At 35.5% G+C, this 72,089-nt stretch overlaps 1 protein-coding gene and 1 pseudogene across 1 annotated transcript; both read left to right on the top strand.

The window, feature by feature from the left end:
- The first annotated feature begins 15,491 nt into the window (after positions 1–15,491).
- ACTR3 (actin related protein 3) lies at positions 15,492–62,773 on the top strand. The gene is made up of 12 exons (XM_032479327.1): positions 15,492–15,851; positions 32,748–32,803; positions 37,258–37,382; positions 42,260–42,370; positions 45,002–45,097; positions 46,570–46,677; positions 51,530–51,673; positions 53,923–54,096; positions 56,576–56,668; positions 56,861–56,986; positions 60,331–60,414; positions 61,519–62,773. Exons 1-12 carry the CDS (start codon positions 15,808–15,810, stop codon positions 61,612–61,614), a joined length of 1,257 nt encoding a protein of 418 aa, XP_032335218.1. The 5' UTR covers positions 15,492–15,807; the 3' UTR covers positions 61,615–62,773.
- LOC116663582 lies at positions 15,771–37,249 on the top strand (annotated as a pseudogene).
- Positions 62,774–72,089: the final 9,316 nt, after the last annotated feature.

Raw genomic sequence — 72,089 nt, 5'->3', positions numbered from 1 at the left:
GCAAAGGGGCTGGATTCCTGTGGGTCTTGGCTTATCATTCATCAACTGATAGTCTTGGACTCCAAACAGATAATATATTCATATTCATAGTCATATGCATACAAATAGATATTGCAAAGCTTTTTTTTTTTTTTTTTAACTCACACAGAACAATACACATTTCAATGTGCTGACCACTCAGGAAACACATAAGAGACAGTACTCGGGACAGATGGAGGACAGCGATGGTACGGGAGATGTTTTCTTTTTACATTTTTTGGTTTCTGAAGCGTGAAAACATATCAGCTATTTAAAAAAATTAAATGTTAAAAAGGAAAGGAAGAAAGAGAATTCAACTTAAAGAAGGAGGAGGAAAGAAAGGAGGAAGGAGGGAGGCAGCAGAAAAGAGGACTCGGGACAGGCCTTTCATGCTCTGTGTGGCAGGGGGCAGATATTTTAAGCTCGGATTATACTATGACCATTAGACCACAGGGTTTTATTTACATATCTCTTAATAAATCATGTACCTCTTTAGGCTCTTAATGAACATTAAGGATATTGCTAGAATATTATTCTATTTAGTATTTTTTCCTTATGTCTGTGTAGTAGGTATGAAGTTGAATCATATGAAATTGCTAATACTCAATGATTTTTGACCTACAAAAATGTCAGTTTCATAGGTTCAACCTAATTTAACATCTCCATTTTAATGATGACGAATCCAAGGTTCACAAATGATGAATAACTGACTGGTGGCACACACAGCTGGAACCACTGTCCCCAGAGAGACTCCTGATCTGAACCCAGATCTCTGTTTCCCCTGAGTAGCAGGTATGAATTTCAGGCGATAGAAGTAAGTGTGTAAGAAATTTTAACTTTCTTTTCCTGTGTGTGACCTTAAATGTCACCAAGTGGTAGAGATTTGACTGGGAAGATGATGACAGAGATTGCGACAATGCTTCAGCAAGCCAAGGAACGCCGAAGATTGCCAGCAAGCCACCAGAAACTAGGAGAGAGGCCTGGAATGGAACCTTCCCCTCAAGTCTCAGAAGGAAGCAACCATGCCAACACCTTGGTCTCAGACTTCTAGTCTCCAGAACTGTGAGACAATCACTTCTGTGGCTAAAGTCCCTAGTTTGGTCCTTTGTTGTGACAGTGCCAGGAATCTAATACACGGCTCACTGCTGGCTGACGAATAAAATTTGCCCGCCTCGTGGATTCTAGTTCTGCTCCATTTCAACAAAACCAGAGCAGAATATACTTCGGAGCTAGACACGATGAACTGAATCCTACCCAAGGTCATGAAACCACAGCCTCAACTTTTCTCAGAGCACAAAACTTTGATTTTGAAACCTATCTCATAGGACAGGTCACTGTTAGGCGATCTGGGCCACTGACAACTGTTCTGGACTCTTCCACGTAACACATGTGACTGCTTTCGTGTCACGAAAAGATTAAATCAATGCAGAAGGAGTTTCTGGGGGGAGAGCAGCAGGAGCCCACACTGTTATTTAACATTAACATTGTTAAATGTACTTTGTTACCTACTGCTGGGTGCTGACTACATCTTTCTTTTGTGCAGGCAAATATGCCAGGAACTATTTTGGACTCAGCGTGGGCATGACTCTTTGTTCACTCTGCTCCATTCCCCATGGTTTCCCTATTGATGGGAGATTACTAATGAATGAAGATAAGAACTAAATGAAAGTCCCTTTTCAAAAAACTAAAAGATTGTGTTTCTATTGTATTTTATATTTCCAACAGCATGTGCAGTAGTTGTTTCACATCTCTGCTCAACATTTTGGGATGTGAACCTCACAATACCTACTGTGATGACAATAATTATTTTGTTTTTTACCCAACAACTTGCCAAGTATTATTTCTGGAGACCAGTCAGAAATCAGACTAAGTGAGGTGGTTCAGTTGAGGGAATTTAATATGAAGACCTAGTTACAAAGGTGTTGGATGGGCTGGAAAGCCAAATTGGGGAAGGAGGGGCACCACAGTAAGTAGCAATAGCAGGAAGCCTCTACCCTCCATCCCTAGGGTCGGAGAGACCAACAGAGTGGTTGTGTTAAGAGAATGCTGGAGCCGTTGTCCCCAGCTGGACCTCAAATGGGAATCACAGAGGAGAAGCAGTCACTGTGGGAGAATCTCCCTGAATTAGAGAAAGAGAGAAATATCTTGGCTTCTCCTCTTCTGCTGCTAGTGTTCCTAATTTATCTTTTTATTTTTCATTGTCTTCATTCCTTTCTGGCATGGGCAAGTGAGTCTAGGAAATGGAGTTGGCAGGAATCAGCCTCCTTCCATATAGACAGAGCAAGAGAACGGCAAGGAATGAATGGATTTGAGAGCAAGGAGGCAAATGACCAGCACACTAAGGCTCTAGTGCAGTACGTTATGCTGAGCTTTGGGTAGCAAATGGTCAAAGCAGATCAGAGAAGCCAAAACCAGAGACTGGGGAAAGCCAGTAAGGCGTAACAGATAGTGCATATAGAATAAAGGGTCACAAAAAGGAGTTGAGTCCATAGAGGGGACGAGCACATATACATCATAACAGATAAGTAGAGAGGCATAAACCAGTCTCCTGGAGATCAGGGTAAACAGGAAGTTATAGATTTTCATGATAATTAGACCACATCAAAGGGACACATCATCAATACACACAGGGAAGTAACAAAGGATCAAACAGGCTCAGAGAGGGGCAGCTCATTATCGTAGGCAGGGACCCATTCCAAATAACCAGACTGAAAGGTAGACATTAGAATCCAAAACATACTTCTTCCTCAGTTTTAGCCAGTATCTTTGCTGGTGTATATTTTCTGGTTATCTGAAGTTAATTCCCATATATGCTTGGAAGTCATACTTTGAAATCACTGATATTAGCTTGCCTACTTGTCACTGCTCTTTCTCATGAGAGCAGATTACAAAGAGAAGTTGTAACTATTTGAGTTTCCTGTTGATTTTTAACTCCATAAGTAGGATGTTCCTCTTAGGTACTGAGAGGGCACTTATCTGCAGCAAGGAAGGCAAAGACAATGGAGAATGAACAAAAAAGGAAACATCCATCAATGAGCAGAACGCAAGTATATATGAACAGAACGCAAGTATATACGTGAGGAGTAATGTAACCATCAAGTTAGTCTTAACGTTTTCTGCCCTTCTATTATTTGTTTATTTTTCATGGCAGTGACTCCTTTGGGGCTTGGGTAAAGCTTCTTTTATTTATTCTATACAGCATCACGTGAGAAAGAGATAAATAGATCCTTTAAAGTGATCATACTGCTCTACTTAAAACCAATCTCTCTAGATCCACAAATGCTTATTTGGATAACTGCACTGAAAATTGTTCCTTGTCTTTAATTAATTAGATTGAAAGTTTTCAAAATAATTATTTTTTTTTTATTAAGCAAGCTCTTTCTGGTGGAATCTAAATTAATATCTGTAGGAGATTGCCTGGTTCACTAATTACACAGGCACCTTGCAATAATTAATGTTTGGAAGAAAGCAATGTATTTTCCATACTCCCATTAATCATAAAAATGTGCATTTTGGAAAGTAATAAAGGAAGCATGCAGAATTACAGAAATACAAGTTTATATAATCTCTCTCTCTCTCTCTTTCACACACACACACACGAGGCCTATACAGATACAATGAGGTTTTTGTAGCTGTAATTATTTAGTTAATAAAATTCATTCACCTGGAAATGTCGACATCAAATATGTGCAGGCACAAGGCTAGGCTCTGAGAACATGTAGGCACACATAATTCCTGGCTTCAGGAAGTTTATAAGCTAGAGAGAAAGCCTAAGAGGCTACTATCAAACCTACGAGAGGTGACTATTGGCAAGGATCACAGATGGCACTGAGAAGGGAGGTGTCCCTAGGGGAGGAGTCATCCACAAGTTTTCAACCTTGAGGTTTGCAAATCTGAGCCTTTGGATCCTGGATGGCCCAGGCCCAAGCCTTGGCCTCCTGCCCACAGCAAGCTCCAGCCTGGCCCCCACCTTGAGCTAACATCACACTGCTGAACACACAGCCACACCTCCTGCTTACCTCTCACTCCCAGTTCTCAAGGGCACCCTTGACAGACTTAATTCCACCCCCCACCTCCCACGCACACTCTTCACTTCCCACATCAAATAGATCTAGTGCTGCTGACTGCATTTCTCAGAAATCTCTCTGAACATCTGCCTCTGCACCCCACTGTCTCTGCTACAGTGCAGGTACCTGCCATTTCTTAATTTGTTCTATCACAGCGCTCTCCTATTGGGTCTCTCCATCTCCTGTTTTGACCTGCTCTATTGCAACTTTCCACTGGCAAAACAACTATCTTTCCAAAATGTGTTAATCTCTTCCCTACAGCCTCTGATGGATTCCTGCTGCCCACAAACAGTGGCTCCCAGGCTTGGATGTGCTCCAGAATCATGGTAGGGAACTCTTTTAACAAACAGATTCTTCTTCAGCCATCATTAAAAAGTCCACAAATGATAAATGCTGGAGAGGCCATGGAGGAAAGGGAACCCTCCTACACTGCTGGTGGGAATGTAGTTTGGTGCAGCCACTGTGGAGAACAGTATGGAGATTCCTTAAAAAACTAAAAGTACACTTACCAAATGATACAGCAATCCCACTACTGGGCATATATCTGGAGGGAACTCTAATTTGAAAAGATACATACACCCCAATGTTCACAGCAGCACTATTTACAATAGCCAAGACATGGAAGCAACCTAAATGTCCATCTACAGATGACTGGATAAAGAAGCTGTGGTATATTTATACAACGGAATAATACTCAGTCATAAAGAAGAATAAAATAATGCCATTTACAGCAACATGGATGGAACTGGAGATCATCATTCTAAGTGAAGTAAGCCAGAAAGAGAGAAAAATACCGTATCACTTACATGTGGAATCTAAAACAAACAAAAGAAAAAAAAAGACACAAATGAACTTATTTACAAAACAGAAACAGACTCACAGATAGAAAACAAACTTATGGTTACCGGGGGGGAAGGGGTGGGAAGGGATAAATTGGGAGTTCGAGATTTGCAGATACTAACTACTATATATAAAATAAACAAGTTTATACTGTATAGCACAGGGGACTATATTCAATATCTTATAGTAACCCATAATGAAAAAGGATATGAAAACGAATATACGCATGTATATGTATGACTGAAACATTATGCTGTACACCAGAAATTGACACAACATTGTAAACCAAATTTACTAAAATAAAAAAAGTTTTCCCAAATCTGATAATATGTGTGTGTGTGTGTGTATGTATGTGTGTGTATGTATAACTGAATCACTTTGCTGTTTAGTAACCTGAAACTAACACTGTAAATCAACTACACTTCAATAAAAAAATAAAATTAAAAAAACAGTAGCAACAGATTGTTCCTGAACCAAAATTTTTGGAAGTAGGGCCTGGGCAATCTGTATTTTTAGCAAGTTCACCAGATGGCTCTTTACTGTCAGTCTGATTCTAGCTGGGGGACCAGGGCTTCAGATCTGCAACATGAAGTCCAAACTTGGCACACAAAGTCATTCACATTGACTCTTTCCCCGTACATACCCTGTACCACAGCCAGGGTTATAATCCATTTCTGAAACTTCCAGGGTTCTTCTAAGCCTCTGAGTCACTCCACATGTTGTTCCCTACAGAATTGGCCTTCACTCCTTTTCCACCCTGGAAAGCATTGCCTAAGTCTTCTCCTCTGAAGCCTTCCCAGGTCTCTCAGCTGAGTGAGCTATGGGTCCTAATCTCCTTTTAAAAGCTCTGTGCAGATCCCTGCCCATGGTGTACTTTAATTTTCACTTGTCTGTTTCTTATACTGTACTTTGACTTCTTCAAGGGGTGGGACTGCAAATTACTCATCTCTTTAATCTTAGTGTCCAGCCTTGTTCCTGATTCATAACTGGCACATAACATAAATAAATGAACAAATGAACAAATGAATGAGAAGAGTTTTAGTTACATTATGGTAGGAATTGGCTGTGTACAGACCATTACTCTTTATGAACTGAATAATTACGTATCTTCTAAAAGAATAATATTAAGTGAAGCTAGTAGAAGCTCATCAGCATTTGAGATGAAATGGAAACCAAAATAAACAAGTGCTACTGCAAAAATATAATGAGTGCTTTCCCGGTGCAGGATTGACGGACTCATTAAACATTTAGATTAATGTATTGTTTGGCAGATGTTCAATGTTTTCACTTTTCATTTGCTTTTGTGTTCATTTATGGGCTGGCAATACAAACACACACATGCAATGCATCTTTTTTTTTTTTTGCAAAGTCAGTAATATTTTTTAGTGTATTTCTATTTTTTCTGCCTTTATAGTATTCTCTCCTTTAGTGCTGGTACCATATTTTTAAATGAGCTTATCATGAACCCCAAATCACTAAGCAAGAAATGAATACTGAATTGTATCAGTTACAATTTAATGTAAGTGTAAACGGAATTTTTAATGGACTTAATTTGTTATTGCTTGCTTTACATTCATTACTTCTCTCTGGGTAATAAGCACTTAATATCCCCTTTGTGACCTCTCCTCCCCAACTTTCTGTCCAAGTGGTTCTTTTTGTTAGGACTGGTTGGGGAAGGAGGGCATGTGACCCAGGCTTGACTAACGAGTCACAGTGAAGTGCTCAGAGAGGACATGTGATCCAAGGCAGCCAATGAGAGTTAGTCCCAGTTCCTTTGTCAGGATCACTGAGAAAGATGTACTCTCTGCACTGGGGTCAATGAACTGTTAGAACATAAGCCACTTTTGTCACTGTGTGAGTAAAGCTGCCTAAGAATGAAGCCAACATGGCGGCAAGCAAAGCCAAAGAGAAAGAGAGGCAAATTCTGATGATACGTTTGAGCCTTTAAATCCAGCTGTACCTGAACACAATTTACCCTTTGGGATTTTACACTTATTTGAGCTCCACTCACTCTAAAGAAAAAAATTCCTTTCTATTCTTAAACTAGTTTGAGTTTGGTTTCTCTCATTTACTACCATAAGCATATTGACCATAAGACATTATGTCAGACTTTCTAGCATCACTGAATTTGTTATGTTACATAAGAATTGTGTTGATTTACAATAAAGCTCTTATTTTCTATGAATCTTTAGAAATAAATATTTAAGTAGAAGTAATCTAATTTGTTGTGAGAGCTTAAATAAGTCACTTAACTGTACCCCTGTTTCCTTATTTGTTAAACTGAGGAGTTATACTAAGCCCCTTCTGCAAAATTATTATTCTGTGGAAAAAAACACTGACACAACATTAATGCAATTGAATTCTATTTATAAATCACAGTTTCTTAACAAATAAATGCTGCCATGGCACAGAGTATGTGTTAGGGCTGGGGTTGGGGGAGAGGGAGAGTGGAGAAAGCAGGAGGAGAAAGTTTGATAAACTTCATTTCAGATAAACTGCAAACAGTCAAATAATTTATTATTTATCATAGTATCAGTATTAGCTTCTTCTGTAACTGGGAGACAAGTTCCAGAAATGTGAGAACTGTCACAGGTTGCCAAATTTACCAAAGGATGAAAATAGATGTGTCAGAAAAAAATGTACTCACAATTCAGTTTCTTCTCATCAAACTGGAACCAAATGCACAGTTTTGGATTGAGGTGAGAAGCCTAAACACTTCAGATATGTGTTTTGAAGAGATGGCAATGCCTGAGACAGAAGCAGAAAAAAAGCAATGAATATTTTAAAAAATCTGAGCTACTCTAAAACTAGAACTGGTATTAATAAAAGCCAACATGATATGTTAAACTGAATGCAATTATACGTTGGATCACACTGTAACTTCAAAGAACTCAGAATACACTTCTTTTTATCTTTTATTTAAAGAATAATCAAGGTTCCATTTTCTGAAACATTTTTTTCTCTATTTTTTTCCTCCAACTGACTCATGTTTATCTGACTTCCTATTTGTGTACACCTAACAAAAGTCACTGCAACCTACAATGTGTTTGTGTTTTTTCTCTCAAATCTGTATTTTTTAGTTTAAGGTGTTAATAATTTAATGACCTGCTCCTAAGATACATTGAACTTGCTCAGACTGAATCATCCTAACAGCTTTCTATGACTATGTTGTAGCATTTGCATTGGATTTCAAGTCTGGGTAACTTCTCAGCAATTTTCCTCCTACTTTATTAGTTTTTTTTTTTAATGACAAAATTAATGTATATTAACTATAACAAGACAGAAAATACAGTTATAACGAAAGTTATAATGAAAAAGTTAATCTCCTCCCTTCAGTCTCACCTCTGACGTCTCCACTGTTTTATGTGCAACCTCCCATATAGTTTCTGTGTTTATACCACATATAAATACATACATCTATAGAGCCCACCCTTCTCTCCTTCCTCCCTCCCTTACACCTCCATTTTCCCCATGGTTTTCCAAATATTAGACCATACTACAAATCAAAGTTCACAAATTGGCAGCCCACACTTGGGGAAAATATTTTTGGCAAAACATTAGGCAACTTTAACATGAAAGATCTGGATCCACAGCCCCCTTGTTAATAATGTTACCGATGCTGTGCAGAGTTTCCAGTTTAACATGGTCCTTTCCATTCCCTATTATTTATACCTTCATTAATCTACCATTTAATATTACCAGCCTATCATCCACAAGCATTTCAGTTTATATTCTTCTGATATTATTTAGCAACTTGGTTTTTGCACTTAACATTATGTCATGGTGTTATCAATTAGAATTAGATTCAGCTGCACGTATACTAAGAATGCAAATAGCTTAAGCCCTAAGAGTTTCTTTTTTTCTTGTGTAAAATAAGTCTGGAAGTGTGTGGCCCACAGCATATACGGCACTTGGAGTCACAAGGGATTTAAGCGCTTCTTAATTTTCTGCTCTACCTTCCTTGGACATGGCTTCTAGTCTCAAGGTCAGTTAATCACCCATAATGGCAGAGAAGCTCTAGTTACTTAACCTGTCTTTCAGGTGGTAAAAAAAAGTGGAGGGGAAAAACCAAAGTGGTGCTTCTCCCGAGTCAGTCTTCTTTAAATATATTTTCCAGACATCCCACTCACCTACTTTCACTTGTATCTCATTGGCCATAACTTTTTTACACAGCCACATCTCCATGGGCACGAGATGGAGAAATGCTGTCTTTTGGTATAGGCACCAGAATAAAATCCAGGTATTGTTATTAAAGAGAAAATATAAATATTGATCTCTGCTACATATCCCGGTAGGTTAACACAGACATATGGATGCGATTGTAGGGGTTCCTCAAGATCCAGTCTCCTCTTTTTTTAATCTTAATTGGAGTATAGTTGATTTACAATGTTGTGTTAATTTCATAGTGTACAACATAGTGACTCAATAATACATACACATTCCTTTTCATGTTCTTTTTAATTATAGGCCATTACAAGGTATTAATTACAGTTCTCTGTACTGTACAGTAGGACCTTGCTGTTTATCTATTTTATATATAGTAGTTAATACCTGCAAATCCCAAACTCCCAATTTATCCCTCCCCAACCCTCTTCTCCTCTGGTAACCATAAGTTTGTTTTTTAGGTCTGTGAGTCTGTCTCTGTTTTGTAAATAAGTTCATTTGTGTCATTTTTTAAGATTCCACATATAAGTGATATCATATAGTATTTTTCTTTCTCTTTCTGCCTTATTTCACTTAGTATAATGGTCTCCCAGATGATCTTAAAAGAAACCTCAGATTTAACCTGGTCACAGAGGCACTTGACATAAAAGATGTATTTCTAAATATTAAACATTTAAAATAATTCTTCATGATTATAATCTTTTTTCCCTCCAACATTAGTATTTTTACTTTTTTAGGATTCACCAAATGGGATTCCTAAGACTACTGTAAATAAATTTTAAGTTTCAATAGGTACTGGTGGTTAACTTTATAGGAGGCTGTGGCAGTTCATTCTCAGGAATAGTGTTCAGCACACGTCCATTTTTCTATAATCAGAATTGGATTTTTTTTTCCTTTTAAATGTTGTGACTCATGGGTGAAGAATTACATCTGTCTTTGTTTAATTTGTGGTTCTCTTACTACCAGCAATGAAAAACCTCTTTTCCCATTTGAATTATCTGCTTAAATTTCCTCTGCAGGGAGTTTGTGTCAATACCCTTTACCAATGTCTCTGTTGCATTATTTGGCTTTTTAAAAAATCATTTTTAACTATTAGAGATGTTCACCTTTGTCTTATGTGATGTAAATATTTTCATCTAATGTATAATCACCAAAAAAAAATCTTTAGCCTATGGAAATTTATGTAACCAAATCTCTTCATGAATGGTTGAGTTTTACTTTTACTTAAGAAAGTCTCTCCCACCCTGAGATAATACAAATATATTCCTAAATTTTCTTCTGATTTTCTAATATAGTTTTGTTTTTATTATTCGACTCATTCAACTAATACTTGTTGAGCACTTATTATATGCCAGATCTTCTTCAAATACTAGTGGGGATGTTTTCTAATTGGGAAAGACAGACAACAACCCAATGAACCAATGAATAAGCATGGCATTTCACCAGAGAATTAAAACCTGGTGGCACATGGTAGAGTGAGGCAGGCTATTTCAGACTGAGTGGTCAGGAAAAGCTTCTCTGATGACATGGGATTTAAACTGACTCAGGAGTAACTCTTGATTAAGGGAGAAGTCCAGGGAGAAGATGCAGGTAGGAATGCCCTTGGTGTGTGCGAAGAGCAGGAAGGCTGATGGTTAATTCCTCAGGGAGAGAAGGAGACTAGTTGGAGAGGGAGGCAGGTCCAGAATGCAGTGGGCTTAGCAGGCCTATGAGGAATATGGATTTTATGCTACATTGCAGATTTATAGTTCATCGGGAATTAAAAAAAAATTTTTTTCCTTTTGTTTTTTGGATTTTGGAGGAGGGCAGTAATTAGGTTTTCATTTATTTATGTATTTATTTTAATGGAAGTACTAGTGATTGAACCCAGGACCTTGCACATGCTAAGCACATGCTCTACCATTGAGCTAAATCTTCCTACTAAGGAATTTGTTTTTATATGTAATATGATATGTGTGTGTGTGCAGTCTTTTATTTTCTTTCAAATTGAGAGTTACATCTGTATCGTTTCAAACATGGTACAGATATCATCACTAAATGAAATATACGTTCCATTGAGATTAAACACAGACTGAGTGTAATATTTTTATCCCAGGGATGTGACCATTCAGTAAATTCTTTCTGGAACTTCTTTTTAGAACCATGGTCAGAAGCAGTTTTTAAGTCACCTATAGAAACTAGTTTTTATAACTTTACAGTCACACAAAACTTTTGATCAAAAACCACAGCCCTAGTTGACCAGTCATTTTATTCATTTGACTTGGCTCTGAAAAAAAAGACTTTTGGTTAATTCTAAAAATCAGATCTACCCACAAAGGGCCAATGTTTGTCACCAATGAAGATATTTAAAGGAATGTGCCACAGGCTCTGAAGACAAGTCTGAAGGAGACATTCTAAAAATATTTTGCATAATGGTAGCATTAAAAGAGTAAGTACACAGGACCTAAGATAAACTCTGCGAAAAGGAAGACATTTTTGGATGTTTAGGTCTATTAAAGTAGTAAGAGAGTCATTACTTCATAATTAAACCACATTCCTCTTGATCTGTTCACAGAATCATTTTATAATTTACTATTCACTTTTTAAAAGTTCAAGCTTTATAACAACCCTATAAGTACTCCTGCCAATTTTAACAGATGAAGAAACAGATTTTTACAGAGCTCGATTCCAAGTTCAGCACTCTCTCTACACACTGTCGTCTAAGATCATACAACTTGAGAAGGGAGAAGCCACAGTTCACCACCACCCCCTCTGACCATGAGGCTGCATGGACATCTTGACCACTTATCTGCCTTAGTCAATGCTCTTTGTGGATTTGATTGTCTGCTAACTTGCAAATAGTCACCCCTGTAGCAAGTACCTAAGCTGATTAAATATATATATATATTTTCCACTTTAAAATAACGGAGATCGAGTGGAACGTGAATTTCTTGGATATTTTAAGATGCAGAGACACCTGCCAAATTGGTCTTAAAGCACAGAGATACCTAGGAAATATTATGTTAACTGGTAATCAGTATATCAGTCAAATTAAACAACGCTTGTGGCATTACAACTAAAGAGCTCTGAAAAGGGGTCAGAACTGTGTTTTAGTCTCAACTCTGTTCCTTAGTTTCTCTGAGATTTTTGGCAAAATCACTTAAACTTTCTGGGCTTCTGTATCATTGAAGGTTCTTAAATTTGATGCAAGTAATGGGAACTGATTAATAACTTAGGCAAAAGGGGATTTATTGGAAGGATACTGCAAGACTCACAAATGCCTGAAAGGTTAGGAACTGGGCTTGGAAACTGACCAGAACCAAGCATCTGGTTGACCTGAACTACAAGGAAAATCAGGGTGCAATAGGGAGCAATGGATTTAGGGCAGTCAAACAAACCCCCAACATCCACCACTGCTTTCCTTTTCACATCCAACAAGATCATCTCCAAGAGCCTTCTAGCTCTGACATCCTCTACTCTGTATTTGAAGGGTGGGCAGGAAGGGGGAGGGGTGCATATGCAAACAGAGTGGTCAGAAGCTTTGGCCGGATGTGCATCCGAAGGTTCTGCACAGCTCAGGAAGGCTGAGCCACCGCAGCAGTACAGAGGCTGACCAATGTGGCATGTAGCAAGCAGGAAGCAGAAGGGGTCTTAAGCAAGCAAAGCATTTGGGTAGACAAATTATGAGGAAATGACACTTCTCACTAGGGCTGGAAGCTTCGATACACTTCTGACAGTTACAGCCTTTGCAGACAAACTGCAGTCTTAAGGACATCAAAGAGACTGTGGCAGGTTTCCTCATGCCTATGAAATGAGATACAGTACCTAGCACCGACATGAACTTCATATTTGAATGTGATACACAAGGAAACATTAAACAGCCTCTCAAATCGGAAGTTGAAAACTTGGAAGCTCACAGGTCAGATACAGCCCTCAAAGAATTAGTTACTAAAAGATAAAAATACAGATTTCTGACTTTTCTTGAAAAAAGGGAGGCTTTGGCAACACCAGGCCTGCATTTCTACATAGCAATAGTTTTCTGCCTTCTTCTGTGAGTTCTCCACATTGCCATACCCTCCTCACAGCCCTCTTCACTTGTAATGTCACATGCGTGGACCTTGGGAGCATTACTAGTTTCGTAACACTGATGTAATTACTTCCACAGCAACCCACCCAAGGTCAGCATTTGGACAGCCATTTTGAGGATCTACCACTGAGGGCTTCCCTGAGCATGAGAACTTCCCTGGGTTTAAGCTCCTAGCTTCAGTCCTTGGGACCCCTTTGGTAGGATCCCTTCAGTCCTGACTGACTACGTGTAATGCTGGAAACAACCACTTGCTCTAAATCTACCCAATCACATGTCCCTCTTCTGTCAGAGCCAGTCTTCAGGCATCTGCTCCCCCAAATGACCTTAAATATCTGATGGTGGAAAAGGCAGCAAAGAATCCCCATAGGATATCATCCACATATAGGGAAAAAGAAAAGAAAACAAAGCCTCTGAATGAAGAACCTCTTCTGTATGACTTCTTGGAAGACAATCTTCTGATTGGGGAAAGACATCCCTTCTGAGGATTATTTGTTTATTTTCTATGAGTAGCTGCAGATGTGCTGGGCACTAATTGACGGTGATGCTGCTGCTGCCCTTTATTAAGTCTCCTTTGCACAAACCTGATCGCATTGGATGCTACTCCTCACGTTTCTGTCTCTGAAGGCCAGCATACTATATGTGATGAGACCATTCACTTCACCCCTTGCTTAAATGTTCTTGCTTAAATCACTTTGATGGCTTCCAAGCTGCTTTTAGGCTAAACTTTAAGATGCTTAGAGAAGTTTACAAATCCTTGCATTGTTTGATTTTTTTCTTTTCCCTCAGGCTTCACCTCCCATTCCATCTTCCCTGGCTCATTTCACTTTAACCACTTGGGTCTTCTTTCAATTTGTCAAAAAAGCCAAGCTCTTTTCCACCTCAGGGCCGTGGCTCTTTTTGTTCATACTTTCTGGAGGGCTCCCCTTCTTCCTCAAGATTTCCCTATCTCCTACGAACCTCCGGCCCTCAGCTTTTAAATGCCACTTTGTCAGAGACGTTTCCCCTACATTCTACTTCCCTCCCATCTTCCCATCCTCTGCCCCATTTCTTGTATCCTCCTGCTTTTTGATTCTATTGCTTTTAACAAAATTTGTATGTTTCCCTACTAAACTGTAAACTCTACAGCACAGAGACCTTATCTATCTTGTGCCTACTGAATATTCAGGGTCAGCACAGTCCCCGCTGTAAGAAAAAGTGAGCAATACTTATTTGCCAATGAATGAAAAACCTACATTCCATACCCCAGGCTGGTCTAACACCACACACTATGTGATCTTCTGGAGTAATCAGGCATCCTTTCTTAGGCAAAAAAAAAAAAAAAAAAATCTATTTGTCTCATATAAGTAAATCCAGATGGTTTACCAGAAGACAAACCTGGTGAAGAAAGCTATTAACCTTCCAGTCTTCCCAGGTGGGAGGGGTCCCAGACCATCACCTGGAAACTTGGTACAGATGCAAATCACCAGACCCCACTCCAGGCTACCTAATCTGAGAACTCAGGGGGTGTGGCCCAGCTTTCTGCGCTTTAACAAGACTTCCGGGTGATTCTGATGCTCACTTTGAGAAGTTTGAAAACCACTATTCTAGGCTTTCCAGTTTTTAACCTTTTTTTTAAATTAAATTTTTTGGTCCTTAATCCTTGGTGTAATCCTGCAAACTGAATAGTAGCCTCTTAAACTACTACAGAGGGAAATCTTTGTCATCCAAGGCCTTCAAAGGCTTATCCTAGTAGAGTATGCTGCGTAGAAGATACTCCCGGGAGGCCTGCCTTCTGGGGGCCTACAGTCTAAACCGTGTTGTAACACTTGTAACGTGCGACGTTGTAACAACGCACAAGTGTTACTAAGGAAAACCAACCAACCAAAACCGCACAAAGGCCGACGAGCCGCGGCACAAGCCTTTGTTCATCCCTCCCGCGACTGCTCACCCTCGCTCTGCCACCGCTCCTTTCCACCCAGACAAGCAGCCACTCAAGTTATAAAAACAGGTGTGCGCCGCTGACAATGTTTTCAATTAGGCCGTCTTCCCCGGGGCCCCGGAGGAGATACTCGTGGCTGCGGGATGCGGTCCCTTTCTTTCCTCAACCTAGCACAGAAGTAATTGGAACTAATAGCCCCTTGCAGCTTCAGAAGGAGAGCTGGAAGCTCGGGCTGACTTCTCCGCCCCTACCTTGTGCAACACCCGAGGTGGACTTCCTCACGGTCCGGATGGGAGCGGCGGCTGGCGGCGCACCCCACTGCGCATGCTCTCTCGCCCCGCCCGCTCGGAGCCGGAAGCGGGAGCGCTGGAGGCCTGGGCCTGGCCTGGCCGGGGCGTCGGCACCGGCGGCCATCTTGGCTTCCCGGGGAAAGGCGGCGTGAGGGGAAGAAGTTGTAGGGTGGGGGCAGGAGTGAGGAGGAGGGGAGAGAGAGAAGGGGAGGAGGCCGCGGAGGGGCAGGGCGGGGACTGCCTGCCTGCCTGGGTTGCGGAAGTGGTAGCCGCTGACCGAGCTTGCTGCTCTCTCGCTACTGCTTCGGCTTCCCGGCTCCCCCCCGGACGGAGAGGGCGGCCCGGCCGTGAATGGTCAGATAGCTCCTACCTCCCGCCGCCCATCCCTGGCCACAACCGGCACGGAGCAGACGGCGGCAGCGGCAGCAGCAGGCGTGGAGGAAGATGGCGGGACGGCTGCCGGCCTGTGTGGTGGACTGTGGCACCGGGTAAAGGGGCTGATGGGCGGGGGTGGGGAAACTGAGGCGTACAGAGGAAAATGGCGGGGCAGGGAGGAGGCCAGGAGATGAATGGGGCGGCGAGGTAGCGCCGCCGGCGGTGTCATTCCCAGCCCCTCCGGCTTGCGAGGGGTGGGGCCCGGACCCGGGGCCTCCCTTGTCCCCCTCGCTGCACCCTCTGGGACCTGGGCGGGCTCGCGGGGCCGAGAACACCCCCGGGAGCGGCTTTCTCCGCGCGACCCCTCCGGGCCCTTCCCCCACCGCGGTGGGCAGCGCCGTCCGGGGAGCTGCGGGGACGGTCGCCTTCCCCGGGCCCGCGATCGCGCTGGGTGGTCGCCGAGCCCGGCGCACCCTGTTCGCCTTTCCCTTGGTGCCCTTTCCTGCCCGCGGGTTTGGGGACCGAGGGGAATCCAGCGCGGGGACCGGCCTTGCAGAGGAGCGAGAAAAGAGAAGCGCTCCTTATAGATTTTGCAAGCTTGCTGTGACAACACTCGGCCCCGGGTGTGGGTGGGGAAAGGGAAGAATCGGACCATGAAAATGGGAACCTCGGTCGGGGCTTTCATTTGACCACCCACCTCCTCTTCCTTTTCGACTCCCGGTCTTTTCCATCTCCCACTGCGTTTCTACCGGTCAACCCAGTCACATTTTAATTTGAGAGAAAGGTGTCATGTGTTACTTCTCTAGCCTTAAAAAAGTCCCCCAGTGAGCAAGCGCGCTGCAACTTCCTTAGTTTTGTCAAAGCCGCTTCCTGCTTTCAGTCTTTTATACCCTTATAAGGTAGTTTTTCGTTTCCAACCTGAACACATCTTATTAGAACTTTCAAAATGAAGTAGATTTCAAATAGGCTTAGTTACTGGTGCTGGGTATCAATTTATGTGAACTTAAAAAATATATTTGTGTTCCACGGAGAGGGAGGAAGGGAAGCACACAGGGAAATAAACGAATTTAAGTTGTATAGGTTCATTCTGTGACGGTATCTTAAGGCGAGAAGGAAGGCAATGGAGGTATAAAGGGAATGTGCTTGCTTTTCAAGGAGTTGTTTATCATAGATCTGTAGTGTAGTTTACTAAAATATGGAAGGGCGTGAAAGTGGTGGTTCCTTTCGTATTAATAGGCATTTTAGAGAGTTACAGCACACTATATATACTTACGTAGAAAATATTGCCTGTATTTTAATGTGGAGTGATTGCTTTATGTTACAGTATTGGAAGTATTTTCTTTTGTGCGTGTGTATGCTGCGCTGATGTATCATTACATATCAGTCTCTCAGAATACTCCAATTTGGGGGCGGGGTTGTGAGAGGTGGATCGCCAGCCTCCCCCTTCCCCTTTTTATTATTTAGCAAACTATTGTTACTTAAAGGATGGTATGTTACTTAAAGGATGATATGCTCCTCACTATATTGGCTCTCTGTAAAATTTCTCTATAATCTTCATGCTCATACCTTTATGCAAGTGTGACGGTTTCTAAAACCCCAGCCATGCATAGAGAAAAGACCGATTTATTAAGCTATTCCCTTAGGAAACACCAGCCTCGTTTAGACTTCGAACTTCTATGTATTTTTTGGTGGACAGCTTATTAAAGTAATTTTTTCTTAATCCAATCTCATTTTCCTGAACCAGTATTTTTTTTACCCCTCACCCTTCTCAGTCCAGTTGGTGAGTAGTTTTATGTTTAGCGTCAGTTTTAAAATTAGATTTGGCAGCCTGCCTGAGAAGGAATTTTCAAGTATGTTTTGTTAAAGTGAAAATACTGCTACATAATTAATATTTTATGCTTTAGTAATTATTGCCATTGTCAATAAAATTAGTGTAGATAATTGTTGCCCTCATAAATAACGTGGTAACATCTTAAGTAGGATGTTAACTTTTTCTCACTTCATTTCTTTTCCCCTTTTGAAGTATAGTTTTGGTTATTCTTGAATTAGTATACTGGGTATTTCACTGAGATTAACTATCCTTAAGTGACCTCTTTCTGATAGGGCGATATAAAACACAGGCTGAGTGACCAGAAAGTGTGGGGAAGAAGGGTTCAATCTATACTTAAGATATTTTTCGTTTAATGTATCAGTTATTATTGCATTATTATATTTTACAGTATTACATTAGTGTTACCTCACAAGGAGAGGTTGTTAACTTGACCCTCATGATTTGAGTGGAACTGATTAGGATTCTTTCTTTTACCATCTGTCACTATTTGAAAGTCCACCTTAGAGATCCATTTATTTTGGTTTTCAAAAGGCATTTTGCTTTTTCCTGTTGGCTATTAATGCATCTCTTGGAAATCTACACCTTTAACTTTATTAGCACATAGAGGACAGCTCATTGAAACTGAGTCTGTGATAAGCATCTCTCAATAAAGCCTTAATAGGAAGTTCTGTGTTCCAGAATTCCATAGTCTCCAGATGCAGATTGTACACCTGTAATTTGTGTGTTCCTTTGTGCTGTAGAGAATGCATTCATCAATCACAATTACCCGTTTAATATAAGTGAAAAATTATAACCGGAATCAAGTTGCTCATTATATTTCATTATATAAGTTAGGCAAAAGGTGACTGAAAACAGTGGCCATCTTTGAAATTTGGTGGTCTCAGATAAGAAAAACTCTAAGAGTTGGGAAACATGACACTTAATCTGCAAATTTAAAATTAGAGCTCCTCCAGCAAAGATCCTCTATTTCACCATACTGTGAAGAATCACCTAAGCTCAGATCATAAAAGAAAATAATTTCTTTTGAAAAGAATATAATTTCTTTTGAAAAGAATATAGAAAGAAATACTTCTTCCATGTTGATACCATATCTACTACTTTTAGGGGGGAGCTCTGTATTGGAATAGTAATGTAGAATAAAATTTGGAGACAGAGATTCTTATTGATAGAGCAGTTTGCTTAAGGACTAAGGTATGAACTCAAACGTGCTACCAGTGAAAACTTTTTTTAAAGCATTTTTCAGGATGTGATATTTGTAAAGTTAAGGTTCTTATTCTAAGTTATTTTTTGCATGTTTTCATCCAAAATTCTTCAACATTCAAGCCATATAAAGGAACACCTTATGTATTTTTTGCTGTAGCTTGGTTACAGAGCTTTGCATTGTGAAATTTCTTTTCCCTTTTTTTCCCTAATAAGTACTGCAATTTAAAATTATTCCCATTGATTATGATAGCAGTGTTATTATAGCCTTACTGTAGAGCTCTTGGATATATTCAGATCTAGAATGAGTCAAGGAATTTCCCTAATTGAGTTAAACTTCTTAGCAATCCTAAAATGTAAGCATAAATATGTTGTTGGAGTCAATGGATAAGAAACTTATATTATTCATCTTGTGGTAACGTTCTAGCAATTAGAACAGATAGGATGATCTTGTTTGAGAGCAGTGGGGAAGAGCTGAGTGGGTTGCAGAAAACGTAAGTGGGAAGTTCATGTTTCTTACATGAATTCTGTACATAATATGTAATAATAATGCTATTTCACAGTCATCTCCAAGGGCAGAAACATTCACAGTATCCAGTTGTTACCAAAAAAATTCATTAAAATTCTTGTTCCTTCATGAGTCATGTTTTGCATGCTGTTTGCATTTAGTAGACATGCTCCTGTTGAGAAGTTAGATACTTCCTTAGTCTTCCCTAAAATCTTAGTCTTTTCCTTTCCTGCCAATCTCTTCCTGCCTGCCAATTTTGTGTTGGAATATTGACTTTGGACTGGGTATATGTTGTATCTAATGAATTTTTCAGCCTTATTATTGTAAAATAGTTCGGAAATTTTACTTTTAAGCCCAGAAGGGAAAGATATCCACTAGTGGAGGAACTGCTGGTCAGGCTTTTTATTTAATTTATTAGTATTGTGACAACTGTTTTTACCTCATTTTACAAGTAAGAACATAGGATTAGAGAATTTGAATTACCTTTTTAATGTCATATAGTTAGCAGGTGGTGAGAGTTACTATTTATAGTTAAGTTTTTCTGTATTTAAGCCCTGTGTTCTTTCTCTTATACCATGGGGACTCCTGAGCCCCTTTTCAAAACTATGCACGTTGCTTTATTTGGATTAGTGAGGTTAACTTTATTTATTCTTGCTTAAAGTAATCTTACTAAAAAATCCTAGCCTTATTAATTAGAGGAAAATTTCTGTTCAAATCTGACTTGGTTTAGATTTTTTTCCTGGATATGTGAATTCCCAGACTTATTTCCTTGTCACTTTGCTTAAATTTAATCTCTAGAAAAAATTTACTCTCCAGGTTTTGTTTATCGGGAAGTACTGACAGCTAACATTTACTAAAAATTATGTGTCAGATCCTATGCTAAATGCTTTGTATTATCTCATTTGCTTTTCATATCAGCCTGAGAAATATTACCGCTATTTTTAGACCGGAAAATTTAGATTTTGAGAAATTTAACTACTTGACCAAGGTATTTTAGCAAGTAAGTGTGCTAGAGCCATTGAACTATACAATCTCCTGTGTATAGTCTCCTTACATAGAGGATGAGCCTTTGACAATTTTGAATCATTTAGATATTTTTGAGAGAAGTACATGCTGTTGTAAAGGCAGAAATCAATGTTAGTGACTTAAGGATTACTTGCATAGGTGGAAAAAGTGGTATTGTCATATCAGCGCTGACTGTATACTTAGCACCCCGCCAGGCATTCTTGGAATTATAATGAAAATGTATCATATAGTCAGCTCTCACGAATCTTAATGAGACAAGAGCTAAAAATTGTTAAAAAGGAATTAGAAGATATATAAGACTGCATTTAATCAAATGTCAACATACATACTTTTCTGACAGTAAGAATAGCTATTCTGTATGTTTTAAGGAACGAAACATTGTGGTCAGGAAGAGCCAAGAAATTTTTAGTGAAGGTAGGATATGAGCTTTCCTTTTAAGGATTTGGATGGATGCAGGGGAAGGAAAAGCGTATATAGTGTGAAGGGGAGAGTAGCTGCTTCTTGTGTTCAGCTCTTTTAGCATATGTTGCACCATTGCCTTACCTTATGAACAGAAGACCGTAATAACATAATGCAGATCTAGATTGTGTAATGTGAAAAGCTACCAACATTTATTGAGCACTTATGGTGTACCAGGTGTTTATTATATGTCAGTAAAACTTTGATCACAATCATTTTACTTGATAGGGAATAAAAATCCACCGATGAATGAGTGAAATGTTGAAAATAGGGTTTTTAGAGTATTTGCAGAGTGGAATGCAGTAGGATCAGAGGTACGGGAGATATTTGAGATGAAGTTATGGGATTTGGTGCGTAGTAGAAACTTGAATCTTTGTTGAATGAATGAATGAGCAAGAAATAGGGGTATGGTTTTAAAAAATCTGCATCAGAAACACCCTTTGCCCAGTGATTCAGAATCTCATGGGTTGGGCCTAGAAATACTCATTTAAATGGGCTCCCTAGACGATTTTTAAGCAGTCCTCTAGGCACCAGCTTTGCAGGAATTCTGAAATAGGGTGTTGGCAGTGGGAAGGGAGTCAAAGAGATAAATTTGGGAAAAGTTGCTTCTTCTGTTTTTACCTTTCTTCTGGCAATTAAATTGTTTTGTACTGTTTGTTTATGGTTAGCAAGGACTTTGTAGTCAGAGCTCTGAGTTCAGGCTCTACCATTTACTAGCTGTGTGACCTCATGCACTTCAAACTCTACAGATCTTATTTTTCTAATTTGGAGATCATAGTATCTCCCTTACGGGGTTTTTTATTTGTGTTTGTTTTTTTGGAGATAATGTATGAAAATGGTTCAACACAGTGCTTAGCACATGGTAAGAGCTCAGTACATTGTAATTATTATAGTTATCAGTTGGCTCCCTTTTTTATTGAATTGAAAAGTTCATAAGGAAAGGAACACATTGTCTTAATGCTTATTTTCTTACCTCCTGCAATACTGTCTAGTTCTTTGCTCAGTCAGAATGTTTGCTGATGGGAGATGAAAGTATGGTTAGGATTTGGCAGTTGTTTCTAGTGTACTGCAAATAGGCATCAGTGAAGATCCAGATTTTGAGTTCGAGTGGGACAATAAAGAGCTGGTTTTAAGAAACTGAGTAACATTGGAATTTCTTACTGAATTTGGAATAATGATCTGTAATTGGAAATGTTCTAGAGGAAGTTAAAAATATAGGCACTTCGTGAATGAAGATGGGGATTTGGCAGTCATCATTATAATTTATAAATTGAAGCTAATAGAGCAACAATTTAAAGAGAGAGCAAAAAGATTGAATATTAATCTTTCTTCTTTAAAAAATCTTGGATATGTGATCTGGTTTCATGAGCATCACAAAGAGTGAGCGAGCACTGGCTTGAAGCGGTGAGTGATCTCATCCCACATTTTAAGAGGCAAAGTTCTTAGGAGAGTTTAGCTCAAGATAGGCTAAGTTTTTCTTTATGAGGTTCCTCCTTGTCCAGAATGCTCCCCCTCTTCCAACATGTGGAAACAGCTAAATGCTTGGATTGTGGCAGAAGTGTGGAATGGGTAAAATGTACCTTTAAGCAATAATTTTTCCTGATACAAAATTCCCCTGTCATAAAGGCATTTGAATGCTCACCTGTAATTCATTTGGAACTTGTAGCCTCTTTTATGACACTACCAATCTGTAATAGCCACTAGCATAAAAAGGTAAGAGCAAAGCAGTTAAGTAGTAATAACACTACATTAACATGCTTTATAGGTTACCAAGCACTTATAAATTCATGAATTATTGAGTAACAGTGCAAGATAAGGGGATGTTACTGGATTATTTTTTTAAATTTGGTCCTTCAAAATGGGATAGTGATTAATGTTATTTTGTGTGTTGCTATCTTTATGTGGACCTTTATATCATAAAATTTATAAAAGGTACCTACATGATTGATTAATACCTGAGCAGAAAGACAAATAATACCCTAATTTTTCCAGAGGACTGTTATGTGAAATTTTAATAATTTTCTTTCAAAAATTTATTTCAAAACCTTTCCAAACTGTTTATTTAAACTCAAGTCATTATTACATGCTCCTTGCAACCAGGAAAGGAACAGCCGTGAATTTGTGTGGTCAGATAAAGTCTTTTTCCTTTTTATTCCTTCTCTTCTCCCTGTCCCTCTCACATATCCCAAAGAATGTTTCTTTATCTGTTCTGATGCTGAACACTCCATCTTTAAACATTCTCCTTTAGGGCTTCTTGCCCTTTGAAAATGCAATACTCCTGAGAAAGGGTGTCTTTAACACTTTTTTCAGTTACAGTATTTAGTGTGAATGAGGGGTTTCTACAAGGAGGGTAAAAGTCTTAAGAAGGGGAACTAGGGTACAAAATACCTTACAGTTTAGGGTTGGTTTTGAAACTATGTAAAAATATAAACTGTTTTTAGTATTGGTCTATGATAAAACACAAGTGTTTGTTTACTTAAAGTTTTAGATCTTAGTATAATTAAATACAGTTTGCTTTTTTTCTGCTATAGACATTTAAAAGATTCAGTTACTTTGAAGCTACAAAAATAGCATTTAATGTGTATTTGTGACACTTCACTCTTCAGTGAATTAAGAGACACGCTAATGATTCACACAGAATTATGGAGCTGAAAAAGACTTTGAGAAATAATTTAATCCACTTTTTATTTACAAATTAAACAGAGGTCCAGCGTTGAGAAATGTCTTTCAGAAGTGTTTTTAGCTATTAATTGATAGCATTGTTCAATTCTGTTGAATTTTCTTAGGGGTTCACATTTGTTAGTTATAGCAATTGAAATTGCCTCTTAATAGTTGAGGTAACATATACGTTATAGTAGTTTTGATTGAGGCATGGCACAACATATGCGTTACAATGCTTTAGTGTTTGTGTTGTAATAAAAATGTATGCTATAAGGCTCAAATGAAAACCTGTGATTCTGTGTTCCCCAGCATCTTAGAAACTGTTTCCATAAAATTATTGCTCTTTTCACAGAAATAATGCTTTTTTATTGTTTTGAGCATTTAAATCTAGATATATGTATTTTAGTTTTTGGGTTTCAGTTATTTAAAGACTTACTGCATGGCATGTGTACAAGTCAGCCATTTCAAGGCCCTTTTTGGAGTTCTATTTTTGAAATAATTATTTATTTAACATTTCCAGAAACCCTGTAAAATAGGTACTGTTGTATAATTACTGTTTTAAAGTTGAGGAATGTGAGGTATGGTGAGCTTAAGTAGCTTGCTCACAGAAATAGTTAAGTAGTAGAGCTAGAATTTGAGCCCTGAGGCAGTCTGACTCCAGGGCCTAGTGCTGTACTGTTCAGGCATGGAATAGATTCAACAAGGGTGGTTAAATTGTTAACCCAGTTTTTGAAGAGTGTTCAAATTTTTAGCTACATATTTAGAAAAATAAGTTTCTACTTTTAGAACTGCTAATTTTTAGTACAAATATGAAATATATAGGGAGGTCTTTATGACTAATTTATTGATTTTATTAATCTGAAACACATGCAAGTTAAATGACATAGAAGTACTTATTAGCCCTTTGAAAACTGTAAGAACATACATTGTATCTAACTTGATAAAACTGATGATTGCTGGTTAATTCAGGACATCTCAATTAAGGAAATGATGTTTAATTACATATTACGTACGTATTTGATAAGCTGCAATTTGAAAATAAATAACAGATACATTTAAGAAGTCATTCTTTAATGTTGCATATAACATGGAAATGAAACAATTCAACCTAAGAATAAAAAGAGCTTGAGACTATAGGACTATAAAAAAGAATTTTTTAAATTAGACTCAGGACTTAATACACATTTGACATTTGATTCTGAATGTATAGATTAGGGGAAACACATGGGTTATCAGAAAATAGATTGTTTTTCTAAAATAAGATTAACAAAATTGTTATTTCTGGAGTGTATGATGAATTTAGATGCATTTTATTGAAAAAGCACACTGTAAAAGCTTGTATGTTTCCTGTTTGAAAGTATTCATTTTAAAATTTTGCTTCATAATAATCAAAAAAGGTAATAGTAACAGCAAAGGAAAGAGACTTGGGGGCTTTTTTCCCCTATCTTTTCTTGATTATATAAAAGACTAGTTGAGAGTTTTATAGCTTACAAAACACTTTTCAAAGAGATGTGCCTTCTTAAGTTGCCTTGCTGTCAGGGAAATTAGTTTAAAAACAAAACAAAACTTTGATTTTTTTTTTAATCAAGTGAAACAATTTAAAATTGATAGGAGACTCTTGAGAAGTAGAAATGAGAGAAATGTAACTTATGGCTCTAGCAGTGAGAAATTGGGAGCAGACAGCAAAATAACTCCAGCTAATATAAGCAAAAAAAAGGAATTATTGAAAGGATATGATATAGATCACAAAATTGATGTGAAGACTAGAGTACCATGCCCAGAAAAGCAGAGAAAAAGGGATGCCAGGAATCAAGAATCTGGTACCAAAGTCATAGTGCAGGAAGTCTGCAGGATGCTGCAATTAGAAACTGCAATATGAATTCTAAACCATTTCTTTAACTTATGGTTATTCAGTGAAGATGGAAAGTTCTAACCTAAGCTCAGATTGGCTAGACATAGATCATGTGATATATAGTAGCTGACAGAAGTGGGAAGGGTAGCGTCAGCTCCCTCCTATAAAGGGATATGGGGTTTTGCTTCCTGTGGGTCCCTCAGAATAGGAATGGGGATTCAATTCTAGCAGAAAGAAGTGTATGTTTGCCAAAAGGGAAAGATGGGTATGGGAAATCTGTGCCCCATTTTTTTTAAATGTTGCTTTAAATTCCTTATTTTAATAACTACTTGATCCGTTACTAACTAGCATTTTGAATTAACACTTTTTCCAAAAGTGCAAAACCCCTTGTGAGTTTCACACAATGTTCAGTCTAAACATGTGAAAAATGATTTTTTTTTAAAGTAACTGATGATGTGAGTAGTATGAGATTTTTCATTAGAACAGAGGTATACTAATCTTGCAATTTGGGATTATGGAGTGTTTTGGAAAGTAGGACCTACTTGATAATGACAGGCTATTTTTTTTTTTACTTGTAAACTAGGATTATAATGTAAAGAATTTGAGCTACACTCTTTTATATGTATATGATAACATATATATATAAATAAACTAGAAAGGGAGGAAATAGTTTATATGTTAGTTTGTTTATCATTGGAGAAATTGAATACTTGTGTAGTACTTTTGTGGGGAATATAAAGATGAATAGTAAATGCTGCTTGCCTTTAGGAAGCTCACATGTACACAAGTGATTATGACAGTTTGGCAAATGCACTGGTAGGTATAAATGAGACTTTGGAATCATAGGTGAAGGAAAATCTACATCTTCCTGTTAGAGCTAGTAGCTGAATCATATAGTAGTTGACCTTTTGTAATTGACTTATTTTCACTTAGCATGATGTCCTCAAGGTTCGTTCGTATTATATGTAGCATGTGTCAGAATTTACTTCCTTTTTAAAGGCTATTACTCCATTGTACGTATAGACCACATTTGTTAATCCGTTCATCTGTCAATGAACCCTTGGGTTGCTTCCACCTTTATTATGCATACTGTTACTGTGAACATCAGCATACAAAAACCTGTTGAAGCTCCTGCTTTCAACTTTTGGGGGTTATACATTCAGAAATAGTATTGCTGGATTGTGTGGTAATTCTATGATTGATTTTTTTAGGAATCCCTGTGTTTTTTTTGTAGCAGCTGCACCATTTTACATTCTCATCAGCAATGTGCAAGGGTTCCAGTTTCTCCACATCCTCACCAGTGTTTTTGTTTTTGTTTTTTTGGTAATAGCCATCCTGATGGATGTGAAGTGGTATCTCACTTTGGTTTTGATTTTAATTTTCTTAATAATTAATAATGTTGAGCATCCTTTCATGTGCTTGTTGACCTTTTGTGATCTCCTTTGGAGAAATGTCTGTATGTATGTCAGTGCCACACAGCTTTGGTTACTGTAACTTTGAAGTTTTGAAATCACCAAATATGAAACTTCCAACTTTGTTATTTTTCAAGATTGTTTTGGCTATTCATAGTCCCTTGAGATTCCATATGGATTTTAGGATAGATTTTCTATTTCTGCAAAAAAAAAAAAAAAAAAGTTGGGATTTTGATAGCCATTGCATAGATATGTAGATCGATTTGAGTAAATAGCTTGCAGATGTGAAAGTTTGTCCCATGTCTGAATTCTGTACTAAATGATGTTATCCAAATGGCAAATTAAGAAAAAACTGAAGCTGTTTAATCCCATGTTTAAAGTGTAAGGGGAGGATATGTTATCAAAGTGTCTACTAGCTGTCTGAAGGAAGAGTTTTTGCTGAAAACAGCTTAGAAAGAGTTTGGGGGGTGTGTGTGTGTGTGTGTGTGCGTGAGAGAGAGAGAGAGAGAATGTTTGAAATGTAGACTTGTATAATCAGGTTAAGTATTGCCTTCCTAAGTTGCTTAATTATATGAATGACTTCTTTGAACACCCCAAAAAACTTAAATAGAAAATTGCAAAGGCTATGGAAAAATAGTGTACAGACACAATTTATGAATTCAAAACAAAAATTTGTTTTGGAAAAGTAAGGTTAAAAATGGTTTGCTGTGATACTTGGTCAGTATTTGTTTTTAATTCTAAGGAACTGTATTATTACGAGCAGAGGAACATATTTGCTTACAGAAATTCTTTATGAAAAAGTTCGGTTGATTTGAAATCTATTTGTATTACTACAAAAATTGAAATTTGCATATGTCAGTGAAAACTAAGCTTTTCAGTTTAAATAAAATGATCACATCCTTAAATTATAATTTAATAAGTATTCAGCTTATCAAGTGCCAATTAATTGTGAGAAAGTTTCTTTTAGTCAGGGAAAAAAATGAGAGAAACTCTTCTGCCATCTACTTGTACAGTTTCCTCTTTATGGTGACTATGAAGAATTTTGAAAGTTCATTATAAAAATATCTTAATCAAAGTAGCCATTTCAGGTGCAAAATCTGATAGAATTGAGTTACTGAAAGCTAGTTTATATTTGAAAAGCTTTTATTTGAAAGTTCTAAACAAATTTGGTATTTAATGTCTTTATTTCTTTTTCTTATATTTATATAAAGAAATAAATTTATATAAATGAAGTTTTGAAGCAAACCTTTTACAGATATACTCACATCCCCTCCAGTTTATTCAGATGTTTTCTTCAACTATTACCATGTTTTGTGTCCATTGGTATATAAATGGTTGGAAATGTACCTACTGTTTAGCTCATCCTTTTAGACTTAGCTCAACAGTTCCATCAGATCTTCTTAGACTCTTTTCCTCATCTCTCCTCTTTACTTAACTGCTTTTCTTTTCTGCTCATATATGAACATTAAGATTTTTTTATATGAGCATTTAAATGTCTTTTAAGTCTGCATTCTATAATCCTGTACTGATTTTTTAATTCTGATGTATTTTTCTATATACTTTCTGAACTTTGATTCTTTTTTTTTAAGATTGTTAAAGCTCAATTTAAAAATCATTCTTTAAAATTTGCTAATAGTATAAGAGAGTAGTTTTAAAGAGTTAAGTTCTTATTTTGTCATTTTGTGTCTTGCTCTCTGCACTAGAGAAAGTATGACTTTTTGGGGGATTTAACCTAACTCATCAAGTCTTTTCCAGATTTTAGGATATGACTTTCTCTATTTTTTAGGTTATATTCTATACCACAAACATTTTTCTTTGAGCCAGAAACCAAATTAATTTTTAGAGGCTAAGCAACTTTTAAAGTCAAGTAAACTGGGACATTTCCCCTTGTATTTCTTAAAAATTGATGAAAATATTCATTCCTCCCTCCCTCCCTCTCCCCAAACCCCTGGGAACCATGATCTTTTTATTATTTCTGTAGCTGTGGAATGAATAGATGGAGCACAAGGGATTTTTAGGGCAATGAAATTATTCTATATGATACTGTAGTGGCTACATGTCATTATGCATTTGTCAAAACCCATAGAATGTACAACATCAAGAGTAAACCCTAATGTAAACTATGGACTTTGATAATAATGTGCCCATGTTGGCTTATCGATTGTACCAAATATGCCACACTGATGAGGTATGTTAAGGGTAGGAGAGTATATATGTGTGGGTGGGGAGGGCTATATGGGAACTGTGTATTTTCTGCTCAGTTACGTTGTGAACCTGAAACTGCTCTAAAAGAGTAGTTATTTAAAAAATGATATTTAGAAATACAAATTAAAGGTATTTTCACATTAAAAATTGATGAAAATACTGTTTTCTATGATAATCATATGTCATAGTGGTCTGTATCTAGTGTGTCTAGACTCTACATGATTTTGTTCTTTGGGGATGTTATTTAAATTTTAAATCCAAGGCAGGAGAACATTAGAAAATGTATTTGTGTTGCTCTCCCAAATTTAGAAAACTATTTTGCTATGGTGTTTTAAATGTAGTAGAAATGATTAAATGTTATGCTATATCCATGCAGTTGATATACTATATGTAGTTACTTTTGTGTTTGAGGGAAGAACATACTAGTTTTGATTATGTCTTGAGTTTTTTATTAAGTTCATTAGATCCTTTTGTTGTAGTTGTTTTGAGAGTAATTTATTGCTGTATATATTCAACCTAGGGAGTTTGATTTTAACCAGGAATGGAGTATTGATTTACCTAGTGAGCTTGTTAAAAGGGTGTTTCTTAAGAGAATTTCTACTGTAATATGGTTTCTACTTAAAATATCTTACTGTCCTACTTGGCAGATGGTATTTACACACATTAAAAATAGCAATATAAGCTTATATACATGTTCATCAAGTGATTGAGATAAAAAACTTATTGAAGGAAAGGATGACTGATAGTTAAAATGATCTGGAAAGACTTCGTGGAGGAGTCCTAAGTTGTGGTGAGAGCTTTTTGAGAGGGTGCAGTGGAGAAGGTCAATATGCAAGGCATATAGGGGAAAATGAGTAACACTTGCAGGGGGCTTTGAGTTGGGTTCATGGAAGCAAATGAAGGGAGACACATAAAGTTAAATTGAGACTTATTATGGAGAATTTTAATATTTAGCTGAAGAAATCAGTATCATAAGTTTTTATCTGAAAGGTACTTTATGAATTATTTACAATGAGTCATTTTATAGAAATGGTAACAGGTTTGTGGGCACTAGAGCCTCATTTGAAGATTTTTGAGTTAGGCAGTGATTTTTAGGGAGATTATTCTCCTTTGTAGGAGGTCACAGAATTGGAAGCAAGACATTCTGTTCTGCTAGGGTACTACTGTGTATAATTACTTCAACAGCTTTGGGCATAAAAGTGAAAGGATTAGATGAAGGAATAATTAGGTATTAATCTTTCCAGGAACTGTTGGTAAAACAGTAGACCCGTTTAGGGTATTGTGGCTCAGGCAGTTTTAGACTGGCTTGTTTTAAACAAGTCTTTATTTTGATAAGGTATAGATAGTTCTTTTTGTCTACTGGGGAGAGGTGAGAGTGTAGTATACTGTCGGCCCTCTTCTCTCACTGTCACGTAGCTTCTTCTTTTTCCACTACTGTTTTCACTGATCGTACCCTCTTACTTCAGTTAGGTTACAGTTAGTTTCAATGAATTCAGTGGAAACAGATTATTCTTATCAGTTGACTGTGGTTGTGTGCATTTGAGTGATTCTTTTCTGTACCCAGACTGGGGAGGGTGTGAGCTGTTCAATCATGCTGACCTCCATCTGTTATTGGAATTCTGTTCTACCACACTTGAAGGTTTTACATTAAGAAGAGACACTGATTTAGAAGAATTTTAAAAAAAAATTTGGAAAAAAAAAGAAAATTGCCATTTGACAACCATTATAATAATAATAAATTTGGGCGAGAATCATCGAGATGTAAAACAAGTAGGTGAAAATTTTAAAAGAGGACTAGCCTACTTTAGTCTCTGTGTATCTCCCCATAGTTGCTTATTAATTTCAAATAGAAAAATAATAACTAGAAGTTACCATCTTAACCAAATGATCAAAGTTGAAAACATGAGTAATGGGATGGGTTGACATGTGTTCCTGATATGATGTTTATATGTTTATGTAAAATAAAAGCTCAAGAGTAGTTTTAGCAATTGTTTAAAATATTTACACCAACAAAATATTTGAGTGGGAATTTAGTTTTGCTTCTCAGTTTTAAGTAAACTCTGATTTTGCTTGAAGGAAAAAATAATTGGCAGTGGAAGCATGGAAACGATATCAGGTAAAAGCTATAATCTGAAAATCCTCTGCAGACTAACTTTGGTTTATGGGTAAAGGAATAACTTGTATTATAATGATAAGCATTTAAAAGTCCAGTTATCTGCCTGGCCTTTATTTGATTATTGGAGGGATGGAAAATTTGGAGAGAATGAATGAAAAGAGTAATTAGAGTTGACGTATATTAAGCATGTACTCTGTGCCAGGTGCTGTGCTTAATGCTTTACCTTATTCTCTTATTTAATACTCTGAACAATCTTGAGTTACATCTCCTTATTTTACAAATGAAGGAATCAAGATTTAGGAATTATTATTAAACAATACTTGCACTCACAAAGGGCAGAGATAATCAGCTGTCTGGGAGGTTATGAAAGTTTTCATGTACAGGCAGTGATATTTAACCTGGAACAGTGTTAATAGTGGCTCTGTGGCATGAAATGAGTTGGTCTGTTTAGAAATTGTTAACAGTTTATGATTAGGGAGTGTGATGTGGTGTCAGGGCTGCTGGAAGAGGTTGTCAGGAGCCAAATATTAAAAGAGCTCTTTTTATGCCCTGTGAAGAAGTTTTGCTTATTTATTTTTAAAACATGTATAGTGGGGAATCTCTGAAGAGGTTTAGTCAATAGAGCAGTATCACATTTTGAACAGTTTATGTTGTCCCTTTATTTTTAATAATTTAGTCTGTTTGGTGCTCTCAGTTCTTGAACTTAATTTTGGGACTAAAATGTACATCAAAGAGAGATTTTTCTCCCCTTTTATATTAGAAAAATATTTCTGCAGATATTATTAGCATCCAGGAATATCATAGCAATTTACCTGCCTACTGTTTGGCAGTGAATTTGAATATAGAATAATATAAAGTCTTGTTGTTATTCTTTTTAAGCTTGCTCTTAGTTAATAGGTTTTTCCACACAGCCGAAACATGTTTGGCTATCTCCTAAGTAGCCTCCAACATGTTGCTTGTCAAAACTCAGCTTTTATAGTTTCTAACCGTTGTTGTTATTTTGTTGTTGTAAGAATACAGGCTAAGTCTATCTTGGCAAAATATTTTAAAATTATTTATTGTTGTTTTTGAATAATAATGCATTCAAATAGTATGAAATAATATGCAATAAAAAATCTTCTTACCCTTGCCTGTCACATACCCAGTTCCCTTTGCTAGAGACAACCAAAGTTATGGATTTCTTTATACTTCTCAAGAGATACTCCGTGCCTGTTTAGTCAAATATATTTTATATGTTCTTACCCCTACCCTTTACTTTTATACAGATATTACATACTTGAACCATTGTTCTGTACCTTCCTTTGTTCAGTTAGCCATATATTTTGTAGATTGTTCCATATCTGTACATTAAGAGCTTATTCACTGCATAAAATTATGTAATATAAACACTGCATCGTTAACTAGTTTCTCATTTGGTGATTATTCAGGTTGTTTCCAGTCTTTTGCCATTATAAGCAAGATTGTAGCAAAAGGCCCTGGTATATGTTATTTCATATATGTTTGAATATCCCTATAGGATCAGTTCTGGAAGTGGAATTTCTGGTTAAAAGCTATGGGTCTTTATAATTTTGATATAGTTTTGAAAGTAGAGATGCTTAAATGAATCAAAGCTATGAGATTTTGTATATCATTTACTTACAATGGAATCTCACTTTATATCAAATGGAAATCTAAGAACTAAATTCATAATTGCTAAGATACATTAGTGAAATTATTATAAAATTCTTTTTGTTTTTCAGGTATACAAAACTAGGATATGCTGGAAATACAGAACCACAGTTTATCATCCCTTCTTGTAAGTATTTCTTTTAAGCCACAAACAAGCTAATTTAGTATATTTTTCTTAATAAGTAAAAGAAAGAATTTTTTTCTGACACCTTGTAAGATTTAGTCCTTTAAAAACGTGGTGTGCCAAGTTTCAAGTGTGGCCTCATTTCTGTACCTCTAACCATTTATTTCATCTCTCAGTTTAGCTCTTCATTTACCAAATCTACCAAGTATCTTTGTAAAGACAAAAATGAATGAGCTGATAATTAAACTTATTTTCTGCTTTGAGGATATTGCTGTTAACTATGTGTGTAACTGATTATTAAGTAATGCATCCCCCATCACATCCCTTTGTAGACTGTCCTTTGGTTTGTGGATATGATTGTTGTTTGCCAGGCTCAGGCTTGTTGACATCCCTAAGAGCCCATGTTTCAAAACAAGGGTGGCATCTCATCTTTGGCTGTTTTCTAATACCTTATAACAGTACTTACATTGTTTTTATTTTGTCTTATTTTTGTTAGCTTTACTTTAGCTGACAATAGCTAAAGCCATCAGCTTTCAATAGTTTCTTTCAGAAGTTTTTAAAAAATACTCTTACACTTAGTTTGTTAGTGCTCTTATTTGTTAGCGTGGACTATGTATCTGGTCCTTGATGGACATATTTTTGTGCTTCTGACTTGCAGACAATTTGCCTTTTGTACATTATATAGTCACACCTCTGATCTACCTGACTACTGCCAAGTTAAGACTAGCATATCGGATGACAAACCTTTTGAGCCATTGCTTGGTCGTGCTAATTCCTAGACAGTTTAATTTTGGAAGTTTCACAAGTTTTACACAGTAGTATTTATGCAACCGTTGAATATTTTTGTGTATTCTAATTAATTTATGAAAAGAAGGAAGTGGAAAAATAAACAAGCAGAGAATAGTGAAAGCAGCTTAGGATTCAATATCTGAACTTGAGAACAAGGTAGAAATTACTAGGCTTGCCAAAAACTGCAGATCTTTAGTCGCAATTGGGCACTTATTGGACATAAACAGATCCATTGTTTTTTTGTTTATATATAGTACGAACAAAATTAAATGTGTGAAGTATGAAAAATACACCGTCAAAATTGTATCTAAAAGGAGAGCTGTTGGCTGGTGTGTGTGCTGCTGGCGGACCAGTGAAGCCAGTGATCCTAGCACGTGATCCAGGACCGGCTCGGTTGGCTCCATCTGTCGGTCCACAGGTGCCATCATGGCGGACATGGCCAGTCCAGTGCTCCTGGTCTCACCATCCTGTCCCAGCTGCTCATGTACGATGGGATATGAGGTGCTCATCCCAGTGGGACATGAGCCTCTTCCTCCAACAATAGGATGAAATATATTTGGACGGCAAGTATGTCAGCTTCCTGGACTCTTTTGTTATGCTCAGCATATTGCCATCATCAATGAGAAGCGTGGCTTGTTCACAGGCTTAACGCCAAACCTGTACTCAGAGGTCTTTGGAACTGTGGTCCATGGTAAAGTTTTACAACATTACCAGGACTGTGACAAGATTGAAGAGTCAGGATCTGGAAATGTACAGAAAGAACTTTCATCTTCCTTTGAGTTATTAGGGAGACAGCTAAAGAGATGATGGCTCATTTTGCTGCTACCCTGATCACGCATTCCTTCCACGTGATCACTCTTAGATTTGTGGTACAATTCATTGGCGGAGAATACAAGTACTGTGGACTTTGTGACTCCATAGTAACTATATTGGGAAAAGGGCATCCTAGGATTTTTTGCGGGTCTTTCTCCTCACCTCCTAGGTAATATCATTTCTCCATGGGTCTGTAACTTACTGGCCTACCTTGTCAATACCTATGCACTGGACAGTGGGATTTCCATTGCGAATGAAATGAAGTGTTATTCCCAAGCCATCACAGGATTTTTGGCCAGTATGTTGACCTATCCCTTTGTGCTTGTCTTTAATCTTAATGGCTGTCAACAACTGTTGATTTGCTGGTGGATCCCCTCATATATACTTCTTGGATGGATTGCTGGTGCATGCTATGAGAAGAGAGAAATATGAGCTGAGGAAATAGCTTTTTTTCCCCCAGAAAATCCCCTTCGGGAAGACTTAATTGTCGTGACCTGAGAATGTTAATCTGAAGATGTGGGGCAGGGACAGTGGCATTTCTATAGTCCTAGATGCACAGAGTTATGGGAGAGAATGTTGATTTCTATACAGTGTGGTGTGCTTTTTTAATAATCATTTTATCTTGGGAAAAATAAAAGGAGAGCTCTTATATTTTTTTTCACTCTAGAAACAAACCTACTTGACTTTTGCACTTCTGATTACTTTTGGTATACTTTTCTAGGGATTGATTATTTTAGAATTTAGGCTATTCCCGAACTCTAGTTCTTTATAATACCTAGAATGGATTTTAGGTTGACACTGATGAAGTAGCTCATTCATGTGAATATAGTGGTCTTAATTTGGTAGTACTGTTGTCTTTTTCCTTGTTTTTTTTTCATGCATATTTGTTATCTACATTGAAGGACAGGTTTATTTTTCTTTGCTTATGTCATATATATATATGTGTGTGTATATATATATATCAATAGTTTGTTGTGTAAGATTTTGATTACAAATATTTGCTCTGTTGCTGACTAAAATAGAAGTACTTTTTTGAATTAGTACTTGACATTAGTCATATTTGAGTTTAGTATTAGACTATTGTGTATGCTTGTATTAGTTTCCCAAGGCTGCTGTAGCAAAGTTCTGAAAACTGGGTGTCTTAAAACAACAGAATCTGAAAGTCCCAGAAGCTAGAAATGTGAAATCAAGGTGTCAACACCGCCATGATCTTGCTGACGGTTTTAGGGGAGAAATCTTCATTGTTCCTTAAAGCTTCTGGTGTTTGCTGACAATCCTTGAAGTTCTTTGTCTTGTGTATGCTTCACTTCAGTCACATGCTTGTCCTCTGTGTCTTATGATTGTTTGTCTTCTGTGTGCGGCTATGTCCAGATTTCTCTTTTTTTCTAAGAACACTAGTCTTTAGATTAGGACCCATCCTGATAACCTCATTTTAACTTGAAAGACCCTATTTCCAAGTAAGGTCACATTCCAAGGTACCGGAGATTAGGACTTCAAAATATCTTTTGCGGAGGAATATAGTTCAGCCTGTAAAATACTGATTTTGTAATCTTTTATAAGGCATTATGTTATGATTAAATGTTTATTTCAGGAGATTACTGATGTGTTAACTTTCATCTTTGTAAAATTTGGTTTTGGTTATGTTAAGTAGCTGTATTAAGTCTTTGTTGGAGGCCCATATAATCTTGATCTTTTGAACCTTAGGATCTCATCACCATTGTACCCTTTCTCTATTTCATCTTTCTGCCAAAATTTGCAGTTTTAATTTTCATTGTCTTTCTTCTGAGAATTTGTAGCATGTTAAAAATTCATTTGTGTACTGAAAGAAGGGTTTTGATTTTGGATTTTTTTCTCACCCAGCCAGTTTTAATGCTGCAAGTGTAGTGTTTTTAATTAGCGGATACAGTCATTGCCACTAATGAGCATGGATATTTGACCTAGAAAGTCTGTAGATACGGTTCAAAGTTATTTTCATAATCTTTGTTTTCTAGGAAATTTATAGTGAGCTGTCTAGATGTCTGTGTACATTATAAATAAATTGCTAGAGATGCTTTCTAACATTTAAGAATAGACTGGATTTAGAATTTCCTCCCTTCAGTATTTCCTATCCACCTTATTAAGGGTATAATTGTTTTTAAATGAAAGTGTAGCAGTTGAATGCTATTTCAACTCAAGTGCATGTAGATGTTTTGAATGAAGAACTATTTAACTTGAAGGATTCAGAAATTTATAACTTAATTGAGAAATACGCAACAAGTTTTAGGTCTAGAACTGTATGCTGGATTTCTGAAGTTATATAAGGAGATTGTTGTGGGTTTTACCTAAATTATTTGAAATTTCCTTTTGTATACGTGACTGAAATTTAACACATCCCTCTGCTAGTGTTATAACTAAATTACTAAGTCCATATAGTGCAAATAGGGTAGAAATAGGAGGAAAGCTTTTTAAGAAACAATTCCCCATGCAATTTTCCTATTTTTACTTACTGTTGTTTTTCAATTTTTTCTTTTTAATTATCCATCAAGCGTATGTTGACTTGGTGGGATTATAATTTTACTCAGATCAAAATATATCTTACACAGTTTTTAAAAACATAACTGAAACATTCCTACAACAATACTTTTTTTGGCTTTTTATGCTTGAGACCTTATCTCTGGTGGAGGTTGAGATTTTATTGTGTTTAGTGAATTTTGTCATGGGTTTCTTGTGACCTCTTTGCTTTAGTTTGACAATTTAAATATGCTAGATCATGTTTTATTTAATAACACTTTATTATAGAAGAAATACAAGTGAAAAATTTCTCTCACTTAAAAAAGTAAAGTTTTTGACCTGTATAAATAACTTTTATTTTAAAGGTATTGCTATTAAGGAGTCAGCAAAAGTGGGTGATCAAGCTCAAAGGAGGGTGATGAAAGGTGTTGATGACCTAGACTTCTTCATTGGTGATGAAGCAATAGAAAAACCTACATATGCAACGAAGGTATATTTTTATGTTTTGTATAAATAAACATTTTCTTTCAAAAAACTAGTTTGTTCAATGACTGTGCTACCTGGAATTTCACTTGGGTATAGGATTAATACTCTCAGCCTCTTCACAATGGAAATTTCTTCTTCCCTGTAGCTCCTCCCAACCTTGCTTTAAGTGTACTGTTTTGTTTTTTTTTTCCCTCCCAGAGGAAGATTTTAGCCCATCCAAGTCAGCAGTATTTATTTTTCCATACTCACTAGATCTCAGAATCATCAATGTGATTAGCTTTCTCTTGCCTCCACATTGCCATGTCTAGAGATAGTCCCATCTTTATTCAAGCCCACACCATTTCTCTCCTTCTGAAGCTTACATCATCTGGAAGTGCTTCTTTCTTTAATCCTTTTTGTCTTTGCATTTCTTGTTTGTTCCCTATCCTTCTTCCTCCCTCTCCTCTTCCTCCCTCTCTCTTTTTAATTGAGGTATAATTTATATACTATAGAATAGGTAAGTCTTAGTTATACAGTTTAAAAATATTTTTGGTGACTAATCATTAAAAGTTCAGGATATAGGACAAATATAGTAACCTGATGCTTTCCTTGTGTCTGCTCCCACAGTCACTACCCCTGCCTGCATCAAAAGGTAAACACTGTTCTGACCTTTATCTTATTTTTAGAAATTAACTTTGCCTAATTTGCACATTTCCTCCTTTGTACCTCTTGTCTTCCCTTCTCATAATTTATTCATTAACGAACAACTACCACGTGTAAACAACTGTAGTAAGTGTTGAGAATATAGTGGTAAGTGAGAAAAAGCCTTCACTGACTTTAAGGTACTATAATATGGTGGAAGGGGAGCCATTGAAGAATAGTTTACAGTTGTTTGAATATTTAGCGCTTGGAAACAAGACAGAGCTGGAGACAAATATTTGCGAGTTATCAGTTGAAGGGGTGAGATCCCCTAGGGGTAGGCTTAGGACAGAGGTTGATCAATGCACCATTTAGGTTTGAATAGAGGAAGAAACCCTACAAAGGAAACTGAGAAGTCGTGGTCAGAGAGACAGGGTTAAATAGGAAGGAGTGATGAATAGTGGAATGCTGTTATCAAGTAAGCTAGAGCCCATACATTATTTGCTAGAAGGATGTCATTTGTAACTTTAATAAGAATAGTTTTAGAAGAGTAGTGAGGCTGGATTAAAGTACATTGGATTATGAATGGCCAGGAAAGTAAGCCAGGAAAAAAATGACAGTAATATTCAGTAAGGTTTGGCTTTGATTGAGAAAGAGATATAGATGAAGAGACAAGTTGTGGGCTTAAGATGAAAGAGATGTTTAAGTGCGAATGTGAAAGAGGCATTAGGAAAAGAAATTAGATGGAGTGTAATCCAGGTCTCTGAGAAAGCTAGAGGGATGGAATCAAGAGCCCAGATGACCTAATTGATACATGGAGGCGCTCTTAACTTACCAAAAAAAAAAGAAAGGAAAAAAAAAGAAAAAGAGGTATAAATCTATAAAGTCAGTTTTATAGATTTGGTGAAAGAAGGTTGGATTCTGATAGTTGACTTCTGCTTTCTCTGTGAAATACACGTGACATTAGGGGGACAAGGTGAAATCTGAGTGATAGGGAGAATATTGAAAATCATCACTGTGGAGAGTAAAGGTGAACAGAATAGGGAAAGTCTTGCCAGGTAAAGTTAGGTCAATTTGGGAATAGCAGTTATGAATTCTTAGTTTTATCAACCAGTTATGAATGATTTGTACAATCAGAATTCTGGGTGTAGGCAAGTTTAGAGTAGGATCATGCAGAGTTGGATTTTGGTAGATGAAATGACTAAAGGAAGTATGAATAGTCAAAGTGATGGGGCCTAAAATCTAAACTGTGTGTGGTTTTTGGCTAGGCAAAAATTAGAACAACCAGTGGACTGCAAGTCTAACTGTGATCAAAAGATACAGTGAGGTGCTGGAGTACGCTGGAAGGCTAAGTAAGAGGCTGTAATCAGAGAAGGCTGTACGTGCAAGGATTTAAGGATGGTAGCGATACTAAGATCTAAACTGTGGCCAGAATGGAAAAGACATCTTTGAGGGTGGTGAAATCAGTGAGCTGAGAGGCCAGAGTTACTTGGCATTGATTCTGTTCTCTTAAACACGTTTTCAAGTCTTCCAAGTGTTGTAAACAAACCAAGATGACAATACTTCTTTCAGTCTTTATTCTGTTCCTACCTTATTTCCTCAGTGTTTTAGCTGTTGTTTAACTTTCCTCTTTCCTTTTAAAGCCAAACTTATTTAGTCTCATTATTTGATAAGCTCTTTTGTTAAATCAAATTATGTGAAACAATCTTGATCTTTCTTGATCTTTCTTTCACAGAATTACCTTGCTGCTTCTCTTCCTAACGTGGACAGTTCTTTTTATTTGTTACTGTTTATTTTTACCCCGTACTGTCACTGGTTCTTCTTCCTTTGCCCCCTACTAAAATGTCAGAAAATCCCAGGTACTGTCCTTGATTCTCTTTTATTGCTGTATTAAAGACTCTCTCAGTAATCTCATCCACACCTTTGTCTACAACCACAACCTAGATCTCTGCTTCCAAATCCTTGACTACATTTCCAGCTACCTACTGTCAATTAACTATTACTTGATCCTTCAGTTTAATATACTCAGAATGAAATTCGTTATATTTACTTCACTCTTGCTTCTTCCAAAACAAGACAAAACACAACTTTTGAGTCTTGATTAATAGATCCTTTCCATCCTGACTTCATAGCTAGAAACCTGTTGATATCTTTGAGTTTTTTCTCATAATGATAGAAACCTTGAATCTGGCCTAACATCACTTACACCACAGCTAGGTATATTCTTTCTTGCTTGGTTCTTTTAAGATTCATTTCAGCTTTCCCAGTGTTGCTGTAATCACCTTCCTTAAAATCAAAGCTCTTGTTAGACCCTGCTTGAAAATTTCTACTGATGCTCTACTTCTTATGGAATAAAATCCAAATACAAGGCAAATACAGTTTTTGAGAATCTGGTCTCCCTCATCTAAATCTATCTACATATCTACTTACAACCTTTTCCCCAACCCTTTTGGCACATGCATTTTTCATTCATAGCTTGTGTTTGTATATTACACAGTGTTTGTCTTTGTATATATATTTTTTCTATTCTCTTCATTTTCTTCCCCTGCCCCCCAAAAACAAAATTAATAAAGATTGCCCCTTTAGGACCTCTTCAGTCGTACAGAAATAGGAGCTTTCCTATTTTCCCTCAGAAGCCAAGTTGATCATCTTGTCCTGTGTACTTTATTTAGTTCTTTAAAAACTAGCAGTGTAATATTTGTATCTGTTTCTTTCACTAGATAGTTTCTTATGGGCAGGATGTTCAAATGTCCTTAGTATTTGTGCCAGTGGTTCATAATAGGTACACTATAATAAATGATGAATAAATGAATAAATAGTATTTAGAACATTGAAATGTGTAAACTTCTGGTAATGTTATAAAATGAATGATGTAATAAAGTACATTTTTTTCCTTCCCTAAAACAAAGTGAGGGGTAGAAGTTATTTTGTAAGTATAATGCCTTAAAAAGTAATCTAGAAGGCTAGGTTGAAATGTGGATATTAGGAACTAACAGGTAAGAGTTTTAATGATTGAGTAGATGACTGTGAGCTATCTGTTTCATTAATGCATTCAGCCTTAGGTATTGAGTGTGTATTTGAACTATGTGCATGGAACTATATTTTTTTGTTTGTTTCCTTTTCTGTTATGTATTTAAGTTTTTTGCCTAAGTTTCTACTTTGCTTGTATAAGGAATTCTTAATATATTTAGAATACTAATCTTTTGTTTAGCTGTATGTGTTGTGAAACTTTATTTTATTGCAGAGATTCACAAACTTTCTCAGTGCCCTTTAGCTTGTAGTGTCTCAGTAAGATTTTTTTACACTGCTCCCTAGACCAAAAAGAATACTTAATAGTATTAATCACTATTTGTTAACAGCAACTTAGTGGCCACTTGAAAAGAAAAAAAACCCACTAATTTGAAAGGAAAATATTTTTGTTTAATTGTTAAATAATCACAGTTACTATTAGGATGCATGTACCATTCAGACAGTTTACAGTTTCTCACATGTGGAATCACACTGCATATCATCCTCATTTCTTATTTTACATGGTTTTTTGGGAAAGGTGTTTAGTTTTTATTACAGCAACTACTGGCAAACCAGCTTCTCAAAGAAGTGATATTATTGAAAGGAATGTGGTATAATCTGGTGTTGAACTGATTTTAAGTATCACCAAACTTCCTTGGAAAATTTAAAATATTTGTGATGTATTTGTGAATTTGCTGTACTACCCTGGAGCTCAGTTTTGGAAACATAGTTCTATACAAATCTTATAAAATTTTACCTACTTGATTTATGATTATTCTTGCTGTATACTCACCAACCATATACTTGCTGTATACTTTCCAATTTTTTTTATGTATTAGACACATAACAGACATTTGTGAAAGAACTAGTAAATCAAAAATTAAGGAAATTGTCATAACTTACAATTTTAACAGGCTAAATTTTAATGGACTACATTTCCCATTATTACAAAATTTTCAGAAATCCGGAAGGACTGGTACAATGACTTTCCATCTAGATTGAACAATTTTTAAACATTTTAATATATTCACATTGTTTTTTAATTAAAACATCTGAAAATATGTTGTAGACATAATTTCCTTTATCTCTAAGTAAAGTATGCATCTTCTAATGATCTGCGTGTCATTATCACACCTAAGAAATGGTATCCTCATCTAATATTCACTAATGATCTAATATTTCCTGTTTTTTGATAGTTTCATTTACTTTGGATTAATAAGATTTAATTTGTGTTTTGTTTTTTTGTTTTAATAGTGGCCAATCCGCCATGGTATAGTTGAAGATTGGGACTTGATGGAAAGGTTTATGGAACAAGTGATCTTTAAATATTTAAGGGCAGAACCTGAAGACCATTATTTTCTTTTGGTAAGTACAAATTATAATTTCACTAAGGAACTTTTTGAAGAAACTTAATGAGAATGTTTTCATTACATCTGTACTCACTAGGATGTAGTTTATTTATTAAATTGTCATATGTCTAAAAGACTTTGTTATAAAGCTGTATCATCTTTAGTAACTTTAATAGAAAGTTTCAGGAAAAGTTGGAAACATGGCACTTTCCTTTTTTTCCCCCAGTAGCTAGCCTGATTATTACTTCATTTGTAACATTTATAATTATTTCTTGATAACAAAATACAGTTTAATTTAATTTTAAACATTTTTCTTATTTTTACCAAAGCAGTGCATGTTCATAACTTTAGAAAACCAAGTGCTGTAAGATTTAAATTAAAAAAAAGCACTCTTCTTCCTCTGTTCTCCCTACCCTTGAACCCTTGATTTCCCAGAGGCAGACACTTTAAATTTTTAAGTTTTTACTGATAGTTATCTCATGTATTTCTTGTTTTTGTTTTAATATTAGGCACTATCTATTAACTTCCTAGTAGGAAAGATGAGTATTTTGTTCCTTTCCTTTTATCCCCCTCCTTAACAACAGAATCCTTGTCTTCTCCCTCTTTCTGTGATATAGTTATATCATAATTTTGGGTTAAACCAGTATTTTATATTTTATTATGGTGATTGTGAATATTGTTTATGGCTGGACCATAAACTTTATGTTTGCAGTGACTACCCCATATGCCCACAACCTAGACTCCGCAGTTAATTTTACTGTCATTGTTTCATGACATCTATTGGGTTATCTATCACTTCCATCTTATTTTACTAATCACTTCAAAATGAGTTGCAGATGGAGTCATTTCACCCCTGAATGCTTTAGCATGCATTATCATCAGTTGTAATTCATTATTGTGTACATGTAATTTTTTCCTTTTGTATAAAATTTACATTCTATAAAATGCACACATCTTAACCCTACCATTTTATGGGTTTTGACCAGGTGTTGGCAAACTTTGTCTAAAGCTAGATAGGAAATATTTTCGGCTTCATGGACTGTAAGGTCTCTGTTGAAGCTACTTAGCTCTGCTGTTGTAGTAGGAAGGCAGCCATAGACAATACTTAAATGAGTGGCTATGGCTGTGTTCCAATAAAACTGTATCAACAAAAACAAGTAGTGGACCAGATTTGGCCTGCAGGATGCATGATGTAGTTTGCCCATCCCCCAGTTTTGACAGATGCATACATCTCAGTAACTTAAACCCTTATCAAGATATGGAACATTACCATTAACCTAGAAAGTTATCTCATGCCCTTTTATCCTTGTCCCATGCCCTGGAGGCAGTCCCTGTTCTGATTGTTTCCAGCACAAATATATTTTGCTTATATTTGAGTTTCATATAAATGGAATTGTACAAGACGTGGTCTTTATTAAGACTTTGCTCACCATAATCTTGAGATTCATCCATGTTGTTACATGTATAAATAATTTGTTGCTTTCTGTTGCTGGGCTGTATTCCATTGTATGAATATGCCTCACTGTCCATTTTCCTTTTGATCACCTGGGCTGTTTCAGGTTTTGACTACTGTGAATATTTTGGCTTTTGTAAACATTCTTATATAAGCCTTTTTGTGGACATGTTTTCCTTTCTCTTGTGTGAATACCTAAATTTGGATTTGCTGTGTCATAGGGTAGATGTATGGTTGATTTTAAAGGAAGCGTTCAGAGCTTTTTCCAAGGGGGTTGTACCTTTTTGTACACCCACCAACAATATGTTAGTGATCTGGTTACTCTGAGAATCTATCCAACATTTGATGTGTCAGTCTTTTTAATTTTAGACATACTGGTAGGTGTGTAAATTTCTTCTTTTGGTTTTAATTTGCATTTTTCTGATGATGTTGAGTACTTTTCATGTGCTTATTAGCTGTTTGTATATTTTCCTTATGAAGTCTTCTGATTATATTTTATTTTGTGTAGAATTTCAAGCTTTAATAATTTACATGATTTAGATACTCCTAAGACATCAGTGAAACATGAAGGCCAGGATTTCAAGTGTTGTTCCTTAGCTCCTTTCTTGCCTCATTAGGATGTGTTCTGATCTAGACTTAACCCACAGGTTCCTCAGTGATGTATGCAGTCACATAACTTAAAGTGAAGAAAACTGTAAACATCTCCATTTTCTACTCAAGCAGTTATATAACTTACAACATTTTCCAGAAAGCTATTCCATAAATTTGTAGAATCTTGAATTATTTACTGTAATTGTAGACAGACCAGGTGCATCTTGATAAAAATATATAGATGAAGATTCTTCCACTAGCAAATACCATTGGTATGTTTGTCTGGAGGTCTGTCCTTACCAGGTTTACAAGGTGATTTATATCTCCTCTCTTCCCTTTCTCGGTGTTTAATCCTTATGAGTAGTATGGCATAGGAATTCAGTTTCTTTTCTTTTTTTATGTGAATAACTATTGCTTTCATATATGTATAGATCTATTTGACTTCTCCACAGTTTTTCTTTGCTCTGTGTGTCTATCTTTGTACCTCTGAGATTAATGACTTTTAAATACAATGTTTGAAATAAATTATTTCTCACTTAAAAATTTTCTATAGTTTTCAAAATAATTTGATATTGTCTATTTAAAATGTTATTAATTTAATAGACTGAACCTCCACTGAATACTCCAGAAAACAGGGAATATACTGCTGAAATAATGTTTGAGTCCTTCAATGTTCCAGGCTTGTACATTGCTGTACAGGTAAGCCAGTTTGTAAGTCAAGATAAGCTTGACTCTTAAATTTCAACCTGGTTTAATTCACTCTTAAAATAAATGTGTATTTTTCTTAACCTCAACCCATATCATAGTTCTCTACTGAATTGATAATTTAGAAATCATCTTAGAGGAATGAAGTTATTTAGTCAGTAAAAGAGAAATGTTAAAGGAAGTGAGTTAATGGTTTTTGGATAATTCAAGGCCTTTCATAGGGCAAAACTAAGGGAACTAGTATTTATTGAGAGTTTACTCCATGTCAGGAACTTTATATACACATTCATTTACCCTTGTAATACTCATTGTGTTCTTTTTTTGTAGTCTGTTTTGAATGACTTAACCACTGTGTATATTTGACCACCATCTCCTTTGTTCCCCTCTGTATCCTGTATGTCACAAATCCCTGTAATAATTTTATTGCACTTAATTTGTATATATATGTATCTGTATCAAACAGCTTCTCTTCCACTCCTTAGGATCAGAGCTTACTTCTTGTTTTTCAACCCTATAGCAAATGTGAAAACTGGCATATCACAAATGCTTAACTGGTATATGAACTGTTGTGTAGTTCTGTTATTAGCCCACAATGATTATGATGTGATCCTGTGTTAAATTAAGAGGATGGCCTAGATATGTTTCTAGGTCCCTTTCAGCTATTATATTGCAAGTAGATAAAATAAAACCAGCTTAGCTCTGTTTTTAACTATTAGTTATCTTGTTTGAGGCTTGGAGTTGTGTAAAAATTAGTTTTGTGTTTTTTTAAATGAACTGGCTGTGTTAATTTCTTACTTTACAGACTTTTTTGATGAAAAGAATTGTACTTTATTGCCTATGCCAAGATTTTTCATAGAAAAATTCATTAACTTTGTTTCCCTAATTAAATCATACTGTTTGTAAGTGTACAATGGCCTTTTCTCTGGTTAAATAGCTTGTTACATATTCCTAAATTCTTGTTGCACTTAGAAAATTTGGGGCTAATCTTATAAGAGTTACATTTGTTCATAGCCATCTATGTATTGAATAACTCTGGTGATTGGTGGTTGTGTGTTTCTCTACCTTACTTTCACCTTGCTCTGTAGTTTGTAACGGGCTGGCTCATATAAACATAGTTTAAGTCCTATACTATATTATTGCATATTTAGTTTTCCATTTGTTAGTACCATACTGTCTCATGTTAGTCTTCCATGTTTTTTTTTTTTTTTTGCTATAGCAGAAAAATGGCTCTCACTAAAATATGGAAAGTTTATAAATATGCCCTTAAAAACTAATATAAGCCTTTAAGTTTGTCTTAATATGTTAAGACATAATATTTTATTACATAATATAAATGAATTTTGTGTATTTTCTTTCTAAAGATAACTAAATTTAAAATTGAATAAAGTCACCAATAAAATATTTTTTTTCTGTTAACTCTTTGTCTTCGTTTTTATTTTTGCCTGTCATACTTCTTTTTGTTCAAGGCTGTTCTTGCCTTAGCTGCATCCTGGACCTCAAGACAAGTAGGAGAACGGACATTGACTGGTACGGTAATAGACAGTGGAGACGGTGTCACTCATGTTATCCCTGTGGTAAGGAAATTTTAAAATTACTGAGCAGGATATCAAGTAACACATCTGGCAAAGCTAAATTATATGAATTGATGCCACTTTTCAAAAACTTTAAATACTATAGTTAAAAATTTGCTATAATTTGGCCATTTGTTCAGCTGTATTTGTATTTTGCTCAAATTATTATTAGAATTTTGTAAACAACTTCCAAAAATTTTTTTTCTGTCGGTTTGTACTACAGTTAGAAAGTAATTAGAAAATTTTTAGAAATAGTTCCTAATTCTTATAGTTAGGAAATGATGAATTGGAGTATCTGGAATGGGAACATATTATGCCTTTCTCTTAAACATGGAATTCTTTTTTCCAGTTTGGGTGTGTTAGCCAGTTGATAGTGTTTCTTATCCTTAGTTAACAGATTTCATAACGGTGCAAAGGTTAACTGCTAAATAGCAGTTAGTTGAAAACACATGACCATTAAACACATTAAAGACTTTTAGGAAACTATATTTTTTAATTAAAAAGCTCAAGTTATGATTGTACTTTATGGTTTGTATTTAACCAAGCATATTAAGAAAAATGCATCAGATTGAATTATTTGTGAGAGGTAGCATTTTTCTACCAAGGCTTGTTTTGATTCTTAATGACAAATCAGATTTTTTCATTGTACCTAATAGATACAAAATGACAACTCAAATTCATACTGATCATTATTAGGTGGGTATATATAGAAAAGCTTATCTTTTAAAATTTTATGTTATGTTGAATCCCATGTAAGGAATGAAGTTATTTTGCACTTTTATTTCTTCATTATTCTTATTCCTATTTTTAATGCATCAGGCAACCTCTGTTGACAATTACATCCTCAGAGTGACTACTTTTGGATTAAATGTCATAATTTGTGCCCTTGATGTCATAATAATTTTAGTGATAACTGTCCTTTTTTAAAGTGACATCTTTCTTGAAATATAATTCACATACCGTGCAGTTCACTCAGAGTATACAATTCAGTGTATTTTTGGTATATTCATAAAGTGCATATATTGCTGTAGTCAATTTTAAAACATTTTTATCACTCTAAAAAGAAACCCTGTATCTTTTAGTGTTCACTCTACCCCTGTAACCTTAGCCCCTGGCAGCCACTACTTTCTGTCTCTAAGTAAATGGAGTCAGACACTTTTTTGTGACTGGCCTCTTTCACATAGCCCCATGTTTTCAACATGTTGCAGCATGTGTGTAGTACTTCATTTCTTATTATTGCCAAATAATGTTTCATTGTATGGATATTCTCATTTTATTTTATTGCCATTGGGGGGTATTTTAGTATCTCAGAAATTGATGTGTGTTCAATATTTATTTAATGGCTTTTTGTAATTTAGTTGGCCTATTTTTCTTTCCTATATACATATATAATTTTTTTTTTTACAAAATGGGGACAGTAATAGTGCTGTATATTATAGAATTGTTTTGAGGATTAAATAATGTATACATGTATGTTGTTTCGAGATACATAAAGATGTTTAAAATTTTCATTTAAAATTCTCATTTAAACCTCAGAATCTATGATGTAGATTATAACGTCCTTTGAGGACTTCTGTTTATTCATTTATTAAATTCAAATAAGTGATCACCAAATAAGTGGTCATGGGGCTAGGATTTGAACTGATTTTACCTGACTGCAGTCTTCTTAATATCTAAACAACTAAGCAGTAATATCAGTATCTTGATAATGATATTAGAATAGGTAATTTGCAAATAGAAGTTACCAACTTGAAAAAGAAAGAATGAGTTAGTAAGGATATTAAAAATTATTCCTGTTCTTTTCTGCTTTCTTTTGAATTAGTGGAGTATTTTTTATAATTTCATTTTATCTTTATTGATTTATTAGCTATACTATAAACTTACTATTGTCATTTGTGTTTTGGTGGTTGTTGCTCTAGGGTTTATAGTAAACATCTTTAACTTACAATAATCTAACTACAAATAATATTCTACCATTTCATAAATAAGAACCATATAAGAGCATACTTCTGCTGTCACTCATTTTACTTCTACATGTTGTAAACAAACTCAGTAGTACATTATTAATTTGTTTCATTGTAAGTAGTATATTAGTTTTTCTAGGGCTGCTATAACAAAGTACCACAGGCTGGTGTAGACGATAGAAAATTAATTTTTTTACAGATATGGAGACTAAAAAGTCAGAGATCAAGGTGTTTACAGGGTTGTTCCCCACCCACTCTTTGCTTCTAAGGCTTATAGGTGATCTTACTCTCCATGTGTCTTCATATAGTCTTCCCTCTCTCTGCCCTAATCTCTTCCTCTTCTAAGAACATTAGTCATATCAGATTAAGGCCCACTCTAATCACCTCATTTTAATTTAATCATCTCTTTAAAGACCCTGTCTCCAAATAAAGACACATTCTGAGGTACAGGGTTGGGGTTAGCACTTACTTCAACATAAGAAGTTGTAGAAGGGAAGGGATACAAGTCAGCCTATAATAAATAGTCATCTTTAAAAGAGAATTTGAAAAAGAGATAAAATTCTTTTGTATTTACTCACATAGCATTTCCAGTGCTCTTTATTCCTTTGTGAAGGTTCAGATTTCCATCTAGCATTATTACTATTATTATTATTATTTTTGCCTGAATGATGGCCTTTAACATTTTTTATAATGCTGGTCGCTTGTCTTTGAATTCTTTCAACTTATGTTTACATCCTTTGAAAAAGTCTTAGTTTTGTTTTCATTTTTGAAAGTTATTTTTACTTGGTATAGAGTTTTAGGTTGACAATTTTTTCCTTTTGGTGTTTTAATAGATATGGCTCTATTGTCTTTAACATTGTTTCTGAAAATAAGTCTGCTGTGCTGTCATTCCTTTGTTTGTTCCTTTGAATATGATGTTTCTTATTTGTCTGGCTGCCTTTCAGATTTTCTCTTTCTATATTCCTTGTTTACTAGTGTTCAGCAATTTGATTGTGATGTACCTAAATACAGTTTTCTTCCTTTCTTCTCCTTGGGATTCATTGAGCTTCTTGGATCTGTGGATTTGTGGTTTTCATCATATCTGAAACATTTTTATCCATTATTTTTTCACATATCTTTTCTTCTTCCCTTTCCCTCTCTGAGGTCTCTGGTTGCATGTATATTAGGCTGCTTGAAGTTTTTCTCATAGTTTACTGATGTTCTGTTCAGTTTGTTCTAATCTTTTTTTTTCCCTTTTTCATTTTGGATAGTTCTTATTTCTGAATCTCCTTTTTTTCTTTATTATCTAATCTACTATAGTAACATTTAATGTATTTTTTGTTTTAATTATTTTTCTCCTTACAGAAGTTCCATTTGGGTCTTTTTATATCTTCCATTTTTTCTCTCTTCCTCATTTTTCCATTGATATTCTTGATCTCACGGAGTCTATAGTAACTGTTTAAGTGTCCTTGTCTACTGATTCTATTATTTTTAACAATTCTGTTTCTTCCTTTTCAGATTGATTTTTCTCCTGATCAAGTGTTAACATTTTCCTGCTTCCTTGCTTGCTTATAAATTTTGATAGGGTACTATATATTCACATTGTTAAGTCCTGGGTTTTTAGACATCTTTAAATATTTTAAGGTTTTTTCCTGGGACACAGTTAAATTCCTAAGAATCAGTTTCATTCTTTCAGGGTCTCCTTTTAAACACTATTAAGCAAGTCCAGAACAATCTTTTGTTTGGGCCTACTTTGTCCACCTTATTGAGGCAGTACTCTCCTGAGGACTCTGCTCAGTGTCCTGTGTTTGATGTTTTTAAACTCTGGCTATCGGGAACATAACAATTCCTATGAATGAGCTTTGGGACTGTTCAGTCCACTCCTTTCTAGAGGTTCTTTCTCTGGCCTTGATAGTTTCCTCACGTGAATGTGATAACTGGTCAGCTAAGGTGTTACCCTCTTGAGATCTCCAGAGCTCTCTAAGCAGCACCTTCCCCTTATGTAGTCTGACTTGCAAACTGTAGCTCCTTTGACCTCTTTAAAGTCTAAATGCTGTATCTTCAACTTAATGAGCCCACCAGCCTCTGGGTTCTCCTTCCTATTATTGCTGCCTGGGAACACTTTCTAGGCAGTGAGATGGTATGTTCCTAGCACTCATCTTGTCTGTCTGTTTCCCCTTCTGAGGGATTACTACCTTACTCTGTTTATTGTCCAGTGTCTGAAAATCTTTATTTTATATAATTTGTACTATTATCTCAGTTAAGGTGGGACTATGAATCCAATCTGTAGTATTCTGTCACGGCTAGATAAGGACATTCCTAATATTCTTTGTTAATGAAATTTAATTTTGCTGCATTATTTTTTGTAATTCTGAGTTACATCAGTAAATTCATGAATTCGTTCTGCAGAATCAAATTATTTGGCGCTACAATGGTATATGGAATGCCTCAGGCTTGTGAAATTGGTACATACTTGATTAAGAAAATGATAGCCGGCTTATGGGTTAATGATCAAATTTCGTACAATGCAATCTGAATTTTTTGCTGAAATTATAAAAGATTTTAAAATATTCTGTTTGAAGTCTGCTATCTAAAACCTTTAAAACGTCTGAAATTCAGTTTTTATGTTTAGTCATTTCAGTCTTGGTGAAAAACTCTTACAGTGGGAGATCTAAGTTCCTGGCCATTCTTGTCATAATATCTGTACAATATTATAAATTCTATGATAAGTTAACTGAGGAATACAGTTGAGGAAATAAAGACTAGAAGAATTCTAGGATAAAGCTTGAGAAGTTTCTGGGATAAAACTTGAGAATACAAATATAGTAGTCTGAGAAATTGATCTTTAATGATTATTTAGTTTATATTGATTTGAAAACATTGACATATATTTGTCCTTTTTTTCAATCTAGGCTGAAGGGTATGTGATTGGCAGCTGTATCAAGCACATTCCAATCGCAGGACGAGATATAACATATTTTATTCAGCAATTACTGAGAGACCGAGAAGTAGGAATTCCTCCAGAGCAATCCTTGGAAACTGCTAAGGCAGTAAAGGTAAAAATAATGTTAAGAATATAGTGCAGTTGGAAATTAAAATCACACTTATCATATTAACATGAAAAATTCTTAAGAACAATAATTTTTGAAAAGCTTTTGTTAGCCAGTTACAAATCACTACTCTTAATTTTATGTTTTTTTCCTGTGTATTTCTTGTAAGAAATTTTGGGAGATTATCAACCTTTTGCTTGGTCTCTCCACATTTCACATTTGAAAGGACTAACATATAAGAACAATTATACCAATTGACTTCAACATGCATTTTTATGCTTATTTCCTTTAGTAAAAATAAATGCAGGCATACTTTGGAGATACTGTGGGTTTTCTTCTAGACCACTGCAATAAAGTGAATATTGCAATACAGTGAGTCACATGAATTTTTTGTTTTCCCCAGTGCATTTAAAAGTTAAGTTTGTACTGATAAGTGACAATAGCATTATGTCTAAAAAAAAAAAAAAGTACGTACCTTAATTAAAAAATGCTTATTGCTAAAAAATGCTAACTAACATCAAATAATGCAGAGATGCCACAAACCTTCAATTTGTTTTTAAAAACACCTTATTTGCAAAGCACAGTAAAATGGGGTATGCCTGTAATTAGTTCACTTCAAAGTCCTCACATCTTAATTTTTGCTGACTTCTTTATTTTAATTCTAACAGTTTTGTTAAAAATTTTTTAATGTAATTGATTCATTGGCTGTAGAATAGAGACAATGGTTGGCTCAAGTTATACGGCAAATAGAAGAAAAATGTGAAGGCTGTGTAAGGTATTTCAATAATTTGTATGCTGTATAAATCTTATATCAGGGCTTCATGCAAAATATGAAAATATTTAGCATTTCTTTTTAAATTTGTTATTTGCCGACATACCTAAAAAGTTTCATTGACTCTCACATATGATCTGAATATGTAGAAGCAAAACTTCCCAGGTAAAAATAACTCCATTGGTTTAACAGTCTTTGCATGATTATAATGTTTTCCTTGCTTATCAAAGGTTAGGAATGAAAATGAATTTACTGCTTCCTAGGTAATAAAGGAATTCATAAATGATGGCCAAAAGTCACCTCAAGTATGAGGCATCAAAATTAAATATGTAAAAATTTAATATGAGCACTGCTGTTTCAACGTCTTTGGGAAAGCTATAGTGTTTAAAAATTAAAAACATCAAAGATTTATTCTAAAGCATACTAATGATCAGTCTTAATGTCTTGTAAGGACCATCATTTCCATGTAATTCCTACTTTCAGGGTTTGGCGAAAGGCCTTAATATGACATAGATTATCTTTTGTTTTCCAGTATTCTTTCACTTTATGTCTTTTGGTTATCAATAATAATATTTGCATCTATCCTGGATAGAATTCTTGATGTGTAAAAATATGTGAAATGTGTTTTTCTTCAAAAAAAAAAAAGAGAGACTGCCAGTCAGGAGTCCATAAATTGCAAATAGAATGTTATACGTGTAACATTTTTGAATTACATTTTTCATGAAAACTTTTACCTAGGACATATAACCAAATACGCAGTGATTCAGCCTTGCAGGACATACAGTGAAAAAGAAGTTTGTATTTTCAGCTTTTTTTTTTTTTTTAACTCATTTACTTAGACCATAGTCAATTTTGTTACAGATGGATATTAAAGACCTATATATCTTTAAAAATATTTTTTAACTGAAGAATAGTTGCTGTACAATATTATAAAGTTATAGGTATACAGTATAGTGATTCACAATTTTGAAAGGTTGTACTCCATTAATAGTTATTATAAAATATTAGCTATATTCCATATCTTGTACAATATATCCTCATAGATTATTTTATACCTAATAGTTTATACCTTTTAATATATTAATTTGTGTGGTTATGTCAGCTATTTATTCTTCTCCAGTTCTTTGTGTATTTTATGCTTCCTCTTTCCTAGAATACAAACTTTTAATTATTGAAACAGTATAAAATTTTGGATGACATTAATGAATATTTCCCTGAAATAGTGCTGCAATACTGGAAATTGACTCGTTAGTTTGTCAAGTCTTAATCTGTTGAAGCCTGGAGTTATGTAAAGGAGATGATGAGCTGTTTATTTGTACCACACATACAGTAACATCCTAACATAAGATTTTTTTCAGCTTAATTTCCTAAATTTTATTTTCTGCAGATATGTTTTCATTTGATTTTAGTTTACTGAAAATATGCTGTTCTGCTTTGCTTTTCCTAAAACAAGAGTAAAAAAATTACTCATTTCTTTTTCTAGGAGCGCTATAGTTATGTCTGCCCAGATTTAGTAAAAGAATTTAACAAGTATGATACAGATGGATCAAAGTGGATTAAACAGTATACTGGAATCAATGCTATTTCGAAGAAAGAATTTTCTATTGATGTTGGATATGAGAGATTCTTGGGACCTGAAATTTTTTTTCATCCAGAGGTGAGTTTTTTTAAGATGGAATAGTTTTGAAATATTTAGCAGAAAATATCAATCAACTCTAAGATGTTCAGAGACAGTTAATCTCAGGAATTTTCTTTTGTATATACTAAAATACTATAGTGAGTCATATTTTTCAAGAAAAAAAACTGCCTTTGTGTAAAAACAATGACTTTTCCATACATTTAGAAAAATGAAACTTCTATCTCTAATATTTGTGGCTTATTTGGGTTCATGGAAGAGGGAAGATTTATGATCATTTAAATGAAATATTTTGGGAGACCTTCTAGAACTCTTTCCTCCTCCTCCCATGAAAAGTAAGCATACAAAGAATCTTCAACTGACTATCATACTGTAACAAAATATTTACTAGCAAAATAGTCTTCTTCCTTTATGAAATGTTAGCATATACTGGCTATATTAAATTACTGATATATATATGCTTTTAATAATGAAAAATTATTCTAGTAACTTAGCATAAGGAATTTAGTGTAAGAACTACTAACATTAAATGCTATTCTGCTTATTCAGCATAAAAGAGTTATTTTTAATACTGTTTTTTCACTCAACAAATAGTAAATACAATTTTGATGATCTCATTTTAAGCACTGATTATTTAAAGATGAAAAATTATTTATCTTGATTTCATCAAGCTCAAAGAATAAGAGATGAATGTCTCAAAAAGGAATAGTTGTTTTAACAAATGGGTGTATCTTGTGAAGGCATAGGAACAAAGAGCATCTAAAGCTGCTTACGAGTATCAGGGAAACTTCTTCAAGGAGCTGACAGTTGAAGTGGGAAAGGATGAATGGATATTTGTCAAGCAGGTGTGTTAGAAGAGTATATTTCTGGCAGAGATATGTATATGAAAGCTGAGTAGGGATCTGGGGTGTAAGAGAGCTAGATAATAAAAGTGTAAAGCAAGAGAGTGGTAGGAGATGGATCCAGATGAGTGTTCATGAGGGACTAACATGCTATGCAAAGGAGTTTTCTGGATTTTGTGCTCATGCAGAAATGTTCAGCATGGAAATAACACAGATAGATAGAGGTACAGGATGAGAAAGGTCACTCTGGTTGCATTGGGTTAGATAGATAGATACTGAGGTGTGAATTGTGTTGGAAACAGGTAAGTTTATTGCATTTTTCTTGATGAAAGATAAAGTCAGTAGGTCAATAAGAATGAGAAAGGAGGTAAGAGAAAGAATAAAACCAACATGACTTACCAGTTGTTTAGATGTGAAGGGAGTAAGAAAATGAAGAATCTGTGATGATCCCCAAGTTTATAACTTGAGCAACTAGATGTTTTGCCATCACTGAAGTTAGGAAAATCAAAGGGGAAGAATAGGAAAGGTAAAAAGAGGTGAGTTTACTATCCATCTTTAAAAAGGTTCAAAAATGAACACTTGAATTGTAAAGGTTTTGAACTGGAGCATGTGTCCTGGAGTGAGGATAGATGTAAAGTCATCATATATGGCGCAAAGGAGCAGATTGGCCTCAGAGAGAATGTTGAGTGAGAAGGGAAAATTGGGGCCCTGGTGAACACTGGCACTTTACAGACAGGCAGAGTTAAGAGGAGCCTGCAAAGGATACTGAAGCATACAAAAAGGGAGAAGCCAACCAAGCCAAGGGATTGTGGTGCTAACATTGAGAAAAATGAATGTTTCGAGGAGGGAGATGCCACCTGCTACAGTGAGGTGATAGAGGACATCCAACTTGCCCCACTACTAGTAATACAGTCACCTTCTCAATTTTCCTCAGTAGTGCTTATAAGAGTCACTGTTCTCTCCCAACCCTCAACCTTGTGTCCAGTCCCTTTTCCCAACACAGTAGTTTGATTCCATTTCATGAAAAATAATTTAAGCTATGAAGTATGATGATGAAGTTCCTCAGCTATCTGCCTGCTCCTCAACCCTCCCCAGCTCCACATTTTCCTGTACCCATACTTTACTCCTTACCTCGGTCCCTGGAGTAACCCATCTTAAAAATAAAACTAACCTCAGCCGCCTTCTTGCAATCGACTTCGTACCAGTTCCTGGTAGCCACTATGCTTTTCTTTCAGAGCTAGCTCCCAGGATGCCCACACTATCAGTTCCCAAACCTTTACCTTGCACTGATCAACAAGCTGCTTCTATCACACCACTCCATGGAAATTGCTCCTCTAGGATCACCAGTAATCTGGATGCTAAAAAACCCATGTGACATCCCCAGGTTCCCTTCCAGAATTTGTATTGCTAGGTAGTTGACTATGTTTGGCTTTACATTTTTGCTATTCTGATGGTTATGAAATTATATATCTCATCACTGTTGTAATTTGATTTTTTTCTGAAATCTGATTTCAATATCTTTAATTTGAATTAGAGACCAGGTTTTATGGTTTTTATAAGTCCTTTTGTTTTTGAACTGAAAACTTTCTTAATTCTTTGTTATGATATTTAAGTCAGTAGTGGTCTAATCTCTATCATATATCCAACTTACTTTTCAGTTTGCTAATCCAGACTTTACTCAACCTATCTCAGAAGTTGTAGATGAAGTAATTCAAAATTGTCCTATTGATGTCAGGCGTCCTCTCTACAAGGTCAGTATTTATAGCAGAATTGTTATTCTAGGTCATACTTCTAAAAACTTCATTTTCTCTCTATTGTTGAATGTAAAACCTCTCTTCAAAAGGATACAGTAGGATTTTTGTACCATTTTTTATATCTTTAAATTTTTTCTTCTTTCTGTTTAAATGCAAGTCATACTTATTTATTTTTCTCCACTAATACAGAATATTGTCCTCTCTGGAGGTTCAACCATGTTCAGGGACTTCGGACGTCGCTTGCAAAGAGATTTGAAAAGAACTGTAGATGCCAGGCTGAAATTAAGTGAGGAATTGAGTGGTGGTAGATTGAAGGTTGGTTTTTTTCAGTTATTGATGGGAAGGTTGGGGGTACCTTGATTTTTGTATTGGGAATGGAAAATGTCTGCCAACTTTCTTTTATTCAGGAAGGTAAGAGGAACCCTATGAGATATTTCAATGGAAAATGTTTATTATAGATTGATACCCATAATATTCTTGGTCATTCGATTCGTCTAGGATATTACCTACATTTCTGGAAAATATTCTTAGTTACAGCTATGAGAGAGGTTTTTTTTTTTATATATATATCTATCTCAGAGATAACTTGTATATAGTAGATTCCTTGCATATTTCAGGAATAATATTCTTTATGGAGCCACAAAATTTTAAATACCTTTATAATAAAGCAGGACAACAAAGCATAGTTGAGAGAGAGGGGCTGTTGTGTGGTCAAGCTTACTTTCAGAGACTGACTTAACCTCTCCCACAGCAGCCTTTTCATGGTGTGAAATCATATTGGTGGTTCAGCTAAATAACCTTTCTATTATGTATCCTGTAATTTGGGGCTTATTGTCAAAAAATCAAAATTAATGTTAAATTCTCAGGTGACTGCTTTCTATATAAGACAAATTTTCAGTAAGTTTTATTTTTCATTTTCATTAATGTAAGATACTGAAACAAAACATTGATTCAGAGGATATGTTGCTAAGTAAAACACATTTTGTTCAACATGGAAGATTACCAAGAATGAGGGCTCCATCTGAGACTACCATAGTCATTCAAAGTTATTTAAAAGTACAACATTCTGGGGTTTGCTGCTTGTTGAGAAATTGCATGACAGCTGTTTTCAGCCTCTAAATTTTTATTATCTTAAACTTATTCCTTGGAGTGCAATAAAAAGTATGTTTAAGTAGTTGTTTACTTTGTAATGACTCATTACAGTAGATGAAATGAAAAAAAAATGCTGTTTTGAATACAATATTTCAATAAAGTAAACATGTTTAAAATATTTTTAAGCTTCTTATACATTTTTAAATAAGAAATGAGGAACTTTTTTCCCTCAGCGATGTCAGCACTATACTGACATTATCTAATGATACAGGAAAAACCCTGCATACTGGAGGACTCTGCCTCCTTCCTTTTAATTTTACCTAATAGTCACGTATAGATCTTCATAACATCTTTATAGATTTGTATTTAAATTTGGCTTTATTTCCTATCAGTATAATTTTTAACAGCAGCCAAATAGCTTTTTTTTTTTAACAAAAAAAGCCATATCTTTTTATGACATGTAAGTTTAAAAATTTTTCATTTTGAAGTAATTTCATACTTACAAAAAGGTTGCAAAATCTAGTAGAAGAAATTCCTACATATTGTTCTCCTTTGCTTTATTATTCTATTATAAATATATGTATATACACATATACCTTTTTCTGAACTATTTGAAAGTGAGTTGCAAATTTGATGCCCCATTACCCTTAAATATTGTGGTGTGTATTTCCTAAAAACAGGCCATTAAAATTACCAAATTAACCATGATAACACATTATCTGGTATAGACCTGATTCACATTTCATCATTTCTTCCATTATTGTTCTTTATAGCAAAAGAAAAAAAAATACGTATTTTTTTTTCTGGTCCAGGATCACATGTTTGAATTAGGTATCACGTTCCTTTAATCTGGAAAAAGAACTCAGTGTTTTTGTTTTTGTTTTTTTTATAACTTTAATGTTTTTGAAGTGTACAGGCAATTTATTTTGCAGAATGTTTCTTATTTGGGGGTTGTCTGATGTTTCTTCATAATTAGGTTCAGATAATGCATTTTTGTCAGTAATACCACAGAAGTGATGTGATGTGTTCTTTTTAGTGCATTGTGTCACTAGACACATGATACGTACGATTTGTCCCATATGTTAACTTTGATCACCTGATTGTCTGTCAGGTGTCTCTACTATTTGTTTTTTCCTTTCTGTTTAATAAAAGTCTTATGGGGAGATATTTTCTTTTTTTTAAATTTTATTTTATTGAATTATGGTCAGTTTACAATGTTGTGTCAATTTCCAGTGTAGAGCACAATTTTTCAGTCATACATGAACATACATATATTCATTGTTACATTCTTTTTCACTGGGAGCTACCACGAGATCTTGTATGTATTTCCCTGTGCTATACAGTATAAACTTGTTTATCTATTATATATATATATTCCCCCCTGACAACCACAAGTTTGTATTCTGTGTCTGTGAGTCTGTTTCTGTTTTGTATTTAAGTTCATTTGTCCTCTTCTTTTTGAGATTCAACATGTGAGTGATCTCATATGGTATTTTTCTTTCTCTTTCTGGCTTACTTCACTTAGAATGACATTCTCCAGGGACATCCATGTTGCTGCAAATGGCACTGTGTTGTCATTTTTCATGGCGTAATATATGCCATTGTATAAATATACCACAACTTCTTTATCCAGTCATCTCTCAGACATTTAGGCTGTTTCTATGTCTTGACTTTTGTAAATATTGCTGCCATGAACATTGGGGTGTAGCTGTCTTTTTGAAATAGGGTTCCTTCTGGATATATGCCCAGGAGCGGGATTCCTGGGTCATGTGGTAAGTCTATTCCTAGTCTTTTGAGGAATCTCCATACTGTGTTCCACAATGACTGCACCAAACTGCATTCCCACCAGCAGTGTAGGAGAGTTCCTTTTTGGGAGATACTTTCAGACTATGTAATTATCCTGTTTCTCATCAAACTTTCAACGACTGGTTTTTAACATCCATTTTTCTTTCCTAAGATAGTTATTACTATGGTAGTTGCCAAACGGTATTTTGCAAATTCCATCATTTCTTCTGTTTCATAGTCTCATTTTACTTTAAGGAAGAGTATTTCCTTCCCCTCATTTATTCATTCATTCATTTATTCATTCGTATCTGTATGAACTCCTGATTTCTGAATTATTCTGTTGGCTGTGTCGTAAACATCATTGTGATATAATATCAACATATCATTAATACTATTAATATTATTAATTTTAATACTCAAATTTTTTCTCAGATTTGGCAGGTGGGAACCATTCAAAGGTTACCTGGGTTAGTTCCTTTCCCTCACTTCAGTGTGGTTGTGTATTTTTTTAAAATAATAAAATTAGCTTTGTTTCTTTTGTATTCTGTTTGCCCCTGTGTATTCCCCACATCTTTTAAAGTTTTTTTTTTTTTTAAATAGACTATTCTTTTAGAGCAGTTTCAGGCTCACAGCAGAATTGAGCAGAAAATACAGAGTTTGCACGTAAAGTTTTATTTATTTATTTCTGAGTATATGAAACACTACATTTTTATGAATGTATATCTAAGGCTAAATGATACAGAAACTGTTACTTGAAACTGACCTTACTATGTCTTTTTTAGCCAAAACCTATTGATGTACAAGTCATCACACACCACATGCAGCGATATGCTGTTTGGTTTGGAGGATCCATGCTGGCTTCCACGGTGAGATGAAGCTTACTTTTAAATTTTGATTTTTTTTTTTTTTAAGATAGAAGAATCCATCAGTACTTACATAATTTAGAAGAACAAGAGAAATTTCCTAAAATTTTATCTAAGTACTGCACAGGAAAGTTTTAAAATTAAATATAAATGTACACAGTATTTTAAAAAGTGATATTCATTTAGATTTATTGGTTTTTTGGGGTTTTTTTGCTTGCTAGAATTTTGTTTAGAATGAGCATTTAAAGTTTTAAAATTCATCTGTAGGGAAAAATCTTTTAACCCTGTGGTAACACAGATAATAATAGAGGGTAATTGTGTTTCTGTACAAAGATTTAAGCGCATTAAGTTATGTTTTATTGCATAGGAATTATGATGTTCTAAACTGAATAAAGGGAGTTACTAAGATCCCTCTCTCCAAATGTTAAAGCTCCTTTAAAAGATATTTTAACATCATTAGCCCAGTAAATATTGGTGCTTTACCCTGTAGTGCACAGAATATTAAATAAAATGTAAGAACTTTTATCTAGATTATTGAAAACTATACCACCTTTTTAAAAAATCATTTAAAAATAAGAGGTAAAAGTTATTTTCTTCTTGAGTTGTCTTCAGTTGTGCCATATAACCTAGTTGCTTTTATAATTTTGCCCTTTGGGAAATGAGATAATAGAGCATGGAATAGTCTGTACCAGACCTTGAGTGAGGAAAGCAAGTTCATCTAGAAGTTTTTGTAGCATGACTAAGAGTAGTTTATCTGTAGTTTAGATTAATTCTGCTTTTTTAGATTTTTGATGCAATGTACAGTGAGGGAAAGCCTCAGCAGAATAGTCCGGGCATTTGAAACTCAACCTTCCATTCCTCAAAATTTCAAAATCCCAGGAGAAACAGGTGTTTGAGATGGGGGGTGGAGGGACTTGAGTTAAATGCTCCTTCAGTTCTGATTATAGACTTAAAGCTGATTCTGAGTCATTGTGGCTAGAATCTCTGAGCTTATTCAAGCACCATGGATGGACTAATAATAAACATTTTAGATTTAACAACTCTATTTTAAAGCATCTGGAAAAGTGGTAGATTTTTTACCTTTATTAAAATATGTTTTTATTTTAGCCTGAGTTCTACCAAGTATGCCACACCAAAAAGGATTATGAAGAAATTGGACCTAGCATTTGTCGTCACAATCCAGTGTTTGGAGTCATGTCGTAAAATTGGCTTCATGGTTTTTGGGGTTAGGGAGGTGGGGAAGAAATAATCTTTCTGATTACCTGTTTTGTCTGGATGGCTGGTTTTGAGGTTTTAAACCTGACTTGAAATAATAAGACCAAACATAATTATACAGGAATATTTTAATAAGTATATCAACATGCGAATGTAGAAGAGAGCCAAAATGGTTAAGTGTTTTTCTTTAGACTGAATGTTTGAATCTTATGTGTAACAAAAAGAAGTGGGTTTTAGTTCTTTCTGTGCCCTGGTATTTTGTACATTATTGAATTATCCAAGATTTGATGGGATTTATCGGTATGTAGATAGCTCTATAATGCTTGAATTGTACACTTGGAAGTGTGCAGTGCAAGAGCTTGTTTATATTTCATACTTTTTATACTTTGAGGAAAAAAAGTCAAAGAAAAACTAGTATTTGAGGGAAAGAAGAATGTGACCAAGTAAAGGATAAATTCAAAAAATAGCCAATGAGACTTGGCGTACACACACACTCATGGGATTCCAGTTATTGCGAAGTGCTTCCATCCTCCTGTGCCCCCCAATGGTTTTCTGTGCAAGTGCTTTTGGAACTAAGAAGCTAGTGTCTTGGATTAACTGATGCCTGCTAGTGCTTTCTGATTATTCGCATTCTGTTTCTCGCTTTAAAGGAAAAGACAAGACAAGACAACACTGTTGGACCAGTATTGCAGTTCTGTAGTGTCATTTCTTATTAAAAAATAATTTGATTACCAAAATTGGTATATTTAAAGCCTAACACCATTCTAATAAAGGCACAAATTTCTTTTTAATACTTGTTTCAACTCTTTAATCTCTTTATAAGTTAACTAATAAATCTATTTTCTTCAAACCTCTGCAATAGTTCTTTAAAATCACAACAGTTGGTTAGAGGGCTGACTTTTTTATGTGCTCTAAACAAATAATTGTGAACTTTTACTATGTTGAGTGCTTTCATTTTGATAACTGGATCTCCATTTGATATTTTCATTTGTATAACTCATTTGCAGTCTGAAAATTTTTTTAGTGCCAGTCCCTGACATATCATGGAAAGTTAATTTTCATTGCATTTTAAAATATCTGGATCATGAAGAAAAAGTGATGAAAATAAATTAAAACTGAATTACCTTTTCTAATGTTTTCTTTTTAAGTAGCAGTGTCATTCTACTTTGTGTTTATATATTTGTATGACTTTTATTTCTTTTGGAATAGTAGGATTCATTGAAATATCTATAATGTTATACATTTAGAAATGGTAGGCACTTTCTTATGAACTTGACCACTTATTTATAGAAGACTAAAATGGGAGATGTTTTACAGGCTTTTAGAACTTAAGCAGTAATACTAGTGAACACTTGAACTTCGTTATCTGTGAAGATAACACACGGGATTGATATATACCTCTAGCCAAAAGTTAAAGAACAATTAAAGTGTTTTTGTTGTTTGTTTTTAATATAAAGATAGAACTGGGGAGTAAACTGTCATTTTTATTGAGAATGAATTTGGACATTTAAAATTGTATCAATCATTTATATGAATCTTAATTCTTCTGAGCGTGGGAGTCAAGAACAGACTGTATATACTGTAGTAGTAATAATATCAGTATCAAAATTTTTTTTTACTTGAAAAAGTATTCCGTGAACATTGTAAAAGAAAACACTGTTCAGACAGTACCAAAGAATACATAGTGAAAGTAGGTTTCTTTCTCATCCTAGCCTGTCATTTTCTCATCATTTCATTCTAAATGTCTATGTGTCCTTGTAATTTTCCATGCATATAGAAATGAATATAGGTCCTTTATTTTACACAAATAGGAGCCTACTATAAATATTGTTCTGCACTTTGCTTTTTCAGACATCTGTGATACAGAACTAAATTGATAAGAATTAAAGATTTCATCCTCCTGACTCAATAAAGTATTATTAGCATTGACAGACATGTCTTTTCCTCTAGAATAGTTGAATAGTAAATTAACAAGCTCAAATGACATGCTTACAAAGCTGCAGATTACTGTCTCATATGTATTTTATAAAGATGTTCTTAACTATTTGAGATGAAAATATGAAGGTCAGAAGTTTTGCTTTAAGCTTAAACTTATTTCGGGAAACAAGAGGTGTCTAACCTTTTCTGTATGTTTCCTGATACCCTTTTGCTCTTTTATAAGAGTGAGCTATAATACAATAGAAACAAGGTTCTTATTTCTTTACATCTCTCCTGCCATTGTATACCATTTATTCAACTTACAGCTCCTTTGGTTATATATATGTAGAGGTTGGCCAGGGTGAGTTAAAATGTTACACTGATTCGATGTCAGGCTGCATGAACATGCTGCATTGGCAAAACACCAAACTGAGGCCCGTGATTGAAATTTTTGTTCTTATTCTATAAATTGATGATACAACTCCTTCAGCTTTGATTTTTGTTGTTGTTATTATTCATATGTGGAAAATGTATTTGTATAATCTTGGACATATTGTTTGAAATTTCTGGGCCTTAATTCAATTTAGATGTAAGGGAGCAGTATTATCTGGATTAATAATGCAATTTTTATGAGTTGTGAGAATATATTCTAGCTTTTTCAATGGATTCATTTGTGGTAGTTAAAAATACTATCTAACACCTCCTTTTTAATAGGCAGGGCTTTGCTAAATTGGAAAATACTAATAGACAGAAATAAAATAGATGGCTATCTAACTTGATGCCTACTCTTTGAGTAAGCACAACTTGACGCTTAATCATTCGTAAATTATGTATACTGCAAGTAGTCACCCTCTTCTGATCTATCTTTCTGATATGAGATAAGGCAGCTATCTACTCAGGTCCCTCAATATAATTTTTGGTTTGTTTTCAAAGCTACTTTAACATTTGGAAATAAACTGTTCTTGCAGTTTGTAGAAATATCTTAAGAAATAATAAAATGAACTATAGGGATAATAGGCTGTTATGTTCTTTATTCTTTACTTAATTTCTAGAGAAGTCCTAGAGAATATATCTGTATAAGTAGAAGCTTTCTTCTTTCAGATAACCCTAAAGATGGTAGCAGGGTACTTGCAACAATGTTGATGAAATTATTTATAATGTAAAAACTGTTGGTACACTGTAAAGGGTACTGTTCCTGTAAACACTGGACTAATCTATCAGTAATGAAGACCAGTGTATTTCTGATTTTCTCACCAGCCCAGCTCTGACTCCTGTCACCCTCTACTGCCTGATCTTTTGTAATTCAACATGAGTAGGTTTGGATAGCCTTCCACAGTCTCTTCTTTAACTGTTAGCACCCAGCTTCCCGACTTAGGTTAACGGGAACTAAATGTATTAGCTAAAATACTCACAAATCAAAATACACGCGAACTCTGAGAGTGAAGCCTTCTCCCATTCATATTGGAATTCTGTGTCTTAGAACATACTTCAGTTTAATGGCACTTAGTCTATATAGTTGGCCAAGGACAAAGTTGTTATTGAGCAATTACAAAGAACTTTCACAACAAATTCTGAAAATAAGTACTTAATTTTTGTAATTAGGTCTATACCACATCTAAGTTGACTTTAAGCAAAAATTTTCAGATCTGCTGATGGGTTTGGAAAGTTTTTAGATTTCAGTGGAAAAGGATTTTGCTGCTCATTGTTAACTTCTCAATACCATATAAATGTTTATCTGTCTTCCACATAATTGGTTCTTTAGCATACCAGAACTTTCTTTATAACTCTTTGATTTTGATAGCATCTTAACAATAATAAGTTAAAATCTGTGGTTGTCTTTGGTGTTCTCCGTGCCATAACTTAGTTTAACTGATGCATTTGGAATTTGGGGACTGAAATTAAGTAACTTATTTAAATTCAGAATTGTATTAACATTGCTCCAGTGGTCACAGGAACAGTAAAAAAAAAAAGGGGGCAAAAAAAGAACGATTTAGAAAAAATGGCAGCTTAAGAAAAAAAAAAAACCAAAGAAGAAAATAAGGAAATTAAAAATTAGAAGTATTGTTCTGTTATTTTGATTTAGCAAATAATTATTCTTTACTATTTTCCAGGGTTCCATCACCTTTGGTGACTTTTATATATTACATTAAAACTAAGATGCTGAGTCAAAATAGTTTCACAGTATTCAAACACTAGAACTCATCTATACTACCTATTTAGTGCATCAAGTCTGGGCATTTCTTGACTGCATACTGTGGTTCAAGCACTGTGTGAAGATGAGTAAAACATTCTGTCCTGAGCTTAGAGGCTAGTGTATTAGTAAAGATGCTCTCAGAGGAACAAGGAATATTTTGTCCAGAATTTTGAGAAACATCTTACTAAGCTTAGAATTTCTTTTCATAAAGGTGGTGGTAGTTGTGGTTGTTTTTAGGAAAAAAAAAAAAAAAAAAAAACCTCAGATAAGGTGAAAGTTATAAAATGTGGCTGTGGTTTAAAATTAGTCTTTCGTGTGCACTTGAAATTCTTAGTTAAAGTATTGATAAATGTTACCCAACAACAGTTGACGAAAGTAATTGCACAGTAGGATCTGGCTTACTCATTTGGTATTTCTAGTGCCTTATGTATTGCCTGGCACATTGTCTTGATTAGGTAAATGCGTTTCATAGATGAATGAATAAAATCCATCTTTTACTTTGAAATGAAAGCTTTGAATTACTTGAGTATACAAAATTTTTTCCTTTAAAATATCTATATTAAAAGAGTAAGACTGAATTATTATATTCTTCTATTCTACTAGTTTTTGCCTTAAAAATAAGACAGTGACATTTTATATAAAACAGTGGAGATTTACAAAGTGATCATAAATTTTCTGAAGTAGGTCTTCGAAAGTTCCTTAACCACATCTTTGATCATCTTGAAATCTCCGTAGTGTCAGTGACTATGTCTCTAAATCAGAGCATTGTACAAGGCTAACTGAAATACTTTGTAATATTCAGTATCAACAATAGAAACACTACTAAGATGAATAGGATTCATGGTCCATGGAGAGTAGCTGGGGAAGATGTTTTAGGTATGGAAGAAACAGCCTGTGTAACAATCAGTAGTTGGGGTAAGGGATGTGTATGTGGTGATTGTAAACAGGTTTGAAGAGTGGGGCATAAGATTGGAGGATGTCTGCCACCCTCAAACATTGACTGATAAACTTAAAAATTGATGCAGTTAAGGTTGAAATCTCACGCACACAACTGACATCAGTAATGTGGAATTTTCAGAGTTTGGTTTATTCAGCTCATGTTTTACAGATGAGGGAATACACTCACTACGTGAGGCCACGTAAGTAGTGGCAGAACAGGACTTGTTAGTAATGATTGTTTTTATGTTTGTTTATACTGAATAACGTATGGTTTATTAAATGTTATTTTTTCAGAATTCATTTGGCAACATTGATTAGCCTCTGTGACTCATCCTGTTGGAAGAGCGGATACTTACATTATTGTGCTAGATGCTGCTGACGAGAGTGAGGTGTCAGATGACCTAAATATGTCTGCCAAATCGTGCATGGTGTCCTTAGTTAGCAAGAGCCTAAAACTCAGCAAGTCTGCTTGAGACTGAAATGGGTGTTAGAGACAATGATCTTTAAAAAGAAGGAAAGCAAAGGACACTTCATATACAGGACAACCATTGGCACTTTAAACTGTCCTGATGTAGGCTAGGTGGCACATCATTTTGGCTGTGTATCTCCAGATTGGTGCTAAATTTGTGTACCTTATTTCAGCTCTCACTAACATTCAAAAGTTAAACTTACCAGTGACTTAACTGGATTTTTGTGAGTTAGAAAGTACCTCTACTGGTTTTAAAAACTGGGAAAGGACTTTTAGATTACAAATAAAAGTGAATGGTATGAAATGCAATTCTTAGCATGTGGCAGATGCTCAAATATTTGTTGAAAAAGTTACCTGGATCGCAGAAAGGACTTGTAGAAATGGTATTTCTAATCCTGTCACTGTTTTGATCCAATAGTTTAAAAGAATTTATGATACAGGCAGGGTGATGTCTATTTTAAAAATAGGTCATATATTTAGCACAAGTTAAGATTATATTTACACATCCATTATAGCTATCTTTTTAAAATTAATCCCTTTCAAGACGGTCCATTGAAAAAGTGGTTCAGCCCTTACATGTATGTATATTTTAATAACTTAAAGATCAAGGATCTGCTCATGATCTCATATTTGGATTACATTTGAGTTGTATGCCTGAATTCACCTGCCACAGATACATCTCAAAAAATACGATTATTTGGGGGGAGGGTATAGCTCAGTGGTAGAGTGTGTGCTTAGCTTGCACAGGGTCCTGTGTCAATCCCCAGTACCTCCATTAAAAAATAAAATAAATAAACCTACCCCCCATACAATTATTTGATCTAAGCACTACTATCTTTTCTTACCTATTTCTCTTCACCTTTATAAAATGGAAGTTGCTACCATGGACACTATTCCTTTGGGCCCTGAAAGAATCAATGAAATGGTTTTAAGTACTCTTTTTTTTTTTCCCCCCCAAGGAGAAAGATAATGGCTTCTTAAATCCCAAGTAGAAGACTTTGTATTCATTCACTCATTAGTGCTTTAGTATTGTTGAAATTGAAGTAACTACTTGCTTTTGACCAATTTCACCCAGAAGGCAAATTACTTTTCCAAAGACATTTAACAAGAGGTGGAAGGAGTGGCAGATGGGGCTTTTGAGTTCAGTCTTTAAATCCATCCGCTAGATCTCTCTCTTTTCTCCATTCATAAATCAGTATATTTCAGTTAGATTGGCTGTTATCAAGAGCAATTTGGATCTGGGTTATAGGAACAATACATTTAATTTTCCCGTCAAAGGGTGATATTTTCAGCAATATACTCGTGACTTATGCAAAAAAAACAAACATACTCCTTAGGCTGTTTCAGTAATTCACAGGGTAGCTTGTTTTGCAGTATCAATTTGGAACATTCTGTATGCTAAACACGGTTCAAGGTGCAGGGGCTATAATAGCAAAACAAAATGGTGTTTGTCACCTGGGGCTCTTCCTTAAGGTTGAGCTTTGTACAGTTTCTCTTTAGTGATGAAGATCACTGAAAAGATGCCAAGTTAACTGCAAAGTCAACAAAGAAATTTAAGACCAATTTCCTTAAGTTACAAAGACATGATAATTGTCTTTAATTCATGCAGATTTGAGACACCTATCAATGTATGTATAGCGTAAATGAAGGTTTCTTACCCAGAAAAAAAAGTTCAAAACTACTTCCATTTTGCAACATGTGATGAAGAGCTCCCTAAGTGATGTGTTTTCCACGTAACAGGCAGAATCTTCAGTGATGGCACAGATTGGTTTGGCCAGTTGCTCTTTCTGTTTTAGCGCAGAACTAAGCGTATGTGTCCTGATCCTCAGGTCCTGGAGCTTGGGCATGGGAGAGGACTGCGATTTGTTTTATATTCCAGAATACACTTAGGATATATACCCTCTTCTCTTCTGTATTCTAATAATGTAGTTATTTCCCACAGAAAATCTCAACTTTTTTTTTAACTGATCAAAGTCATAAAATTATAACAAGAACCGAGAATTTATGGTGTTCTGAGGCTAGGGGTTGTGTGCTCTGTGCCACCTGCACTCCTGCCTAGGTCACTTCCCATTCCCTAGCAGTTTTCCTGTTTGGGCCCATTATGGTCTTGAAATGAGCAACAGTAGCAGAAGGAAGTGATTAAAGTTCCTTAAGTGGCCTTGGGCCATTTTAGCCTACGTAGCAAAGATAGGTAACTGAAGTTCCACTTTATCATAGAAGCAAGCATTTTTATTTCCTCCATGTGCTGTGACATTCTCCTAGCGCTTCCTCATAAAACCTGCAAAACGGACTCAAAAGAGCACAAGCCTAAAGGCAACTCTTAAAGTCTGTCTCCCCCCCCACCCCCTCCTGCCGCCGAAGGCTATTGTGAGTTTGGGGGATGGCACTTCCGATTGAGATCAAAGCTGCCTGAGGTTAAATACTAGCTGTTTCAGAAAATGGAATAAATGTGTGTTGCTTTGACAGCGCATGAGTATTTTAGGTAGCCTTGAGATACTATGGAGTGAGGGAACATTCATGTTTCATCAGACAGGAGCCCCCTGGCTCTCCGACAGCTGTGGTAATATGTATATCTATTGGGCCACTCCTGGTTTCAAGAGAGGACTCTACACTGACTGAAAACAAAGCAGTCTTTTATACAGAGAGGCATAGCTGACATCTGTCATCACTGCTGCCTCCAAGTGTGTGTCCATGCGTCTGTCCTGAGATGAGGGCCAACTCCCCCAAGATGTGGCTGGTCAACAGGACGTGGTAGAACACCGGTAAGGAATGTTCTTTAAAGAATGGTTTTCATTTAGTCATCTAATTTTAGTTTTCATTTAGTAAATGTTGACCACTGAACTCTTGTTTGCAATTTGGTGCAAAACATACTGCTTTATCAGATGGGAAGTCCTGTGTTCACCACATTCTAGTAAGTTTACCCGAGAAATGTTAAGTGCAGGGAGAGATTCTAGTGTCACGTCTTCAGTCTTGTGAACGACAGCTTTTTGTACTGTCTGTTCTCTGGTTTACACCCACCAGACCAGTTTACAGAGAAGTCCTAGTGGTGTGTTAACATTTCATGACGCAGTGAGTGGAAAGTGTTTTTATGACATGAAAGCCCTTTGCTTAAGAGCTACTTCAGGGTGAGAACAGCTTTCCACTCCACGTACTCTCGTCATGTTCTCTGTGATGGGTGTGATTATCTGATGACATATTTGAGCTGAGATGATGGAACATACATTATTTGAGCAATAAAAACTTGACATGCTATGCCTTGTTAATCAATTAATGTATGCCTGGGGTAGGATAAGGCAGAAAGAAAAGGCTGATTACTGTCATTCACAGAAAGAGCAAAATCTGAAAGACAGGTTTGAAAGTATCATGTTACTCATGTGAGCAGGATTTACACAGAAGATTAACCCTTGTGCACAGCTGCCTGTTTCCTCTGGGAGTTCCTTTTAAACGTGCCACTTTGCTGAATGGATTCCAGTTGAAATCCTGTTAAATCACTATTTCTTCCACCTAAGGAAGAATGGCCTGCCTTCAGTTTTGCAAGTGGGGAGATCTTTTTGTTGTAGAACTGTCTAACCTACTGCTTGTCTCAGCCTAAGTTTAGTTTTGCTTGGGCTTCATGTGCCGTTTTGATGAACTTGAAATACTGCTATTTCTCTGTAATCAAATTCAATCCAGAAATATTTTTGAGCATCCTCCACATAGGAGGCAGTGCGCTAGACCTTGGTGGGATTCAGGGCACTTTGTGTTTATAGCTTAGCTTGCAGACAGCCCTGAACATTACTAACCAGAATGCAGGGCAGTTTGTGTTTCAGGTTGTAACGGGGGTGAGAAAGTGAAAATTAGCCCAGACTGAGAAAATATGCCTGCATTGCCCTGCATCAGACAGACAAATCCAGCTGCAGAGTTAACTGGAAACTGTTTCTCCCACGGACATGCTGCAGCTGTAGTGTGTCATAACAACTCCCTTTGAGTGACCACTGCTTTCTTACTCATTGGGAAACTTTGTTTTCAAAAAATGATTGTTAGAAATTTTGCAATCTGAAATGACATCAGGAAGACGAAATATCCCACTTTTATGTAATTTATTTTGACATAGAGAAGTTGCCTTGGTTTTCAGATGAGATGCAGAGATTCAGATAAGTGGTTCAGAGCACAACACTGCACATCTCAACTTCAGTTTCTGAGGATACAGAACCCTAGGGCCACTTTGTAGACCACTCCTGATGGTCAGCCCTTTGCACAGAGCCCTGCCTTGCTCTGAGCCTATCACAATGTTGATTTATTTAAATTTCACCCTTCCCCCCAAATTTGTAATTTCCACATTTCCTCCATGTGCAGTTCATGTGTGTAATTTCATAGTCATGGGTCAGTAAACTTGATTTTGTTAGACTACTGGTTTGCTTCTGGCAGTCTTAGGCTGATTGGGCTAGGACAGAAGTCCATTCCAAGTGTAAAACACAAGGAAAGAGAAAGTGGTTTTAACTGAGTATTCAGGAATGCTTCAAGAAGGCAGTGCATTAAGTAATTTATTAGATGTCATTTTTTAACAGTTTGATATTATAGTATGAGACCAAGTAAACTGAATTGATTTTTTCCACTTTGACAGTTTTCAGTTTAGCATTAAATATACATGTGTGTAATGTAGTTACATAATATACACTTACATATATGTATATAATATGTTTTGGGTATAGGTTTTGTGTGGATAACTTTTCTTTCACAAGGTAATATCTCTTCCTGGAGGGTAGAATCTGTGCTTAAAATTCCATCCGCTTTTTTTTTCAGTGTCTTGACCAGCATTGTGCATATAGTAGATGTTCCATAAACACTTCCCACGTTGAATCAAAGATGCTTCACATCTTACCTGTTTCCTTGAGACTTCCCCCAAGCTTGAAACCTGATTGTCGTGTCCTCTTCCTCACAATTCTACCTCTGTCTAATAAAGTA

This window comes from Camelus ferus, chromosome 5 (genome assembly GCF_009834535.1).
Source record: "Camelus ferus isolate YT-003-E chromosome 5, BCGSAC_Cfer_1.0, whole genome shotgun sequence".
NCBI classification, from domain to species: domain Eukaryota; kingdom Metazoa; phylum Chordata; class Mammalia; order Artiodactyla; family Camelidae; genus Camelus; species Camelus ferus.
The sequence above is the reverse complement of the archived record's forward strand: the minus strand, read 5'-3'. Positions and strand labels throughout refer to the sequence as shown.

Coding starts and splice junctions, on each gene's coding strand:
- ACTR3 (XM_032479327.1), top strand. CDS start 15,808: ATGGCGGGACGGCTGCCGGCCTGTGTGGTGGACTGTGGCACCGG. Junction 15,852..32,747: donor GTGGTGGACTGTGGCACCGG/GTAAAGGGGCTG, acceptor TTTGTTTTTCAG/GTATACAAAACTAGGATATG. Junction 60,415..61,518: donor GATCCATGCTGGCTTCCACG/GTGAGATGAAGC, acceptor TTTTTATTTTAG/CCTGAGTTCTACCAAGTATG.